Raw genomic sequence first — 72,089 nt, forward strand, 5'->3', positions numbered from 1 at the left:
AGGACTTGTTTGGCAGTTCCTGTAGAATAGGACTGAAAATCCCATAGGGTTCATAAATTGAGCCATCCATTTAAGCATAGCTCATATCAACTAAACTCCATCCATATTAAATCATATAGAAAGAAAAAAAAAAAAAAAGACATCCATAGATTTTTTTTTTCTTTATGAAATCTAAAGGCTCGGATTTAGATTGAGTTTGGATTTGTTCGAAACTAGAAGCTAGAAGGACCAACAAGCTCGTTTCTTATTAGATTTTTATTTTAATCCTATAAATATTCAATAGGCCCTTTTTTTTATTTTTATTTTATTATATTTTTTAAGTTAGGTGGGGCAATTCCTCACCTTTCTATCTTATGCCCATCCATCTACTTCCTACGTGCATGTCAAGGGAAAGTCAAGCATTTCTTTCTTTCCCTCTGGATTGACCAAATCCATTAAAAATATTGACATGTCAAAAGCAAACGTCATGTGGATTCTTCATGTGAACCACAAAAGAAGAAAATAGGTGTCGCCAAGAAGCCTTATTATTATTATTATTATTATTATTATTATTATTATTATTATTATTATTATTATTATTATTATTATTATTATTATTATTACTACTACTCAAGTTCTTCTCCATCTTAAGTTTCTCGTGGTAAGCAAGCCAAACAAATTTTTGATGCTTTTAGGGTTTCGCATTTCTATGGGATTTTGTAAAGAAGAGAAAACAGACCAGAGTCACTAAAAAATTATAAAGCTAAGCAACTCGGAAGTTAGAACACACCACTTCCTATTAAATTTCATGGGGCATATTTTGAATCCAAATGCCAATCAGTCTTGAACTCAATCCAGTATTCTTTATGTCAGCTTGTTCCAAAAGTGGTCTATAGATTTTGATTTTCCAACCCAAGATAAAAGTAGTTTGATTCCAGATAATGACTTCAGGACTCCTAGGCAAGAGATGACCTTTTTGAGAGAAATCCTTCTTCTCTTTCTTTTTTGGAAAAACTTGATTTCCTTATGGAGTTTTCCTGCCCAAGAATGAGCACCCCATTCTGTACGTGGGTGTTGCCATGTACTTGAATTTTGCTTTGAGGTTAAGGGCATGATGATTGAAATAGTATCAAAGCAAACTCAATGTGGTTCATTTAGAGTATGAGAAGATATTGCAGTATGGATCCACTCTAATACTATAACGATCTAGGATCTTATTTAAAAAATCTAATTAAAAGATTTTATTTAGATTCTTTGATCTTTTTATATATACCAAAGATCTCTCAAGGCATAACCAATATAGGAGTAAACACATGCTTGCATGATCACCATTAGATTGGCCAAGTCAATAAGATTAAATCGAGCATAGTCAATCTACCTCCAAAGGACATAAGCTTATCAATCCAAATGGCTATCATCTTATCAAACTTGCTAAGTGATTTCAATTGGATTTACATAAAGCACTGTCTAACAAAGTCCAAGAAAGACAATTGGGAAGCTAACTTGCATTAGCATTGATAATAATTTGCCATTCGACCAAGATACGAAAGGGTGTAGATTGTATCTTTTGCGCAAAAGAATGTTTAATCTTCTTCCATAGTGTGAATCATTAGAACATTCGTTGCATAACTTTCAAACTATGGTATTTGTCCCATGATCTATAGTGATGGATCAATGGCAGAGGTTGGAGGGCTTTCAAAATTATAGGAAGTGTGATTCAATAGTTGACATCACAAAAAAAAGATCAACAATTCTTTTGTACGAAGGATACAACCGGAACCCGACAAGAAAACATTCTAGCCTTGCTAATGTTGTTTTTTTATGTTAGATTAGACCATGTAATTAAGCCGTTGACCTTTTAAAGGCAATTTTATCAAATAAAGATCTCTAACAGACTTCTGAAATACAGTAAACTCTTTTCGACCTTGGGTTCTCCGTTTCCTTTCTTTACGGTATAGGGTGACATCAAAGTCTCCACCAATTAACGAGAGGCCAAAGAAATTGCTTCTAATTTCTGGTTTGCTCCAGCCAGAAATTCTTCTGGAGTTGCATATCAGTTGGACCATGGACGGTGGTGGAGTGTGAAGTATTAGAATTGTGTCATTCAACTTGACCGTGAGAGAATTTGTTTTGCTCCATGCTTTGATACATTTAACACATTGTGAGTTCCGTCCTACTAATATACCAACAGATGAGCTAGAAACAATAAGAAAACTACCATTGGTCTATTCTTTTTCCACCCACGGACCTCAGAAAGCCTTAAAAAGGATCAGCAATTTTGCTCTCTCACAAGGATTGAACCACTTTACAGTTTGCGTTATTTACCATTTCTTATAGCTGCTCGATCCAACATCGTATTGACATTAGATCAATTCATCAAACAACGCCACCAAACAAGTATTTGATTTTTTTTTTTTTTTTTTTGATGATAATTGGAGGCATATGCCACCCGATAACAAGTACTTGATTTTTGATGAAATGAATTGCTTCATTGAGCTAAAAGTACTCAGCAACATTCTTTAACAATAAAGCTTGCCTGATGACAAACCAGAACATACAAACTAATAAGATAGATGAACAAGACAAACTGTGTCCCAAGAGTTTATCTAGTCCACCATCCCTGGTCGTAGCGGCTCCAAATTTTTGAGCTCGTCAATCTTTTCTTCTTCCAGTTCGCCCAAAGCAACTCCACATATCAGATTTCATGATCTGACCAAGTCTAACAGAAATGGCAGGGATTCTTTGGTTCTGAATTCCGATCTTTGGACTGGCTCCCAGTTACGGAGGGATCTAGAGTCGGCCATGCTGTGGGTAAATGGGCCGATTTCAAGTGCAAGTTGCCATATGATTGACGAGAAATTCTTTATGCACCACAGATGAAAATTTTTTTGTATACCACGGGCAATGCAGAACGGGTGCATCACTTATGATGATTGGCTCGTGCACAGGATCAAAGCACGATATGCAAAAAAAAAAAATTATGCACAAGTCAACCACGACAGATAGTATGCACGATTCTGCACCGCCCATGGTGTACAAAAAATTTTTTTATGATTGACTGTCGAAATTGGTTCAGATCCAGCTAGGTCACATGGAAATTGTCTGAGAGTAGCAAGACAGCTCAAACTATTATGCCATTCATCATGTGTAAGGCCTCGTCTGCATCGGGAACAATTTTTTTTTTTACTAAATGGTTCTAAAAAAAAATTGGAAGATTTATTAGCATGCTTCTTTTGTTGTTACCATGTTGAAACCAACATTAAATATAGGAGTAGTGTTTTGGTGGGAGCATAAAGGAAATTAGGACATCAGGTTGTCAAACAGAGAGAATGGCTGAAAAACTAATGCCTAAATCAAGGTTCGTATGGTGCATAGTGATTTTGAGGCTATAGTCGGATGTTGAAAAGCGCTAACCGGGGTGGATGGATAGCTTTAAACCATATACAACGATTACTTAAAAGCTATGATTTGGCTAATGCTCACTTATCCTGCCTCTTTGACGATGGAAGTGCTCTCTAATTGAAAAAACAGTGATGCTGAGCCATTTTTTAGGGTAGTAACACAAATTCACTTATGCATAACCTTCACTTCCATTGAAATACCTAAGAACTCCACTTATCATGTAATTACGTCATAAATTTGTAATCACTTACCAGAATCTCACTTTGATACATGTCACATCAATAAACCATGGATCATATATGCCATAAAATATAGTCATATCAAAGAAAAAAATATGTTGTTTGGATCAGCTTAGTATGGAGAGATAGTATCACTGGTCATAACAATAGATGCTGCATCAACACAAGCATAAGAACCACTACACAATGAGCCGGGGAGAAGGTCCAGAACCAAGATTTATTGTTAAGAAGATCGCTTGTTGTAAGAAGTCTTGAAGGTATAATTTTAATAAGTTTTAACTAGATGAAGTTCCATTGACTATCAAAGTTTAACCACCAAAATTAAGTGGTCATTATAGAATCTATAGATAACCAAATAACTATTAGTAATCCGAAATCAAACACAACATTATATGTCCGCAAAAAGTCTTTTGAGATTTTTTTAATAAAAAATTTAGATTATTTTTTGGGTTGGTTAAAGTTTAATTTGTTCTTTAAACCATTATCTTACATTGGAAGAACTAGTGTAAGTAAAGCTGCATTTATTACTTTACTCACTGGTGGACTCTATTTGGATCTATGAGCCTTTTACCACTCATGCACATGCTCTCCCTCATTGATGGTCCACCTTGCATGTATATGATAGAGACAATAACTCTCTAGTATCTAACATGCCTCCAATCCAAATTTTACTACATTTCTTTCTTGGTTACCTGTATATAATGTCTAAAAGACAGACAATAACACTTTGTGTCTAGAATGCCTTTGGTTTAGCTTCTCCCATATTTATTCTTGGCTTTGCAAATCGGTTTCAAAAGACATTTAGGTATTATGTCATAAAATTTTACTTGTACTTTTATTTTTTAATTATTGCCAAATCTCACATTCATCATGACTTGAAATTTGACTCATCTAATGAGGTTTTCTCATAGATAACTATTATCAGCTGATTCAATCATATCTGATACAAAATTCTTAACAAATTTTTTCTCATGGAACATATATATGTGTGTGTGTGTGTGTGTGTGTGTGATGGTTTTATTTATAAATTAGGAAGCTTGGTTTGATACCGATGTTAAAGTATTAGTTCAATTATCCTTAAGCTGAATTTTGATGCTTCTATTATCTCTGATGATTTTGCAGCTGTCTTTATTGTTCGGGATCATTATGGAAAACTAATGAGAGCTAGAGGCAAGAAATTGTCACCTTCTTCTATTCCTCGTGCTAAAATGGTGGCTGCCTGGATGGATTGCAGGATTGCTATTCATGAGCTTCCTATATTAGAGCTGTGGTGGAGGGTAACTCTTTTACAGTTGTCCAATGACTGAATCAAAAATTCAAAACAAGTAAGTTGCCTCATCTTTTGTTGTAGGATTTGAATGTTTGGAGGCACATCCTTCATGCTTTTCGAGTCACTCATACATTTTAAGAAGTTAATAGAGCTGCTGATTACCTTGCTAATAAAGCTAGGATCATGGACTTTGATATTGGCCCAACAGATCATTTGTAATCTGATTTTATAGATATTCTTTTGTTTAATTATAGGGAGACTATTTTGGAACGATGATGGTGCTAATACATTATTTTCGGATGGTTCTTTGCTTCTTAATTATGCATTCTACTCTACCTTTCCTATATCAGCAATGTCAGCTTTGCCACAAGTTGAAATCTTGGGAGACAATGAATTGTTATTGGGACTATTTCAACTTTGGGTTCAATTATTACAAGGTCTAGTTAGCTCTTCTATATTTTTCTTGTTGTGGTACCTGTGTGTAGGTTCTTCCTTGCAAGTTTGTATACCTGAAAAAAGTTCAATTATTTTTATTTGAAGTGACCGAGGGGAAGAAGCAATTAATTTATAGTTGTGGGCAGTACTGTGATACCTGTGTGCTGATTTCTCCTTCCAACATTGTATTCCTGAAAAGAAGTCGATTATTTTCCAACATTGTATTCCTGAAAAGAAATCGATTATTTTTATTTTCCGGTGATTGTGGGAAAAAAACATTTTATTTATTATTGCAGATATATGAATAGCATATATGCAGATCACCAAGCTAATAACCGGTTAAATGTTTTAATGCGTATATTTTATTAACCATGAAGACAAGAACATATGATTGGAGCTGGCTGTAGGAAATTAAATACTATATATCCTGTTTAATCCAAGTTTGTTACAGTAACTTTTCACAGGGTTTTGGTATGTGAGAAAGGTTTCAGCTCATTCATAGGATTTTTTTCTGGACAGATTTTTTCAGATTGGGATGGTTTTTCACTTTTTTTTAATGTAAAGATTGGGATTGTCTTTTAATTTTGTTAACGCACCTTCAGTATCTTCCAAACACCTAGTTTTATATGTTTTGTTCTCCATATGGAAGTTCTTATGGGACAGCCATTTCAACACTTTTCTTCCATCCTCATCGAATAGTGGGCATTTTGGAATGCTGTAAACTGCTCTGCTTTTTGTTATAGCAAAGCTCCTGTATATTACAAAAAAAAAAAAATATTAATTCAATCGTGTCTACCACAATATGAAATTTTTTATAACTTTCTAATAAACTGTAGTTCGAGACAAAATTCTTGATAAGGTTTTTTTTATTAAAGTAAGATATATATGTTAGTATTATTTGTAGACGAGGATATGTTGATTTGATTTTAGTGAATACATTATTACTTGCATACACACATTTCTAAAATTAAATCAAACTGTTCATCACATTTACATTTGGAATTTTTACCTTGTAATTGTAGACATTGCCGATCACATATAATAAATTGAACTTTTGCTTCTTGTAATTCTGCACATAATCATTTTACTAAATTTGATTTTTTGTTTGACAAATATGTAATTATTAATAAAATTTTGATTTCATCCAATATTTCAAGTAGCTGTTATAATAAATTAATTGAAATATTCTTTTTTCAACATTATAACATAGAATTTTTATTTGTTAGTAAATTTTGTTACTAGTTAAGTAGTCAAAAGTCATGCAATATTAACCAAACATTCATACTTGATAAATGACAAAAAGTTGTAAAACATTATGAAAAACCATTATCTTTGTTTTATATGTTTTTGAGTGCAAATCCCTATGTGGTTCACCTAATCCAAGGCCCACGCCTAGGACAAAATTGTTGGTAAAGCCGTCCAAAAACTCGACGGAGTATGAACCAGACCAATTCAACAAATCCTTCATCACCCGTCCAAAAATTTCCAGAAGAAATCACACGTAACCTTTCGGTTTGGCAGTCTGGTTTTAAAACGACCACTTCAAATAAAAAACAATAATAAATTAAATCATAGATGCATGATCCAAGTCTAAGTCATTGGGCAAATTAGACCTCTGGTCCAAAAACAAAAAGTTATAAAATAGGCAAAGGTATCATATTTACTACCTGCTAGCATTTCATAAAAATCATAAATTTTGGAAAAAGAAAATCACAGAGGTGCAAGTAGATCCAGTTTGGCTGAAGATTTGGACTGAAAATCACCAGCATTCATTAGTCGGAGAAGGTTTTCTGCTTTTGGAAACCTAAAGAGGATCTCAGCTTAATGATGGTTATGGACGTTTGAAGTATGTGTCGAGGGGATTAGGTTATTGATTGAAATGGAAAGAAGGATACTTAAGATAATGCTCAATCTTATTCTCTGTTTACGTGGTTAGAAGGGTGGGAATGCGTTTAGATTTGTCAGATAATGGATAGGAGCAGTTTTACTACAGCTAATGGAGTATTAGTGTTGGATCTGTAGAAGAAGTAATCTTGATGTTGCCTGGATCTTCTTTAGTTGATGAAAGTCCGTAATTTGGGATGCGAAAGCAATTATAAGTCTCACCGTTTCTTCTCCGTGCAATACCTCGGTCAAAATCACTGGTCATAGGAGCCAGGGCCCAACTTGGAGTCGAGTGATCCAAGAACCAGTCACATTGCAAATGTTCATCTTATCCTGTTTTTGATCTAGCTGAATTTTTCTTAGTATATGTTACAGCTGTTAGTTACACATTGGCTCAATTTCCTCCACTGATCTTTTGGATACTTCTATTGTAGAGATGGTGCAATACAATGTGTACACATAGGAAACACAAGTAGCTTCTCTAGGAGCTCATGAACAGTTAATCTTGGAAGTTACGCCCTATGTTAATCTTCCTCGAGCACAAGCAGGGCTTCGCAGGTCAGTGTTAAATCCTTCGGTAATCGTCGCAATCATCTGTTTTCGGTATGTACTCCTTCCAATACTCGGGATAGCAGTGGTTAAGACGGCAGGCGAACTTGGATGCCTGACAAGATCTCCATTGTATCATCAAGTGCTGGTGATACAATTCACTCTTCCACCTGCCATGAGTAGTGGAATGGAATGCCAATATTCTTTTCATCTGTTAGTAGTGACCTAGTTTGGTCTATGGTTGCAAATGTAGCATGTATATGTCTTTCCATCTAATACTTACAACAATTATTTCTTTAATCTGTGCTTAGACTAAAGATGGATCGGAATGCAGGTACAATGGCTCAGTTGTTCTGTCATCTTTCTGTGGACCTACCTGCTTGCTGCCCTTGCACTGACAGTTTGGTCTCATGTAGATTTTATCCCTATGACATTTCATGCCCCAAATTCCCTCGGACTTGATTGAAGAATTTCATTCTGGGGGTTAGCTAGCCTTTCCTTTCCAAGTGTTGAAGTGTTTCTGGATATCAAAGGAATAGAGGACAATTTGTTTTTCAGTTGGAATTCTGTGCCAAAAACTCTGGAAAGAAGGTAAAAGGTTTAGCATGGGATGCTCACAGAAAACTCGGCTTTTCAGATAGGAGCCCTCCCCGCGGCACGAGTAAAACTATGGAGACGGGCAAAGTGTAGATTTTTCTAAGAAAGATATAGGATTGGAAAACGTCAATGAGAATAAATCATTAAACCAAAATATAGATGACGAATAAGATCTTGGTGTAAGCTGCCGCTTTAAACTTCTCCGGTGATATTTTTTTTCAATCAATAACTTGATGGAGTCATACGCTCGCATGAAGTTAGTTCTTGTTGGTGGTGAGTATTGAGAATTAAAATCCTTTCTACTTTGCGGTTGATTGGAAGACGTTAATGTCAATCCAGACGCCCGTATGTCACACGACAGCCATAATTGGGAGACCCACCTAAGGATAACGATATGATTGGTTGGAAGTAAGGATTATAAGAAACTCACGCGCATTGCAAGTGGTCAGAAATTGAGTTACAGCTCATTTAATATTTATAATTTTATTTTTTATTTAAAAATTTTATATGATAAAAATATTTTTATTTTTTAAAAAAAATTATGATATTTTATACATATTATGATTCTTACATGCAGGATGTCATAATATGATTTAAAAAATTATAATATCACATAATATATTATGACATTTTGTATCAAATTATTACTTCCTGCATATAGGATGTCATAATATGATTTAAAATGTCATAATATAAAATAAATATTTTTATTCAATTTTCAACACGCATTTAATGTCTATAGTTTTGCTTTTTCGTTTGAAAATTTTGAATGACTAAAATATCTTTGTTCTTTAAAAAAAAATTATAACATCATATAGTATATTATAATATCCTGCATCAAAATTATGACTTCTGCACGCAAGATGTCATAATATGAATATAAAATATCATAATTTTTTTCAAAAATTAAAAATATTTTTAAATTAAAAAATAAAATCACAACATTAAATGTGGATTAAAAAATGATGACTATGTAGATCAATCATATAAAATAATATGCTCTAAATAAAATTTTCTACACCACCCATGATGCACAAAGAATTTTACTTCGAGTCAAACACTTTTAGACCCACTCCCAACCATGATCGTTTCTTTTTTGTCTTTTTCAAGGCGGGGTAAGAGTCATTTCAAGTCTTTTTTAAGAATCAGTCCCCAATAGACCTCATCTAACCTATAAAACCTAATCCTTGCAGCTCTTACCATCGAATTTCATTATATGATTTAGACGACTAGCATAAGAAAATGAAAAACCACTTCAACCTAATCTAAATGGCTTACATCCAAACAGATCTCTAACTTGACGACCTGAGTCGGATCAAAACTCTAACCCGTATCTTAAATTTTGACCCTACCCGGCAATAAACTAGAAAATAATAATAATAATAATAATACTTGAACAAGCCCAGCCCAAATAAGGTTAAATCAGGATTTGAAGTCCGATCAATTTTTGCAACCCTTAGACCCCACGGCACAATGGACGGTGGTTGCATGTTACCACTCATATTTACCGGAACCCCCTCCCCTCTTGTCCAAATGGCAAGAGAAGATATCATCCGATGAAGCACTTGGTGGTATGAGCTTGTATCTTAGTCTTTGACAATAAGAGTTGCATTACATCCACCTTAACACAGATCCCCATTTCAAAACTAGTCACAAAATAGTGTGGATAAGAATTATAGTAACAAAAGAACATTCCAAATAAGAAGCTGCTCTTCTCTCTTCTTATTTTATTGGCAGACTAAGAGAAGCTAATCCATTCCCATTCCACTCTGGAATCTACATTCCAGAGTGGAATGCAGATTGACAGGGAAGCCAATCCCTAATTTTATTGGTAGACTAAGAGAAGCCAATATTTAATTTTATTGGCAGACTAAGAGAAGCAAATCCAAACCTTTCCACCCTGCATCCACCCCACCTTAGAGAGCTTACTTCAACTGGAATTGAATCCCCGTCCCTTTTCCCAAGAGGCAAAGGATCATCAAATGAAGCTCTCGATCGTATGAGCTTGTATCTCCGCCCTTTCACCATAAGAGTTTTGCATAACATCCACCTCAACAATCCTACATCTGTTTCTCATTTCAAAACTAGTCATAGAATGGTATCAATAAGAATAATAGGAATAAAAGAGCATTCCAAACAGGAAGTAAAGTGCAGCATGATTCAATGAGCATAAATCTGAACATTGACAGCAACTAGACTATATTTCGCTAATATTATGGTACATATCCTTTCTTATAAAATCAAAATCTTACAATAACCTGATAAAATAAATAAAGGAAAACAAATAGCGTTGCCTATAAACTTAAAAATAAAAAATAAATGCTAGAACACAAGCGAGAGGAGTAACGTTACATGTATCCCTATATAAGTGTGAGTTCAAGCTTGGGTCTGCTCGGCTGAGGTTCCACCACTTCCATGTGAATCCTGACGGTGTTCAAGATACCATAACTGATGTTCGTCCCTGTCCTCGTCACTCTTTGATGCACCTCATCTACCACCCAATCACCTCCTTTCTCTCCCCTTGGCATCAAGTATACCGGCCCCTCTATACCAAACCTGGAAAATGTCACGCCAAATTTAGTGCCAAACTTCGCCATATTAATCGGCTACATTTGCTTCATATTCCATATGGTACATTTGTAATTATTTTTGTCAAAGGAAACTTACGAAAGCATCGGGCGTAATATTGATTTACAGAAGGAAACTAAAGTAATATAAACATAAACCAAGTTAAAACCACACCCAATAAGAGCAGTCTGCTCAACTTATTGGCCAAACAGCTAATTTTCATCAGACGAGTAAATAGAATATAGAGAACCTAGTTGGAATCATTTGATAAATTTCCATCTAAAAGTTGTAAAAAACACTCCACGAACAGTAATGATTTGAACTCTGCTTTCCAGGTGAACTCATGGTCGTCGTCTTCAAGTAAAGATTGCTAGAAGCAATTAAAATGGAAGGAGAAACCTTTGCTGTCATATGATTTAATATTGCTCAAGGGGGAAAAAAGATAAATCAGCATGAGTGTCCAGTAACAATATTTGAGTAAGATTAAGATTAATTTGATAAATAACCAAGATTAAAAGAAAATAAGAAGCAACAGCAATTACATTACCATCACAAAAAGTATAAGCCCGCAAGGAAAACAACACGTACACACACCAAAAAAAAAAGGGGGAAAGAAAAAAGAGAGGGTACTTCTACTAACTATGACCAGACCAGAGTCCATGGCAATTGAAGTCAACTGAATATCAGTTATTAAGAACCTCAAAAAGTTCATCTAATTATAGCAGCATCTCATCATCATATTATGCAGTTCCTTGAACATATGGACAGATAAGAGGTACAGAAGAACGTACTTGGGAATGAAAACTATAAAACCATTGGACTTTATCTTCACTATCCTGGCTTCTGTGTCGGTTGGCCTGCAACAGAAAATGCACATATGTTTTATAGAAGCATTTGAAGAAAAGATAAATAGTTGTTTTGAAGCAAGAATATTACCGTTTTCTGAAATATATTAGTGTGTGGAGCTCAACTGAGGCTCGGCTTGCCATCTGGGCATTTCGGTGACGGTAATTCAAATCTGAAAATCACAATTTTCAAAAGTTAGGAAGCAATAAATAAATTATACAACAAGAAAGTATAGCATTAGTAATTAAATACTTACTGTCAGCGATGCTTGTAAGTTGCGGACCATCCATAAAAATTGGTGGAAGCTTGGCAATTCCTAGAGCTGCAGCTAACAATCTGTGAACAATGACATCTGCAAGAAATAATTTAACAGTATTAGTATATACATTTTCAAACTTTTGATTATGAAAACTGTCCTATTCCTCAACAAAGATGGAGGTTAATCACCCAAGTATTTTATTAAGGAATAAGGGATTTTAATGGAGAAATAATCTAACAAAATAATAAAATCAATATGCTGCCTTGTCACTGATTCAGCAGATGAGCAATATTAACCCAAGAATTGATTTTGATGATGCCAATATACTTAAGTACGTTTGATACTAATGCAAACTTGAGAGCATGATGTTCATAGCTTACACAAACAATCAAGAAGAAGCCTTTCAAAACTCGTTAAGGAGAAGTTGCTCAAGATGCTCAACAAAGGACAAAGGATAAGAGTCAACCTTGATACACTTGAGCTAGCTCTAGCACACTCCAAACAAAATTTGCACAATCCAAGAGTCGACCCCAAAAAATCATAAGTCGACTCCAGTAGACAAGTCAATCCCATTAGAGCAAGAGTCAACTCTGGAATGGTCTCAGGATGCCATACAAATAGTAGTAGAAAAAAAGGTCCTAAATATAAGCCAACTCTAGAAATTCACGGGTCAACTCTAGAATGGTCTCAAGCTACAGATAGAGAGCAGTAAAAATTGAGAACAACTCAAGCCAACTCTAAAAAAATCATGAGCTAACTCCAATGGAACTCAAGTCGACCCCAGATTGATCACAATCAAAAGACAGAAAGCTATACAATCGACCCTTGAAAAGCTGAGTCAACTCCTGAAGAAACTGAGTTGACTCCTCTGTGTCTGACAAGCATCATAGCTAGTTTTGCAGAAATTCTCCAACGACTAGAAAAGTCCTCTAAGGGCTAGTTTGAATCCTCCAATTGTCATTTTGCCTTAGCTGGTCATTTTTAGAGGTATTTAAAGTAGAAAATTAAATTGAAAAGTAGAAAAAAAAAGTAATAATAGAGTAGAAAAGAAGAAAAGAATACACAATTCGAGAAGTCATTGCATTCAAGAGACATCTACATCAACTTCCTTGGGCTATAAAGAATATTCATTTCTTGAACCTTAAAATTGTTACTTATTGTATTTTTGAGTTTGTAACAAATTTCTTAAATATATAAACTTGGAGATTTAGACTAGTCCAAGCCCATAATTGGACGGTTGTATTTGACTAAGTCAAGGAGGAGCATAGTTGGGAAGATTTTAGTTGGTGAACCTATGCAAAACAACTAAATTGTTTATGATCGCAATGAAAACAATCAAACCATAATCAAGAGGATTATAGTAAAATTTTCAAGTAGAGAGATGTGGGGAGTGGACACAGATGCTAAATTTGACACCGAAACACTATAAATCAATTGTGTTTATAATTCTATAATTGTCTATTTTTAGTTTTAGCCACATATCATATCTCTCTTCTTGCACTTCACAAGCAAACTTTTAAATTGATAGTTAGTGCACATGTTTTAATTATGAAGTTTATGAAAAACCCAATTTATCCCTCCCCCAATTCACCCCCCCCCCCTCTTGGGTTGCTCCTTTTAGGCAACAAGCAAAAAATAATATTTTCTATTTGAGTCATGTAGGAGTGCAATTTCAGCAGTAGACATGCACATCTCGTAGAACTATCAAGAACTTCATGAATAAGAGACAAAAAGGGGATTCCTCAAAAATTATTATCGATATCCCTCTATATCTGCTTGAGACCTGTTTCTACAAAGATTCATGTCCACCATGATCTCATATCCTATTTATAACAACATAACAAAGACAGGCAAAAAGAAAAATAACATCTAAAAGCATTTGTGAAGCCGATCAAAGAAAAGGATGATATGATCAAAAAGGTGTGTTTAAATGAAATCTTCGTTATATTTGACAAATGCTTTTCTTAACAAGAGATGACTGGTATATATAATGAGATGTTGAAAGTCTAAATATGACCATACAAAGATGATAGAGTGTTGATGCCAAGAAGGAATATTCAAGAGGGAAAAAAAAATACCCACAGAAATATCTGCATATTCCAACTTTTACCATTACTTAAGATTAAGAAAGAAGAAACTCCAAGCAACAACTTTCCGATCTCTCCACAGGTGTTTAGAAAAAAACAATACACTCAGGACAGGTGGCAAACCAAGGAAGTAGAAATGAATGATCTTCATTGCTCTATTATCAAGAGTGAGGTAATTACACATATTAACTTCTCTGTAGACCTGTTTAATGTATAAAAACATCCTTTTCTCTTTCCACAATGGGAATTCTCTCCCATCTTTTTCTGAGAAAAATGAGTTTTTTCTTTTTTCAAGATCATTCATTTTTTCTACCAACACCATAGAGTTGATTGGTTGATAAAAACATCTAAATACATTGACTAACTACTAGTGAAGCCATAAGCATTATGGATTATCTCATTAACATTGGTTATTCAGATAATGTAGGGGGAAAGTTCATAAATCATTAAATTTTATAATACAAAGAAGTAATAACCCCTTAACTTGCGTATCTGTGAAATGGAGGAGTCAGAGGGATATAGAAAGGTGTAGCAAGTCAATAACAGCAACATTCACAATCAGTTGCAGGAACATTTGTTATTATTCTTTTATCATAAACCTAATCTGCGGGCTACAAAGTATTAGAAATTTAAAGTACTCAACTGTTCATTGAGCCATAATCAACTTGTGTGCTCTGACTGTCCAAACTTGGTATTCAAATACTTAAAAGGGAAAAGATTCATAATTTTTTTAGACAGGCATAGGACAAAAAACAAGTCATACTCAACTAACCTGCATATCTGCGTATAGGAGAGGTGAAATGAGTATAAAGAGCTGCTGCAAGTCCATAATGGTGATATTCAGAGGGGCTTAAATCTCCACTACAGAAGTAGACTGCCTATATAATTTAAGCACAATTTCATATTAAACATTCATAGTCAAAGATAAATATTCAGCAACAATATGACTTTTCAAAATCCAGTTAATGCACCTGAGTCATGCATCTAGTAGCTAGAATCCTGATCAGCTTATTGAAGTATGGATCATCACCCTGCAGATCAATTAACAGCAAATTTCAAGATGAACACCTAACTCAAAGCAAATAATTCTGTTTCAAAACTTACCAACTTGTAAAGACATGCACTATAAACAATACGAATCACAAAAGAGACATACTAAGACATCACCAAGAGTACTGAATTAGGGAATCCTTACCACCGCATGATCAAGTGAATCAGCAAGTGCTTTTGAAGATGAAACATCCAAATCCAGGCCAACAGCAGCAGCTGTGCGCAATAATGGTTCAAGCATCTCTTTGGTTGGGATAGGATGGCGCCTGATTTCATAATCAAAAGTTAAGAAACATATATTATGTCAGTACTTAAAATTGATTAGAAAATTGCATAAAAACATTTTCATGGTAGTTTTCTACTGTGACAAAAATGTACATACCTTGAAGCATACAGCTAAAATGCAAAAGCTATCTAACAACTAGTATCTAATAATGCATCATCAGATGCAATGTAGTTTAGAGGGATTCTTCCAGCTAACTTAAATAGTTCAAGAATCACAAACTAATGCAAATTTAAACAATGACTTGAGATGAGCACTCGATCATGAGGAACTGGGAAGCCATAATAATTATGAATTATCTCACAACCAAATTAGTTATTTGGATGATGTACAGGAAAAGTTCATAAATAATTAAATATTGTCCATTTAAAGAAGTAATAACCCCTTAATTGCATATCTGCGAAATAGAGGAGTCAGAGGGATATAGAAAGGCGTAGCAAGCCAGTAATGGTGATTTTCTCAACCAGATGCATGAACATTTTAGATATGAACATAACATTATGAGGCACTAGGACCATTTCAGGGGTGCATTTAATATTATGATGCTGTTCATCTTGTGCAAACAGTTTTTCCATGTATGATCCAAGTAAAATATTTTCAATATGCTTTTTAACTTTAATCAAGACTTGTCCAATCTCACTGTGGTCATCCTAAAAGATCAGAGTATAATCACTTAAGGTTGAGATCGTTTCACAATCAACATACTACCTAACCCCACCTGCTACCCGTTGGTGTCTGGTTCCTGGTTGAGGCAATCTTCAGAAAGACTCTAAAGGACTTGTGTGATAGCTAGAAGGCCAATCATACTGGTTCAAGTTAAGCCCACGCAAATAGAGAGCCTCCAATATTCTTTATAACCTTGCATTATACTAGATAAAGAGCAAAGAAGGCAAGATTTGATATTTGGAACCACATATGTTTCCTTGCAAGATAATAATAATCAAGAGACAAATAAACATCTAACATTTGACTATGCCAAAACTAACATAGCCCACAGAGAAGCATGGTTATTTTGCAACAAGTCCATAAAAAATGAATCCATATGATTACAGCATGGGATTGTCTTTGTTTCACCTCAACATATTGTTTTGAAATTTTCAAGGATGCTACATGAATCTAGTAAGGTAGAGGCAAAAATAAACTAATATATGAAATCATCAGAATTATAAGAGATTCTTTGCATAGATGCAGAGTTTTTTATTCCACAAAACTAGAATTTTTCAGTGGGCAGGGTCAAAAAGCATCATAAACAGCCAATAGGCATGTTGTTGATACATTTCCAACATCAATACCTGAGGTGGAAGAATCCAGTTACCAGGTTTATGATCTACCCATAATGTGGTATATCAGTAAACCACTTTTTGGAAACTAATCATGACATAACACACATCAATATCAAGTCAGCTTTACAAAACTTTTCTCTATAGTATAATCACTGTAGTCAATTCATGCACCTGTTTTAAAATCTTAACAGGCCATTCCTCAATCATTCATCACTAAAATGATGCCATGTTCTCAAAAATTTTCCAGGCCCTTGCATAGATGCTTGGGTAATGTAAAGCACCAACAAAGAAGTGCCTTGACATACTCCAAGCAAGGAAGGCTTCATAAGGCAATCCCAAGGGTAGAAGGCAGAACCATCCTCAACCACCTGATTTTGGGCATACTGATGTGGACCAGGACAGTTCAGGCAATGAAATCAAGAAACTGGTGGGGGGCGGGGGGGAGGAAGAGGAAGAGAGAGGAAAGGTCGAACGGCCAGTGGAGGGTGACAAAGGGTCGGAGGGCCGGGAAGCCACATGAAGGAGCAGAGGATGGGCTCCGCCTCTGGTACCCTTGTTTCAAATGCTCTTCCTCCACCCCTCCACCACCATTTCCCTCTCTCCCTTCCTTGCTCCCTCTCCCTCCCTCCCTCCGCTTCTCTCTCGCTCCACCGCCCTATCCCACTCTCTCTCTCTCCCCCCTTCCTCTCTCTCTCCCTCCCTCTCTCTCATTGTCCCTATCCACCTCCCTTGCCAGTTTCCCTTTGTTGGTTCATGCTGGAATGGCACGGCACCAATACTGGTGGACCTCCTCGATTTAAACCATTACCACTTGTAACACATTGACCTCAATGGTTAATTTTTTTGATTCTTGCATTGTTTTCCAATAAAATATGCTATTTGTTTCTAGATTTCCACATGTTAGCTTCTAAAATCTTATGTACATTATTAATCTCACAATTTTTTAAATCTGCATATTGATTCCTACTACTGTATAACCTATTGCATATAGGTCCTTGGAGTCTAGGTAACTACAATTGGAAGAAATATTCGTAGAAAATCCCTTAAACAGCCAGTTTTTAATGATCTTTTGCATATGAGTCCCTAAAATCTTCTTGATTTTGTATGTTAGTCCCATATTTGTCTAGACACATAAACATATAACTCATTGCATATTTAACTTAACTCTGGTTGCTATAGTGAATATTCCTATTTATCCTTAATTTCTCTCCACTCCCTGATCTGATGTTTCATATTCAAACGATTGAAATTTTTTCAATTTTAAATTTTGTTAAGCAAAAACAAATCTTCCATTTGTACCTCTCTTGCTAAAATGTTCATCTGTAGGGAGTAAAAGTGTAATCACTGGAGCTTTCTAGAAAGACAGAAGACAAGACAAAGGTTGAGAAAAGATGGATGGAAAAAAGAGGATGGGAAACCATAAGTCACAACCCAAAGTTCTCAGAGAGGACTTAATCTTGTGTTTTCTCTTCAACAGAAGGACAAGCAAGAGCATTTGGCTTGTCTGACCACTTGAATCAAGATAGATAAGAAGAAATACTGATCTGCTAACTGGTGTAATTTTAGGGATTAGTACAAAGATTTTAGGGAAAAAAGGATTAATATGCAAAGAAGGAAGATATTAGGGATTAATATGCAAAAAGCCCTTATTTGTAAAGAACAAATTAGCGCTTCATTTTCTTATGCAAGTGCCTTGCGTTAGGCCACAGAGGGTCATAGTCCTAACAGGTGCCTTTAGCCTTTGACAATCTCGACTACATCAATTAAACCTAGATGCTAATGGATAAAATCATCTACATACCTTAACAAGGAGCACAAAGGAAAATGTTTCAAAATCTTTTCTGCAACTGAAACATTGGCAGCGAGCATAAACTCCTCAATCATTTGATTTGCCTCTCGAATTTGATACATGCCTGCCACCATAATTTAAAATTCAGCTCAGTTCTGAGGTGTTTAGTAATAGAGATATGCGTAATTGTATAACAATATACCAATATCTAGAGGATCATGAGTTTCAGTATCAATTTGGAATTTGACTTCTGCGGAAGCAAGAGTAAGAGCTCCTCTTTCAATACGTTGGTGTCTCATAACCTGTATGATTGCATGATGAATGATAAAACAAGCTTAGATGATACAAAAGGAACTTCTTATCCACATCAAAATAGACCAGAGTTATAACACCAAAAAAAGGATGAAGGCATTATACTAGGAATACTAACCTTTGCTAATGAGTTCAAATTTCTCAGATCAGTGGTTAATGGATCCATCAAACGGCTGCAAGTTATATATGAGCAAATCATTTGCTTAAGCTTAAAGGTAGAAATAATAGAGCATCTCACATAGAGAGAAAAACTGAAAAAGCATAAGACCACACAATAAGTTTCACAATCAAATGCAGATATAAATTGGGATGGCAATTTCTGACCTGACCAATTTACCTGATCCGAATGACCCGCCTAATCCAACCAGAATAGTTGGGTTGGCAGGTCGAGTACAGGTTAGCCAATTACAACCCACTAGCGGGTTAGGTTGGGTTCAAGTCAAGCTCTCTCGACCATAAGATCAAGGGGGTATATAATAATTACTATTTTAATGTATTATATATAAATTTATCTAAATTTTAAATGGTTGTGTGGTGAATGTCAATCATTGGATCAATGATTCAATGGCTTAAAACATAAGAGGGACTCACCCATAAGCACCAAATCATGGTTCACCATACTGCCCCATACCAGATAGTACGGGGCATACCATATCGTACCGGTACGCCAAATCACTCCGTAACAATACAGGCGTACCGTATCATACCGCACCAAGTACCAACGCTATAATGAAATTTCACTGGTACAAAGTCCGAGACTGAGACAACGAAGATTGCACCAAATACAAACCTCATAGAATCTTTCTTCTCCATTGCATTCTCTACTCCACGACTCAAGCGGCACCATGACGCCACACCACACATGGCGCCACCTCATCTCACCACCACAACCAACGCCGCCGACACCAGACCGCTGCCTCGTCTCCTCAACTCCTTTCTCTCCACTCCATCCCTCTCTCCCACTGCCACCACCACCTTCCCCACCATCCTCTTCTTCCACCACCACATCCTCTCCTACCACCGTCCACTCTCCATCATCTTCACCAGTAGCACCTTCGCTCTCCCCAACCCTCCACCAAGTGAGCACTAGAAAAGCCTCTCTTCCCACCCTCCACCAAAGCAACCACTTTTCAAGCCCTCTGCATATTTTGAAGGAGAGAGGCCCCATCGTGTCATTGTCCATCACCAATATAACAGATTTTCAGGTACACGCAGTCTGCCATTTCTTCTCTTTTTTCCATTTTTCTATATAATGATGTATGTTTTTTCATCAGGATTTTGCTATAATCATGTATTAGGGTAATGTCCATAATTATATTGGCCATTGTAGTGTTTTGATTTTATGATCAATTAATGATGTCAATATGTTTTTTGACGTTTTTCTACCAAATAACTGATAATTTATTTTAGAATTTTTTAAAATGGCTACTCCTGCTGATGCTATTATTGATGTTGATATTGATCACGATCATGAAATTGATGATGATGATGATGATGATATTGATGAAAAAGATGTTATGGAATCTGATGTCCAATCAAGTATTGGTTGTGCACTCTGAAGCAATGAAGCATTGATAAGATTTGTTGGTCCTGATGGAAAATGCCAGGCTAAATGTAAAAAAGAAAAAGAAAAAAAGTTCCCCAAGTATTATATTGCCACTTCAAGGCATGGGAAAAAAATTGAAATGTCATATAGATAGTCATGAGAAACCAAAAAACAAAAATGTGAGTCAAATGATTTTGTCTCAATCCATAAGTTTGGGATAAGTGACAAATAGAGAATATAAGTATGATAATGAATCTTTTTTGGGATGCAATATGGACATGGCAATAGTGAGTCGTGACCATCCATTTTCGATTGTGAGCATGAGGACCTTAGACATTGTTTTGAACTGCTTAATCCTGACTTCAAACCTACTTCACATAACAATGGGAAGGCAGATATCCTTAAAAAATATCTTAAGGAGAGGGAGAACCATTTTGGATATTTGCAAACCACTCCTCAAAGGTTCAGCATACCACTGGCTTATGGACTTCATTGACCAATGATAGTCATCTGTGTCCCTGAACACTTTATTGGTGAAGATTGGACATTGCAAAAAAGAATCCTGAATTTTAGACACATGCCTCCACCCCCTACTGACTCGGCCCTCACGGTTATGATTTCTAACCTATTGATAAAGTTGAAAATTGAGAATGGGTTATCTACATTGACAGTGGATAATGTTTCAAGCAATGACACTCCGAAATGTACAAGGGAGAACTGAATATGAGGAAAGCACTTCCAGTTCATGGTCAATTTTTTCATTGTCGGTGTTATGCACATATCATAATTTAATTGTGCAAGAAGATCTAAAATGAAATAATAGTCGTAATTAGAAAATTTCGCATAGTGTCAAATACTTGAAAGGATCTCAAGTCTATAAGAAAAAATTGCCAAACGTGTGGAACAATTGAACTCAGACATAGAATAAAGACTGTATCAAGATGTTCCTACAGATAGATTCGACTTTTCTAATGCTTGACAGTGCACATACTTATTGCAATACCTTCAATAATTTGATGATACATGGTTTTAATTATGAAGATTGTCCAAGTGATGGTGAATGGGCCAAGACTGCCAGATGTCATAAATTTTTTGAAGTCTTTTATAATGCTTCAAATGTTTTCTTGGGTAAATCTTATCCCACATCCAGTTTGTATTTTCATAGGGTGTGGAACATATGGTGATGTTTGCATGAGGTGGTGACGAGCGATGACTAGTTCATACATGCAATGGCCACAAGGATGCAAGAAAAATTTGATAAGTATTGGAATGAGTTAACACAGTATTTGTTATTGCGGTGGCATTGGATCCTCACTATAAAATAGATGTAGTGAAGTATGCTTTCATGAATATTTATGGAAAGGAGGATGCTCGTAGACACAAAGCATATTTTGATGGTTTGTACGCTCTTTAATGAATATAGAAGCCAAGATCCACATGATAGCACCATCAAAACAAACCATGCATCATCTTCACAAGCGGGTGGAAATGACAACAAAGAGGATATGATGGAGGTAAAGTTACTATCATACATACATACATCCATCCATCCATCCATCCATCCATCCATGCATGCATGCATGCATGTATATATATATAGCATTTTAGAACTATAAGTTTTAATTTGTTAATATGCATTTAATGTAGGATATGACACTATCTCTAGTCATAGTTCTCTTGTTCAAGAAAAGAAATCTCAACTATGTATTTGAGCGAGACTCGTGCTGATAGACAACAACCTCAAGATATTTTGGCTTGATGACGAGCTAATGGATTCAGATTTTTTGAACTTGCTCAAATGGCTCAGGATATTATTGCTATCCATGTCTCAACATTGCTTTAGAATCCATTTTTAGTGCAAGATGAAGAGTGCTGGATGAATTTAGGAGTACTCTTAAGGCAAAAATTGTGAAGCTATTATATGCCTTTGGGATTGGGTATTTCACTTACAATATCAGTTCCTTATAATTCCTTTATGTAGATCTTTTATTAAAAACATGTCAATTTTCTGACATTAGTTTCATCTTTATAGATACGGTGAAGGAGGATGACAAAGAGGAAGAATTCGTTGGTGATCTCTCTTCACTAACCATTGGGAAGACTCAAATTAAAAATTTAAGTATAGACACATTTTCATTTGTGTCATATGCATGGTATTCCGTACTAGTCCGAACCGGACGTACCGTACTGAACCAACAGAGAAACGGTCCAGTTCGGGCCTAATTTTCGAAAAATGATCCGAACCGCACCGAACCGATCAGTTCGGTATGGTTCAAGCGTAACCGCCCGAAACCGGATGGTATTGCTCGGTTCGGCTCGGTTCAAGCCCGAATCGAGCCATACCGATCACGTGGGTGGGTGATGGGGGGGGGGTTGTGGGGTGGAGACTGCCAATTATTGGTGGCTTGGTGCTCTGCCTTTCGAGCCAGAGAAGCTCTCAGGCTTCAACGAGGCGATGACACATGCGAACAAAGCCCAAAAAAGAAAAAAATTTCCAAAAAAATTTTACAACTTCGAGGAAATGATATATTTAAATCGGAAGTAAGGTAATCCATCATTCTGTCACTAAATATTTTATCTTTCATCTTTTTTTGGCCAAAAAACGATAAGTAGAAAAATAAAAAGAAATCATGCCAAAATTTATGATTTTGGTATGATTTCATTATATATTGTAGATCATTGGATGATCTACACAATGACACTAAAATCACTAATTTTCGTTAATTATTTTTGTTACATATATATATTTACAATAAAAATTATTAAAAAAATAAATTAAAAAAATTGTAAAATCAAAATATTGTTTAGGATGATTCAAGCTACTTTCAGTATAAATTTATGTTGGATTATGAAGATTTTGATGCATGATATAAATAATAGCCTAGGCTTAATTTCAAATAAAATAAAAAAATAAATAACATCTAATGCATGTTAATGAGCTTAGAAAAATATATATAGCATTCATGACATCTTTCTACTTGGATCTAACTTCAAATATTTTTTTTGAATTTTCAAATTTAAAAATAATTTTTAATTATTTGAATAATAAAAAATATGTAATCGATTAAAAAAATATGTAAAATTAGTAATATATTTTAGCTAATTCAAAAGTATTATTTAAACACATAACATATTTTTTTGAATTTATGAGATTTAAAATTATTATTAAAATTTTATATATAAATAATTATGAAAAATTAGAAATATGAAACATATTAATCAGATATATTTTTTGAAGTTTAAAAATAATTTTTTATGATGAAAAATATAATATTTTTTATATTTATTAAACTATCATATTTTGTTAAACTTGCAGAAATAAGAAGCCAGAGCATGACGAGATACTCTCGACTCGGTACCATTGAAAATGCAAATGGTACAAAACAAAATTCAAAAAAAGAGGGTGACTAGATTGAAGCAACATTTGTTTGATGATTATCCCAATATGGCCATGTATTGAAAATACCCACAGAAAGTCCGACAGCTCATAAAGAACTACTTCGCTGATTCTAAAACAGCGAAGAAGAGGACAAAACAAAAGAAGACAGATGGACCGTCGAGTCGGAGAGCCATCTTTTTATCATTCTAGAGAGTCAAGGGCCTCCACTCCAGATGATGAATAGGTACAGATTGAGGCTATCATTCAGACAAGTTTGAATGATCAATACAGACTGGAGGAGATGGCCAAATATAGACAGCAATTTGGACCGTCATTTTATGAATCAGGATCCGACTATACAACTGCTGAGGGAGAGTCCGAGTTCAGGAAGACCACCTCTATCAGGAAGCCAGTTAGTAGAGCAGGCATAGTATTTCATCAATGCTAGGGGCTTTTGGCAGTAGAGGAGATCCTCCAAAAACATTCCAGTAGGAGCCACCATCCAGAATTTGGATTTACAGACTTTTCTAATAAGGATTCAAAACAACAGAGGGTTGACACTATGTTGAAGAAGGATAAAAAGAAGGATAAGCGGCGAGCTATTAGATCATGATTTTATTTCAACCACATTCCAGCTAATGCAGCGAAAAATACTTACTATCAATCTATCATTTCAGTCATACAGACTACCGGCCCCAGTGTAGATCCTCCAGCACCTAGGGATATCTATGGTCGACTTATTAACAGTAATAAAAAAAATTTGAAAAGATGAATTTCTTCTTACAAGAATAAATGGCCCATATATGGACTGACGATGATGTGTGATGATTGGACCGATCCTATTAGACGGAATATCATCAATTTTTTGACATATTGTAATGAAAAAATATTTTTTCACAAGTCAATTGATGCTTCAGATAGGATGCACGACGCCGCATACATCCTTGGACTGATGGGGGTGATTGATTCAGTAGGAAAACAGAATATCGTGCAGATCATCACAAATAATGGGCCGCAATATAAGGCCGTCGGCGAGTTGCTGATAGATTGGCAACCGTATATTTACTGGACACCATGTGCTGCACATTACATTGACCTCATGTTGATAAATATTGAAAGCTTCATAAAGTGCAGTAGATAGTAGACTCAGCCCAATCTATTACTAGATTTATCTACAATCATACATGAGTCCTATCATTGATGCAAAAATATACTGAGAGAAAGATCTTAAGATCGGATGGCACATGATTTGCTACAAACTACATAATACTTGATAGCCTTCTAACAGAAAAAAAAGTCTTACATCAGACGTTTGTCAATGCCTAATGGTAGGAGAGCATATATGCAAGGGCCGCCACTAACGAAAGTCGTGTGGAGAACTTGATGACCAATCAGTCATTCTGACAATGGACTGATAGGATAGTGTGTTGGATGTATACCCTAGAAGCCAATCTTGACTGACACATTTCATATCTCTAGGACATAATTTTGTACTTATTGGGCAGTTATATTACCATTCATGTCTATGTATCCATGAATCATCTAAGGGATTAACAAAATAATGACATATTCTCAAAGAGTTGAGAATTTGAGGCATATGTCATTGATGATTGATTCCTAAATTGCTCTTGATCATAAGATCATCATAAGGATAGTGATTGATCTGGATAGATCAGTGCACGGATCGCTTCCTTCGGACAGATGGATCTCGAGTCTGCAGTGTAGAGACACTGGAGCGAGTGCAGGTGTTGTTAGAGAATAACTAGTACTAAGCATGACCAACACGAGAAGTCACATGGATGTCTGCTCACTTGTTAGTGACTTTCTCGATGCTGCAGTTGTATGACTGATCCTTTGACCTGAGATGACACTACTGCTCGCAGTGAGGCTGCTGAAGTTTGACTGACACATCAACATAGATCTCAAGGAGCCCTTGTAGTGGATGTTGGCGACAATTAGTCCACTGTAGGAGTGGGGTGTGCATCAAGATGAAATCTATCAATCCTAGTAGAAAGGAATAGTCCTATGGGATTTAAAAGACTAAATCCTTAAGTCCATGACCATAGCAGTTTGATTGATAGAAAAGAATTTTCATAAAATCACATATGGACTTAAGCTGATTGAATCTATCATATGATCGATGTTGAGGTTTGACGATTTATCCATAACCTGCTATCTAGTCAGGATTCACGATAAAAGGACTGAATCACACGTTAACTACACCTAGAGATTCATTTCAGTTCTACTGGGTTGCTACTACATACTGCTAGGTGTCACTAGTGGATTGTGAGAGCTCACTAGGATTGTTCTGGATCAACAATCCTTGTTGAATTATAGTGAAATTATTCCGACCCATTGAAAAGAGTTTCAATGATACAATGATAGAAATCATTGTATGTCTCACTATCAGATAGAATTAAACCTATGAGGTCACACAACAAAGAGATTAGGCCTGGAATAAGTAATTGAGCTTATAAAGTATCAATTGGGTTTAGAGAAATCCATTGGGTTCATGATAACCTTGCTAGCACATGGTTGGACCCAATTTCTTTTTCCGTTAGAATTACTTATTTCATAAGTTAATTCTAACTTAATTATCTGCTAATAATATACATGAATAAGATTCATGAGACTCCAATTGTTGGGTGTCTAAGGTTATGGATCACATAAATTAAGGATGCAAGTCCCTTATGAATCTCTTTGATAGTTATTATGCGGCGCCACCTTGATTTAATCAATTTGGGCGTGTCCATTGATTAGAGGGCCTTTTGTTTTCATATGGAGCATCTCTTGGGTGTGTTTTGGGGTGTCTAATTATGGATGCAAGGGCTCCAATTATTGGTGCCTAATGGGCTTCCTAATGTAAGTTGGATAACTTAAGTTAATAAGAATCCTAATGTAAGGAAGACTTATATTATGAGATTGAATAGGATTTAATCCTTATGTCTATTTAAAAGGACCTCCCCTAAGGTCCCTAGAGCATCAAAACCAGCAGCCCCTCACACCCAAAGGGTCTCCTCATGCCCTCTCTTCCTCTCCCTTTCTCTTCTCTTGGGTGTTCTATATACCCCTTCCTTGGGACGCGCATCCCAAGGAGTTCCATGCCCAAAGGAGTTTGGGTGCCTCTTCTTTGCTGGTTTCTAACATCTGGTAGCAGCACATAGCAAGGAGAAACTTTAGAAAATAGGAGAAGAAGAAGATCAAGGAGAAAGATTAAGTGTTGATCGCGATCCAAACTTCGTTTAGATTCAACAGGCTGAATTTTGGAGAACCAAAATTCAGATTAAAGAAGACTGTTCCAGACTGATTCCGAGTGGATACTCGTAGAGGCCGGACACTTGTGCGGCTAACAGAGAGCCTCGTCTCTTCCAGATCCAGATTTGAAGAAAGAGATTGCGAAACAGATATTTGATTTGATCACAATCTAAATTTCAACATATGAAATAGATCCATGTGTTTTTATATTTTTATACATGCAAAATTCAGATTAAAAGTGTTTTAATCTTATTCTCCGCTGCGGTGTTTAGAAAATAAAAGTTTTGAAACACATATGCATGTACCAAACCCGAATTCCAACATAGTGAAGGTTATCAAGCCATTATACGAGGTACTTCGCACCATGGACAGTGAAAGATACTCTCAGATGAGCTTCTTGCATCACATGATGGAAAGGATAAAGAAATAGATCAGTGAGATAGATTCGAAATATACTTAGGAATACATCAACATCATTAAGCGTCGCTGGGACTATCAGATGGATAGGAATTTGCATCTAGCCGATAAACACGAATTCAATAAGCATCTGAAAATTTTTCTTTTCCTGTACTTGTATAAATTTACTTAATCATTTGTGAAATTTATTTTTAGCTTACTATTTGAATCCGAAATTTCAGTACACCATATCTGAGATAGATATGGATAATGAGCTTCTCACTGCTCTCCGTAATATGATATATAAGATGGTGCCTGATCCAAAAATCGCATCTATGTTAAGTCAATTAACGTGCAAGCATTTAATTTAATTCGATCTGTAATTAATAATATATTTATTAGTTTAATAAATATATTTTTCACAGACGAAATAGTTTAGAGAGAGGACAGACAGCTTTGAAGTCTCATCGGTTGTCGTAAGCAAAAAGATGAATCCAGATAAATTACATATCAATACTGAGAATTTTGTTGATATTACATGCCTACTAATATCATGAAATCTAATATGTTATTTTGTTTAATATTCTTGCAGCTGAATGATGAATTCATTTTGGACAATCCACACAAAATTTAAAAAATATGGCCATCCATATTCTTTCCCAGACTATCTCCTCTAGTGGGTGTGAGCAAGATTTAAAATCCCATGGGATGGGGGCATCCCAGTTTTCGCCCGAAACGGGATGCCCCCTATCCCGCCCCGTCTAGGTGGCCATCCCGATCCGACGTCCCGATACATACTTGGGACATCTTTTTATATATATAAATATCTTTTTCTTTGAATTTATCTTGAAGTTTTACTGATCTATTTGTAGGTGTGATTTTTTTTAAATTTATATTAGAGTGCGACAGACGTGAAGACCAAATTTACGGAGTCTGGATTCAAGTTTCTATTGCATGCACTTGGTGCAATTGGACCACATCAAATCTTATAGTCCATAACACGTCGCGCTAGCCATTCTATCTCGCCAATTCCCGATTGTGCGCTATCCACCGTAGCCCTCCTATCGTGCCAATTCCCGATTGCACGCTATCCATGGTGCATCCGCTAGCCCTTTTGGCTCGCGGATTCCTGATCGCACGCTATCCACCATGCATATGCTTGGGGATTTGCCCTGGTTCACGTGGCCTGGGTTTGACGTTACGCTTGATCGGAGAGACCCTTCCGTATCAGAGCCCAAAGACCCCGAGGCTCGAGCTCCTTTTCCTCCCCGTTTGGTGCTCTCTCCTCCCTCCCTCTCCGTCCGTGGGCTTGGTCACTCGTCGAAAATCCAATGGCCCCATTCCTCTCTTCTCCCCCAGTTGTCTTCCTCCCAACATACCCAGCTCTCGAAAAACAAAAATCGAAAGGAGAAGGTCGTGCTCCCTCCGACGACGATGTCGACGACGATGCCGATGCCGACGCACTATCAAAAAAAGAGATCAATGTTCTTTTTCCTTCATTCTTCTCCCCTCCCGACGACTTGTTCGCAGCCGACAATGAGAAAATAACTAAGGCACAATCGGGACAGTCGTATCGATGCCTGATCCGATCGAGATGATGACAAGACGATCGGGATGAAGGCCGAAAATTGGTTTCAAAGTCCCGCACCCGTCCCTGGTGCCGGAATCTCAAAGAAACGGGACGGAAGGATCTGGACGGCCCCCATCCCGACGGAACTTAAATTCTTGGGTGAGCGTAATTGATCAACTTTCATCCTTATCCAGAGCAAACAAAAAAACCATCTGACACAGAAGCGCCTCAACGATCTTGTATACATGCACTTTATTTGAGATTTGAGGCTAAAAGACGTCTAGAATGAAGTATAGCTGAAGTACATGGATCGAACGATAGATGATTATGCCATTGATAACAATGATTCGGTGATTGAATGGCTTGTAGGCCAGTAGTAGGAGCCAAAACTTGATGAGCCGGGATCCCCTCCACGATCAGCCAATGTGGCAATGAGAGAGATCAGGATGGATCCAGAGTAGTGGACAGATACAAATATTTCACATACGATTCCAGCTGATCAGCCATAGCCTAAGGGATCACAAGAGAATCATTCATCACGTGATTCCATGTCCAAGACATCCTCCCAAATATTTGAGCGAAAAATGTTGAGACGAGATCGATCATCTCAAGCAGAAAGAAGACATCCATCCTCCCAGATACAGTAAAACCAGACACTGAGGAGCACCAGGAGAGCTCGAAAAGACAAGGAAAAAGAAAAGACAGTTGCAGCATCCTCGAGAGTGCAGGAGTCAGCTGACTCAGATTTGGAGACCAACGACAGCGAGAATGATATAATAGGCATGGATCTGATGATCAAGGAGGGACTAGAAGATACAAGACCACTATTCATGAGATGCTGCCGCAGGATGATATTTGATTCACCGATGAGTCCCAATTTACACATGCCATATAAGATAGGGAGAACGGTGCACGAGCTGATAGACCCCGCAAGGATACGATTTCATATAGGCGACAATCTCCCAAAGGTCGTCTAGCATATGATGCAACTGCAAATGATCTTGCACGTGAAGTAGGATCCATAAATGTATCTGAATCATCCTCGTATTATGGATCTTATCATCCGCAGATAGCTTATGATCCATATGGATATAGCGTATCCGAGATATCGTCTTCCAGTGGCTACTATCCTATGCAGTCAAGAGCATCTTACAGATCAGATTTTGCTGCTGGCATATTTGGATATGCCCCTCCACAACCATACCATCATTCCGAGGATACATCTCAAAGTCAGAATTTAAGCGAGAGATCTGATATATCTTACAATCCAGAGAGGATACCTTATGAGATGAATATTCAGGAGTACAATACTACTTGGTTAGAAGGATGAACTGATATTCCTTCTAAGTACGTGGATGATCTGAATATCTACGAGTGTCACAGACACTCGATGAGATATTAGATCAGTAGAGATCTTAAGATTAGTATATTATTTTTTGTAATTCGTACTTTAGATATATTTAATGCATTGTTTGACTTTTTTTATTTTTTTGATAAAATTGTTATTAACATAAATAAACATTAACTTGGATATAAAGTAATTTAAATATTAATAAAAAAATTATTTTAAATCAAAATCAACTGAAAAAAATAAAAAAAAATTGTAATGATATCCAGTACCGTAATGATCAGAAACCGGTACAGATCTCGGTATCGATTTCTAAAACCTTGGTCATATGCCTTGTTCTCCATAGCACATCTCCTTATTATTCTTCTTATTCTATTATTAAGCTTTGCTTCACAGGGGCAAGTGAAGCATCACAAATTTTCAAAGTTATTCAAGGGATTATATGCGGCTTCCTTGTGTTTTGAATGGCGGATGTGTCTTCAAGTAGTTGCAAGTTTTCAGATCTTCATGAGTTCTGGATTTAGTTTGGACATGTAAAATCAGACAAATAAAGAAATACTAATTTGAATACTATATCAGATCCAATATAAAAATAATAAGGAACAAAATAAAGAAGCAGCTTTCATGCATAAAATTGAAATAGAGGTATGAACAGAAAGAAGGCAAAGTAGAGCACCTATCATCCATCCTGGCTTGAGCTTCTACATAAGATAATGCAGCACAGGATTTTATTACACTCTTGGTGTATCTTGTAGATATAATTTCTGCTTCAGGTGTCATTTCCTGTCTTCAGAAAAAACAGGATATCAACTATGAATTTTGGCAGAAAGTAATCAACCCAAACAATTCAAGTAGGTTCCATTAGATTGTTTTGTCCAAGATAAACTGCCGTGACATCCCAGATTACACAAACTTCTGATATATGTGAAATAAACTGGAGACTTAAAAACCCCCCTTGGAAGCACCAAGCATAAATTAAATGAGCCACATGCACTCCATACTGTTAAACTGACTTACAATGATATGGTTAGTATGATAAATAAGTATCACATAGTGACTTTGTATACAGGTGCCGAACACTACAAATCCCTAAAATCTGGACATTTACACACATGGTGTGTACATCTACATGCATGGAGATGTATGTTTTGTATGTAGTTAATATATATAGAATCAAATATCCTAGCATTGCTGGACAAATGGATTTGTTAAAAATGCATCTCAGACATTGCAACAGAAACATACATGCCCACCAAATCACAGCATTTCATTAGCATTAATTGCTAATAAAGTGTAAATGGTATAGCAATCATGCAAAAAAATTAGTATAGTTGACACTGAATTATGTTTCATGAGTTATATTGTTTCATGAACATATGTTGAATATCTTATTTCTGAACTTCAAATATATTTTTTTGTTTCTGCTTCCCAGTATAGAACTAGATGAAAGCTTCTTTAAATCCTAATAATGAACCTACAACATTACAAGATTTTAAATTTTGTGGGACGAGACTATCCTGATTTCTCTTTGGAACAAGATGCGCCGCCATCCCGTCTCATCCCAATACTTGGAACAGAGGATATCCCAAGGCATCCCGATCGGGATGCTGGGATGTTAGCAGAAACGGCCCTGATCGGGATGCTGAGATGTTACTAAAAACGGCCCTATCCTGACACATGGGACGGTACTCCGTTTCGGTGTCCCGCGGGACATCCCGCTGGAACTTGAATCCTTACAATATTAAGAGAAATTACAACAATCAAAAACCAAACAGATCTAAAAGAGGCACAGAGGTGCCCAAATGTGTTTAATCAAATATAATCTAAGCAATGATTAATTTATTTTCCATATGAAAGAATAAACTCTACAACAATATTGTATTGGAACATTGGAGGCTTCTTATAATAATGGAATATTTGTGGTGTGCCTGTCAACTTAGACCTGAAACACAAAAGGTTGACCTTAATGTATTGCAATCTTTGTACGTACGTACGTACATATATATATATATATATATATATTTTTTTTTTTTTTTTTTTTTTTTTTTTTTTTTTATATATATATATATTTAAACTGACAACTGAGTTTTAAACCGGTGCATTTTTAATATTTGCAGACAGCTGGGCAGAAGAAAATTTAATTAATTCATGCAAAAGCTACGTAATTCTGAATTTAAGGCCACTTTGCTAAGAATTATGATTGCAGAGAGGTCATTAAATCAATCATTTATTTTAAGAAGGAAAACATACTTACCCAGATGACAGAAAATGCCAGCCTTTCCACATCAGAACGAAGAGAACATATGTCTGCAAACAACAGAATACAGGAGAACAACTTTGTCTTATCACAATAAAGTTGACCAACAATTAATGTGTATCTTTAAGCACCCACTTAACTGTGAAAAGACTTTGAGTTATACAACGTGATGCACATGCAGAGAAACTTTAGGAAAAGGTATACCTTCAGTAAGAGGCTTGGGAAGCATGTCAATCCGCCGCTCAACAAGATAAACGGATGTACCCCTCTGTGCAGCCTCATCATCAAGAGGAGTACCAGGAAGAACAAAATTTGTAACATCAGCAATATCTGATGAAACGTTATTAAGGTTTTGCATTTCAAGAAGATCAAGCCTCAAAACCATGGTACAGAAAAACCAAAAATACGATGGGAACACGATAAAAGATCACATGCACGCATCTCGAATGGAAGATGCAAGCACAAATGTTCCTTTGGAATTATGTATCAGAAAGAAGATAATAATGTTGCTGAAAGTCACAAGAAGACTATAAACTTTTATGTGAATAAATTGGCTGAACTCAAACAGACACATAAAACTTCCTGATATTTATAGATGATCCAAGACGGAAGGTCAGAACTCACACAGCAGACTTCATAATTCCTTCTGATGGAATTTCTGGTGAAAAATTTGGGGGAGACAGAGAACATGATATAAATAATGCATTCCAGAGAAGCAGACCAATGTAATTTACAAAATTCCTACTGATTTTAGTGGTAAAATTTCAGGAGGCATCCCATGTTGTGCTCATTCTGCACTACAGTAGCACCAGGCATCATATTTAGGGAAGATGACTCTTTGTAAGAAAGCAAAACTTGAATGATTCAATCTCCTAATGAACATAGAGAGAAGCAAATGCTGTTACATTTTTAGTATGTATCCAACATTCGATTTTGCATGCAAGTAGGCGGTTATCTGAAGTCACAAAGCCACATGACTAAAGGCAATCATGGAAAGGCTTGGTTGACAAAAATGTGACCCAGAGCAGCAGAAACCAATCAACATGTCAACCCATCATATGCCCAATCTAGCTAACACTGCATACAACCTTAGTCACATGATCACATGAACGTCAACAGAACAACCAGAACTTGTTACATAAGTAGTCCTATATGGGCAACCGGCTATCGAAAATAAAGCAGCAAGACATCACAAAATATGACACATTCAACCACAAAAGCTTAAGATAAATTTACTGGCTCTGCAAAGAAGTCAATGGTGTTAATAACAGTTCAAAGATGGAGACAGACATCCGTCGTCCCTCAAAGTTCTAACTCCCTGTTGACATTCAGAGATATGAACTAGCATTCATACCCATATCTGTTATAATGCCCTGTAATAAAATTTTGCATGAAGATTTTAAAATGCTATTTGTACCTGACCTGGCAGTCGTGGTAAAGGAAACAAGATTGAACATGTCTAGATACTAAAAGCTGCAATATGTGAAGCATGGACACCAATATGACCTATGAACCCCACACAATATGGACACAATAATCTGTCCAATCTCGAGAAAATAGAATAAGATGCACTTGGGATATGCCAACAAATTATATAATAGATATGTGTCTGCACATGCACATGCATGTGTTCAAGTGCGTGGGTGCATGTCTTTATGTATACAAAACCATAAATCATGATGGATTGTCACAATAACATAGGTCATACTTCAAACAACAACATCAGCATCCACAAACTCCATCATCTAGTCATCGTTCAAAATTATGGACTAGAATCCATACTCCATATAATAACATCAGCATAACAAACTCTAAATTCATCCATCCATTACTAGAAGGTCGACATTCATCATAAAGAAAAAAGAAAGCCTTCTGCGACATATTTAGAGGTATCTGTGGCACATATCACTAGTATATTGGGAAGCATCTGGAGCATATGACAGAGAACTTAGAATAAATATGGAACACATATCCTAGCCATCTGTAAGTATGGTATCAGACGTGGTGATGGCAGAAAACTTGAAGTATCTATGCTTCCTAGGTTGCATCAGAAAGTCTTCAAAACTTTATGCAAAGTAGTCTTTTTTCTTTTTTTTTTTTGTGAAAATCAAAAGCAATGTCATTTAAGTCATTTCAATTGCTTCAACAGTATTACTTCGAAGAGCAGGTGAGTAAAGTTCTTATGCTACAGCAGACCAACATCAAGTTTGTGATAGGGAGAAGTAATCCTTCATGGGAAAGCAATGTACAAAGCATGCAGTCCCTTATAAAGCAAGAAGGAAGAGACACCAGATTGTTGATTGATCCAACATCCAACTTGCCAGCTCACCTCAAAAAATTTCCTATCTTGGAATTAAAAAACTGCACAAATTTTGAGAGCCTCAAGAACTGGATTGTAGAACTTCAGCTACTCCCAGAAAAGGTTATGGCAACACTGTCTCAGCAGGGCAAGCCAGCAAAGACAAATCGAGCCAATCAAGGTTTCAAATTCACTGGAGTGCATACAACCTTGTTGCATCAATGAAAAAAAATAGTTGTTTCTGACAACAGATTCTATATGTATAAACTGCCACCAAAATGCAAAGCAGTATTACCGTCAGAACAAATTAAATGACCACTTAGACAGCCAACCACAGATATATTTACTGACCTCAAAAATATGTCAGTAGTCTTTATTATATCACAGCAACATTATAAGATCTCTACAGCCCTTAATCTAGTGTGCGAGATGGTCTTCGAGCCATGATCTCAAAGTACCAAATATCCTTGTTGATCATCTATGGACCAGATCAAGTACTGGCAGCCTCTAAGAAAAAATGTCTTCCAGCTAGGCTTTTCAAAATGTATATGTTAAAACTATCGGGAACATTGAATAATGGATAATGACTTTAGTAAAACAGTGGAAAAACAAATATGACTTAAAGTATCTATTTATGGAGACTGATGAGTTGCATTCATATTTCAATTCCATGCTTCATGCAGACTTTTCTCATTCAGGAAATTCCAACGAGATTCAGCGGCAGGACCTCGTGCAAGGTGCTCATGCTGCATCATATTAAAGGGGACGTTACCCTTTACATGAAAGCAACATATAAACTGAAATATTCTTTTACAGAGATCTTTTAGACTATCTGTCTCATCAACATCCAATTTTACATGTCAACATGTACATAAAGATGGTTAACCTAAGACGGAAAGCCCATAATGATCCAAGACCTTAAAATTCAGACCAGTAATGTTTATATGATCACTCACCTAAGTAACTTTGCAGTTGTAAACAATTAGAGCAAATCAAGCCTATCAGGTAACCAAAACCAACTGCATGGACACTCTGGGTTTACAATGAAACAATTTGAAACATTTTATTATTATATTGCTACTTCTATATCGGTAACTGACACCTGAAGCAAAGTAGCATGATCATATCAGATGTAAGACCCTGCTTGATCAGCCAGATACAGAATGTCTGGGATTCAACAGGCTACACATAAAAGCATCACTCACAGCATAGACTAGTCCAAGCAAGGATATTAAAGATATAAGGTTTATTAAATTGGTTTTGGAGCATGTTCACCAAACCTTAGAGGGAAAAGTGTTCATCATTTTCTTTTTGTTTCAAAAGGCTCGGGATGGAAAGCCAGCCAAAACTGGAAAGATGATATATTGATATTTCAAAGAAAAGGGAAAACCACAAAGTTAATACCCATCAAGTTATAGTTAGTACAATCTGCTTTCCGGGTCAACTTTTGTATTCCTTCAAAATACTTGTGCGCAAAAAGAGCTGAAATAGGCCAAATGCAGGTGGACATTTCATCTTTGCCTCTCATTTCAGTAGGGAAAATTTCAAAACATATCAGATGAAACACGTTCAGCCAGACCATGATAAGATGAGGCAAGTCCCAAATAAAATGAAACAAGAAAGCATCTTTAGAAAACAGTAAAGATCATTAGTACAGCATGCATGGGTATATAACAAGAACAATTTTTTTTTGCACAGATCAGAAATTTAGGCAAAAGTAGTAAAGGACGGAACTTCATGGGGCACATAACAGCAACAACAACAGTGATGTGGTGAAGATGGAGAAGTTATAAATATAAAAAACCATTTGGACTTAACAAATCCTTTCTTGAATTACCAAAGCTCTGCAAATGTTCTAACAAGCTATTTCACTCACATTGCAAAGTGCCTCTAAGCCAATTTAAAATCATAAGCATAAGGCCAGGTTGCACCAAGGTTTTACATTCCGACGGGATTGGGGGCATCCTAACAATCCCAAAAACGGGATCGGGATGAGGCTGGGACTCTGAAACCCATTCATGTAAGAAAAGAAGAAGAAAGAGGAAAGAAATAAAGGAAGATGAAAAAAAGAAAAAGTGAAAGGAAAGAAGAAGAAGAAGAAGAAAAATGAAAGAACATAGGAAAAGGAAAGAAAAAAAAAAGGAAGGAAACAAGAAAGAAAGGAAAGAGAAAAAAAAAAGAAAAAGAAAGAAAGAAAGAAAGAAAAGGATGACAAAAAGAAGGAAAGAAAGGAAGGTAGAAGAAAAAAAGAAAAAAGGAAGGAAAAAAGAAGAGGAGAGAGATAGAGAATATCTACTAGGATGTATGATCGGGATGGCTATCGGGATGGGATGGGACAACGGGGCATCCTATTCCATAGAGATACCGAGACACCTCCATCCCATGGGATTTAAAATCTTGGTTAGTACTGTAATGCCTAGAACTAGATCAAAGATTCATCTAGCTTAGACAAGTGCAATTCAGAAACAAGCAAACCCAGGAATTTTAAAACTTGAATTACCTTTTAGCTTGTCCTAATTTTAGTTGAGTTGACAAGTAATAATTAGGGAAAGCTAATAACATAATGTCAATAGTTTTTTCAGGGCATGCAAACTGACAAAGATAAACTTCTTTCACTCATGAAGTTACAAAAAGCAGACCAAGGATACGAACTCCCACTTCAAAATTTCCATTTGGAAGAGATGTGCAATGTAATGCATCATCAATATCCTTGCATCCTGAAACAATCACAGAACCATAAGAACCATATGACTATCTGAGTTTGACAGGTAACATAGAATTATCTGAGTTCCGTAACGTACCAGGAGGGTCCACGCTAAAGACCCTTACATGCCGCAAATCCTGTCTCTTAGGATTAGCCAAATCTTCAGAAGATAATGTCCATGGTAATGGCGGTAAGCAAGCAAGAACTTGTGCAGAAAAAGGTCTTGAATTTATGTCATTCTCAATCAACAACACCTATTTCATGCGAGAACATTATTGTCAATAAACTAAAAGCTACACATAATTGTTCTATCGTCTGTATGACATATGATAGTGGCAGCCCAATCCATAGAAGGAACAATCTGCACATATTGCAGACTAATCTTAAAAATGATGTAAAATTGAAATTGCTATTATTTAATAGAAATCCAAAAGCCTCACCTCACTTTCAGTATCCCGATCACCAATCTCTCCTATGGTCCGCACATAGTGTCCTGATGGATATCGAGACAAACAATCCCAAGAATCAACAGCAACAACAATCCTTTTATCCAGAAGATTCCCAAGCTGTCTAGTCTGAATCCGAATCTTCGGAATTCTGCGATCTTTGGAAACAAATAAAGCATGGGCTATACCACCATTACCCGCAGGCATTGGCATTGGCTCCAAAGATCCACAATAACTGCAAAGGATGTGAGGTTAGGTAGAAGAGAAGAACCATAATGACAAGTGCACTCGCATGCACACACATATACATGTACATGCACAATACAACAAAGCCTTGACAGATTAGAGGCATCATGTCACTACAACTGAATAAAAGAAGAAATCACATAAATCAAGTTTATTGACACATAAGCCTACTCATTTTTTGCCTCCACAGTTTCCATTGCAATTGGCTCTACTAGGTAACCGTGTAGGTTAGCACCACACAAATCACCTCTTCACAGAGAAATGTAACCTGTTACAATTTTAACCTCTTCACCATAGAATCATTGTAAAGACTTTTTCATTCCATGTACACTAAGGAAGAGAGCTCAGCCTCTTCCTCTTCATGAGGTGGCTTGACCTCATGCATCACCATCACCTGTTGTCAAGACAGGCTCTTATGTGTATGGAGAATAGACCTTCTTCCTACTTATCCTTCATTGCTACATATCCTCTTCCTTGCTTTTTCTGTGATCATTTGTTTAATACATCCTGTCAGATTTCCTGCTTTACCATTCAAGTATTTCCTTTTCTTTAGAAATTGTAGCATCAACTGTCATTTTTATTTTGCATCTTTAATGTTTTTATTATTCTTAGATTTACAGGGTATTTTCCTCTTTCCAAGTGTAACAAAGGATTATAAAGCTTTCCTATACTTGAAAACTATAACATGATTAATATAACATGCTTATGAGCACATCCTAAACTGCTATTAAAACTACTTTTTGGGTCCCTCCAAGCCTAGAGTAGGATTTTGCTTTCCACATAGCTTTCTGCCCATGACCTTCTATCAAGTACCTAACTTGCTTCCTATGAATACAGGCTGTTTTTCATTCATTACATAATTCAATATTGAAGTCTTAATAATTTAAATGTTGAAGCAACAATATTCCTTCTCCTCCACCTTTTCTCTAAGTCATTCACTCAACCTGCTTCAAACTTTTGATTTTAGGCATATATCACAGTTATTGTTTCCTTCTTGTCCTCCAGGACTGTGTGACTGCTTGAGTATGCATTTCTGAAGCAATGCAACAATGTGCATGCTCCCACCAAAGTTTTAAATCCCGTGGCACGAGGCTGTCCCAATTTTTTCATGGAACGGGATGCGCCGCTATCCCACTCCATCCCAACACTTGGGATAGAAGATGTCCCAAGACGTCTCAATCAGGATGTTGGAATGCTAGCGGAACGGTCCTGTCCCGACACATGAGATGGCATCCCATCCCGATGTCCAGCAGGATGTCCCGTTGGAACCTGAATCCTTGACTCCCACCACTAGACATATTGGTGCAGCTGGCAAACACGGACTACGATTGTGGTTACTTCAGTCCCTCATCCTAATAACAATATGCAGTTCTGTCATAGCATTTGACAACTTATCACAAAAAGTATAAAATAAATATACTTCCATAATCTTAAAAAGCATGTAGAATTTGTAATAAGAATTATTGATCTATTCTCATTAAGGAAAATCACAACAAGAAAAGAATTTCCAGAAGGTAGATACACTTTTGTATCATGGTGAAAGCTTATTGTCAGCCTTGATGCAACAGTCTGCCCAACTAAACAAAGGTGAAATCTTTTCAGCTTGTTTCCTGTGACCTTTTGGTTATTTCCCTCTAAATCAAGCAAGGGCGTCAGAGGTTAGAACAAGTTAAATATAATACAGAAAGTAATGGCTTCCCTATGCTAGTCATGGCAAAGTTATTTTGTCACATCCAAAGCCACCAGGTTAAATCTTAGAATACCTCAAACAACATTTCGACTGTCCAACATATGCTAGCAATTATGTAGTTGTGACCTTTAAACTACTCGCTTGTCACATGATACAAGACATCTACTAAGAACAGGCTTGCCAAGGAATATCCCTCTTTGCAGTAAAACTTGGACAATACTTTATCATTTGAACAACGTATTCCTTCAAACGATCAACTCAACCATGCATTTTACATATCCAGTATACAGATTGATTGTAGCATTAATTAAGCCCTAAATAGACAGCATCCCAAATAATGAAGCTATATGGTCCAACAGCGCAATTGAATGACATAAAATAAGAACTATCACATTCCAGAACTTTTCGAACAAAAAAAGGACAAGGAAAAGAATTAAGTATTATGTAAGAACTTCAAGGATAATATGCTTGTTTTGACTTACGAGTGCCAATTGCGCTTTATAATGCCAACAACACGCCCAGCTGGACGACTAGAAGTAGAAGCTGCAGATGCAGCAGCAGGCTGTACTAGATTTGTATTCCGTGGAGCATCGTCAGCACTACTTGGAACCAAGTGGACATCTTCTTCCTCATCATCTTCTGAAAGGAAGATATTCAAATAAATTACATAATAGCACAAGTATTTATTTTTTTTTTTTCCAAAAGATTAAGTCTTATGAAGCAAACCATCATCAGCAATGATCGAGGACTTCTCTTCATGCCACTGGTCTTGAGGCAAGACCTCCACAGCAACTATGTCTCCATCAAAAGCCCTATTCATGTTTGCCCGGCCATGTACAACCATTTCATCACCAATGCTCTCGCTCCCCACATAAGCCTCAAAAGGATTGTATCTATTAACCCGAAGTTTTCCTTGATGGTATATCCCACGATGCAGACCAGAAGTAATTTCTGACATAGGTTTGTGCTGCATCAAAGTGAAAAGCATGTTACAATTAAAACTATATATTAATACTGCAGAATAAAGTTGAAAGAATATTGAATATGCCAGATATTTTCAATGTTAACATATAATTTGCAGAAGGTTAACAAACCTCACTGTAGATAACTTTTCTCTTAGATGGTCTCAGATCCTCAACCTCTGCCATACCAACATCTTCAGAGGTTGGAAGAGCAACCAAGTCAAGCAAATTTGGTTGTCCGAGTGATTTTACATATGATTCAACTGAAACCAGACACATCTCCATTACAAAACTCCAATAAAAAATTACAAAAATTTTATCAACTAGATGTTGATTTCCTCTGGTAAAAAAAAAAAAAAAAAAAGAGAGAGAGAGTACCTGTCTCTGCAGAAAGACCCTCCTCAATGGCTTTTCTCTTATTCTCTTTGTCATTGGTAATAAGTAAAACCTGTATGCTTCCACCCAAATGACTTTGATACCAACGTGCAGCCACTCGAATTGCTGAATCAATAAAAAGAGTTAGCAGTAAAAACATGAGCAGGTAAAAATCAAAGGACTTTTAGCTAAAAGAAAACTGGATTACAAAAACATTCATGTTCATCATGGACAAAATGGGTCATATACCAGTAAATTGATTGGAATATATGTAACTTCATATCATAAACAATAATACTTGGCTTGGTAAGGAAGAAAGCAAAAGGGCATACCAGATACAAGACTCTATCATGTCTAAAATATGTGGCACAAACCATAAATGTCCACTGCACAATACTCACCAATCTGATAACAAGATTGATAATCAAGGTCATGAATGATATTACAAGAAAGTGATAGATTAGGAGGTCGGGAATGATATTTCATACACAAGAAAGTGACAGACTAGATGCATGAGATATATGATAACAAGATTGATTATGGAGGTCAGGAATGATATTAGGTACATCAGAAACTGATAGATTATGTATTGAAAGATAACCATTCTTCAATGAGAAAATATGAGGATTGCTAACCTACTCACCCAAGCAGGTGAACATGGCCTTCAACTAGGAAAATCACTCCAAGCGGCAAAAAATCTAATTCTAACTGGTCAATTGAAGAGAATCATTAAAATTGTTCTCTCCTCTTTCCCCTACCATGTGACCTTCCCTTTCTCACCTCAATTAGCTTCCATGCCATTATCACCATCTGGCCAACTCCCTCAGCCAGACAAAGTTATCAAACCTCTTCTCTCTTTCTCTCTATCTCCCCCCTCCTTTTAAAGTTGCCATGTTAGAAGTGCAAAGCTTGGAAAGCTTGACCCCAACCTCACAAAAAAAAGCATTATGTGCATCCTATTGTACTATATCCCACTGATTTGGTGTTTGGTCCAACACTAATAATGATGAGATAAATACCCCCAGCCATCCACCTTCCTTCTTTTCCATCTTCCCATTGCAATATCTTGGCTCCATTCCTCTCTACTTATCTCCTCTATCCTTCTTTTCAATTGTAGCCACCACTCCCAAACCCACTGGACATAGCCCGCCTCACTTGTCCCATTGCTTGCACATAAAAAGAAAAAAAAAAAAGAATGAAAGAAAGATAGCCTCCACTCCCACACCCAACGAACATAGCCCTTCTCTCCTTCTCTATTCTTCTTTTCATTCGTGGCCTCCGCTTCCTCCACTCCTAGATCCAAGTAACATGGCCCTTAGATACATAGATAGCCTCCATTTCTAGAACCAAGGAAAATAGCCCTTCTCTCTATCCTTCTTCATTCATAGCCTCCACATCCAAACCCAAGGAACATAGCCCTAACACACTTATCCTACTGCTTGTACATACACACAGAGAGAAAGATAGCCCCCACTCCCAGACCCAAGGAACATAGCCCTCCTCTCCTTCTCTATCCTTCTTTTCTTTCATAACTTCCACTCCCAGATCCAAGGAACATAGACTGAAGGTAGGAAAATAGATAGATAGATAGACAGAATCACATAACAATCAAGACCAAGACACCCACCACTGACCAAACCACTTCTACCTCCTACCACAAAGGTCTGCTTCCGTCAAGCACTCACCATCAACTGACCCAACAATTACTACCTCCTACCAAAAAGAGCTACTTCTGTCAAGCACTCACCATCGATAGCTCCATGCTGCCAGCCAAATACTACTTTCTATACACTGCCACTACCACTCACCATTTATAACTAACTTGTAATGGTCATCTTTATTCCTTCTCTCACAAGGAAATGCATTCGTGCACATGTGGCCAAATATGTGGTTGCTGCCCATGATTGCACCGGATTGCCTATATGCAGTTATTACATAAATCAGACCATATATGAGCTGAAAAGATGATCCACTTGGCCTTGTGCAGCTGCATATGAGGCTTGCTTAGCCTTGCGAAGTTTCCAATCATCATTAGTATGCCCTTGTTTTTCTCTTCAAACTCAAATTTTTCCAGCCATATATAGATTAAAACATATTTTATCACCGATAAGAAGCTCTGACTTAAATTTGATGGAAGCAATCATGTGTAAGGGCAGAAAAACTTTTTAAGCAAAATGACCAATGTCACGTATGTCTAACCCACAATATGAGATTATAGATAGCCTCACAATGGATAAAATAGAGTTGACAAAGAAAATTTAGGTTCAAATTTGAAAATTGATATGCATACCTCTGTCATTTCGGTCATTTGGGCTTTCTCCAACCATCTCTTTAACATATGTATCTCTGTTTTAAATTATTTTTAGAAAAAACAGAAATTTAATTAGTTAAAAAGCAACTCACCAATCACACTACATGACATACATAAAGGCTAGTCAACAAAGAAGGAAAAAAAAATGGCAAAGCATTATATTTAAAAATACTAATTTTATCAAAGTGGTGAGAAAAAAAGCCTAACCCAAAAATAAAAGTTCAAATAGTTAACTTCCCACCAAAAGCTACGGTTCCAAGAAAATTCCAACATTATACCTAAACTCGACAAGATGTAAACATTTCACTTGTCTTTCATATATTCTAGGCAAAAAAGCAAAAACCAGTTCTTTTTCTTACTTATGCTATCAAAATCAACAAAATAATCCATTAAAGATAATAGGGAAAGAAAAATGGGTGCTAACCTGTGGTGCTCATTGGAGAATACAAAAAATTTCCTCAGGGAATTGGTGCAGAGCGCTTTAACCCTATTGTAGACAGCAAGGTTCTTGTTCCTGACCTCTTCCAACACCACCGACAGCACCACCACATCTTCTATTGCCGGATTCTCGAGCAAATCGATCTGGAAACCCCTCAGAGCTTCGGAAGGAGTTCAAATACAAGAAGAACAAGCAGCAGAAGGAATCGAAAAGAACAGCAAACCTGATTCAGTACAACATTGGTGTCGACAATAAGAATAGTGCAAGCGGACGAGCTCAGGCGCGCAGCGGACGTGTTGCAGACCTTGCACGACAGCGCGCCGCAGTAGATATCGTCCCTCAGGTAATGCTCCCTCACGACCTAGGAGAAGAAGAGAATATCAGAATCAAAAGCCGGGAGCTAGGGTTAGGGTTTGAGTGGCAGACCTTGACCACTCGCCCTTGCTTGGTCTTCTTGACGAAGGATTTGCTTTGCAACATCTCGACGAAGTGGTTTCTTTTCCCCTCTCTCGTGGTATCGGCGAGGCGAAGAAGGAAAAAGGACGACGGCGGCTGAGCTTGATATTTATAGTCACTTTTGACTGGTGCAGCGCGTGTTCACGAAGATCGGCTTGCACGGCCCGACAACAAGTCTTTCGACGTCGGACTAACCCGGCCGTGGGTATCTGCAAATCGGACCGGAGTCTGACGAACCCAAACTTTACCAGCTTAAACCAAAAAAAAATTATCTGAATATATATGAATATATATATATATATATATATATATATATATATATATATATATGAAATTAGGAAGCTTGGTTTGACCTGATGGCTTTGTTAAAGTATTGGTTTAATCATATCTACCTCAACACAAAATCTTTAATAATTTTTTAATAAAGTGCTTCAATCTAGTTTGAGACAAAATTTTTGAAGTAATATATATATGTTAATATTATTCATAGACCAGGAGATCTTGATTTGATTTTAGTGCATTGCACTATTACTTGAATACATATATTTTAAAATTAAATAAAATTGTTCATCACATTTATAAATTAAATTTGTACCTTGTAATTGTAAACATTGATGGCCACATATAACAAATTGAACTTTTTTTTCTTATACTGCTACATATAAACATTTTACCAAACTTGATTTCTTTTGTGTGTGTGTGTATATATATATGTAAAAAATAAGAAAACTCTGAACCTTCTTCTACAGTGATGATGGCCCAATCTCCACCATCACTGTTATGAAATACTTGATTGAGTGGAAAGATGGTCATGCTCCCTCCTAGATCCCGTCTGCTACCATCGCTACCGACGTGGTAGTGGAGTACGAGACCCCTTGGTGGACCACCACCAAGAAGGCCAACACTATTGCCATATCGACCCTCCTTGCCGACGAGTCCGCCGAATAGAACCTCGATGTAGAGGATACAGATGGCCGAACGGCCCTATACTTCATGATCGGACTAGGTTCAAAGAAGTGGATCTGGATACTAACGATAATCGGAGTGGATGTGGGGTGAACGGAGTGGGCCGGTGGAGGGCTAACGTCGCTGCACATGGCGGCAGACTATGGACAAGCGGTGGTGACATGGGCATTGCTGGAGGCTGAGACAAATGCGGCGGCGGTGGATGGGCAAAGGAGAACGATGATGGAGCTGGCAGTGATGCCAGCACTCAGTAGTGGCACTAGAAGGCAGGTAGAGCAGACAATGATAACAGAGCTGGAGGGAGCAATATACGAGGGGACAGAGGTGGAAAAGGTGGTGGAGTGGAGGGCAAGGAGAAGAGGATGGAGTACTTGCTGGAGTGGAAGGACGGGGACGGAGTGGGTAAAGAAGAAATAAACATGCTTTCTAATTATTTTAATCTTTCGAGAATCATAACTCGAAATTTGTAAATAAAACAAATATAGACAAAAGAAATATTTTCCATTGTATTATAGCATCAAATGCAGGATTAGCTCATTATATTTTTAGATCTATATATATTTTAACTTTTTTTTTGATAAATTTTAAGAATTTATGTACAAACATATAAAATATCTTGATTTATCATATACAAATGAAAAAATACTAGAACATTTAAAAAAAAAATGGATTGTAATAGGTGGAATTGAAAATTTTATCAAAGTCCTGAGTATAAAATATATAAAAGTCTTTATTACAGAATACAAATATATGAACAACATAAATCATACTATTGCTGTACCTCTCCGATGAGATGTGATGAGGTGGGACAGCTCGGATTGACCGTCTTGCTGGAGTAGGTAGGCACCAGTCAGGATTCTAGTCACCTGCAAGAAAATCGTGCATGCTAGAGAAAGAGATATGAGGTTCTCCAGTGGGGAAACCCTCGATGGCTAAGTCAATGATAGTCAGAGAGAGAGAACAATAGAAAATGAGTAGTATTCTGAGAGTTTTGACAGTCCAAAAAGAGTCCTCCTTATCTTTTTCCTTTCTTCTCTTTTGTTAGGAGAAGGTTTGTTAGGTGTTTAGTAACTGTTTGAGTCAGAGTAGTGAGTTGTTGACAAGTTGTTAGCGATTAGTTATGGAACTAGCTGTCTATGTAGGCCATTACAACTGAACATCAACTTAGCATAATCTGCGTGCCAAAAACTCCTCGTGGCATTCGAACAATCGGATGGTTTATAGAGAGCTAGGACAAAAATGAGATGAGATCAGTAGTGAACCGATGATACTGACCTTGTTTGATTGCCAACCTCTTATGGTCGACTATTAGCCGATGATGTCAATAGAACATATGTCACAGGTTGTCTATGTCACAGCACTAGGTGTTCGCCACATCTTCAAAGATCGAACATGTCATCAGATAGACTAAATATGGTCCAACACATACCATAAAAAAGTATTCGATAAGCATAAAAAGAAAATAAAGTGCTTGCAATAATCTTTTTTCATATGAATACTGTTAGATTTTCTACAGGTGCTAATGCATGTGGATTTCAAAAAAAAAATAATTTCAAAATATAGTGAAAAAATCAGATTAAAATAGTTTTAATCTAAACATATATTCATCATATGAAAGAACCTATGAATCTAATTCATATGCTGAAATTAACATAAACTAATTTTAAAAATAATAAATGAAAGTCTGTAATCAATTCACATACCTGAATTACTTTTCTTTTACTTCAAACCTGTAACTGGGATTGAATCCAATTCAATCCCTAGATCTGGAGCCTGAATAGATTCTGAATCAGCAGCACAAATATCCTATCTTTATAGATATCCACAAGACCGACCTGAATAAATTTTCTTGACTCCTGCTTGCTTGAATCAAAAGCCTGAATAGGCTTGAACCAAGCTTGGAGAGGTTTTTAATTATTAACACTTTTGATCTTTCTTTCTTGATTCTTAAAGAAATCAAGAACCTTTCTTGATCTTTCAACTAATCAAGAAAAATAATAATCAAGAAGTGGTTGTAATTAACTCTCAACAAACTTGAGAGAAAAAAGAACAAGAACCAAAGTAAGTGGCGCCAACTATTGACACCACTCCTTTAGATGCCGCCTACCCTCTTTTTGGCTCCAAGGGAGAATGCCAAGAGAGAGAAGGAGTGTGGGCTAGAGAGATGAAGAGTAGGAGAGGCATGGGCTCAGTGAAAAGTGACGGCAAGATGGGAGGAAGAGAGCTTATGCGAAAAGTAAAGGCTAGGGTCCTTTATATAGATAACTTAAGGATATCCTAATCAAATTAGGATCCCTCATGCTAATCATATTAGAATTTCTAGCCAAAATATAATTAGATCAAATAAATGAGGTGCCACCCATAACTCACCCAAGTCCACACCCTATTCTAGGTGTCCCATCATATGGGATCTTATTAAATGCTCAAATCAGCCCACATGATTTCAAATATTCTCTTTAAGGGTTCTTAATAAATAAAATCAAGAAACTCTTTCTTGATTTAATTCAAGTCATAAATTAAATATCCAACTATTGAATCTTATTGAATCAAATTCAATTAGGCTCAAATCAAGTACAGAAATTGATAAAAACTTATCATATAAGTAAACCAATCATAAGAAAAATTGAATTCACCCAGTACTAGCAAGGTTAACATGAACCCAATAGGATTTCTCTAAATCTGTATTAATTGATGCTTCATAAGTCCAATTATAATCAATCCAGGTCTTCTCCCTTTATGTGTGATCCCATAGATTCAATTCTATCTGATAGTAAGATATACTATGATCTCTATCATAGATATCACTGAAACTCTTTTCAGTAGGTTGGAACAGTTCCACTCTAATTCGATAAGGATCATTGATCCAAAACAATCTTATTGAGCTCTCACAATCTATCAGTGATATCTAGCAATATGCAGTGGCAATCTAGCAAAATTGAAATAGAACCTCTAGATGTAGTTAATATATGATACAGTCCCTCTATCATGAATTCTGACTAGATGGCAGGTCATGAATAAATCATCAAATCTCATCATCAGTCATATGATAAATCTGATCAACTTAAGTCTAATAGTAATTTTAAATAAATTTTTTTTCCATCAATCACACTACTATGGCCATAGACTTGTGGACTCAGCTTCTCAAATCTCGTAGGACTACTCCTCTCTATCAAGATCGATAGATCCCATATAGATATATACGTTGCTTGCATAGCTCAACCAACCGAAGTCAACATCTACTATAAAAAATCATAATCGAATTAATATTTATGTGTAGTCAAACTATATTAGTCTTACTATGAGCAACTATGACATCACAGATCAAAAGATCAGTCACACAACTACAGTATCGAGATAATCACTGACGATCGAATAAAACTCTATGTGATCTCTCGTATGGTCACTCTCAGTACTAGTTATTCTCTAATAACTATTCATACTTTTTGCTCAGCGTCTTTACACTGTAGATTAGAGACTCATTTATCTCGAAAGAAGCGAATCGTGTGCCGGTCTATCTGAAAAAATCATCATCTCCATAACTATCCTATAATCGAGAGCAATTTATGAATCGATCATACATACTTTTAATTCTCAATATTTGAGAATATTTATCGTAACATCAATTCCAAAGATGATTCAAGGACACATAACACTTGAATGAAAAAAGAAAACTTATCTTTTATTGATTAAATCAATAGTTTAAATATAAATATGTATCATAGAATAAAAATATTTCAGCCAATAATTGGCTTCTAAAACATACATCTAACAATTTTTCATTTGGACTAAAGTCAATTGGCCATTAATTTAAGCTCCATCTTTTCAAGATGAGCTTTTATTTTAGGTTGGCTAAACTGTTTAGTCAACGGGTCTGTTATGTTATCTGCGGAGTCTACTCTTTGCATCTTGACATATTGCTTCTCAAGGTAGTTGTGTATAATATGGAACCGTCATTCAATGTGCTTTGATTTTTTATGAGACTGGGGCTCCTTGGCAAGTACTATGACTCCATTATTGTTGTAGTACAGTGGTATGGCATCCGATATCATTACACCAAGTTTCTTGATAAACTTTTTGAACTAAAAATATTCTTTTGCAATATTCGAAGCGACGACATATTCAGTCTCTGTGGTTGAATCTGTGATGATGCTCTACTTAGAACACTTCCAGCTGACTGCACCACCATTGCATACGAACACATATCTTGATGTAGATTTTCTATCATCAAAATCCGACATAAAGTTCGAATCTGTATAACCCTCAATCCATAATTCAGATGCTCCTTCAAAGATCAAAAATAAATCTTTAGTCCTTCGTAAGTATTTAAGGATGTTCTTCACAGCTATCCAGTACTCTTCGTCTGGATTCAACTGATATCTGCTCGTGACACTCACAGCAAAGGCAATATCAAATCGAGTACATAGCATGGCATACATAAGGCTTCCAATCATCAAAGCATAAGGGATCCTACTCATGCACTCAATCTCCTCAGAAGTGCTAGGGCACATCATCTTGGAGAGTCGAATACCATGCCTAAGAGGTAGCAAACCCCTTTTGAAAATTTTCATACTGAATCGCTTCAGTACCTTCTCTATGTACAGCTTTTATGACAGACCAAGTATCCTTCTAGATCTATCTCTATAGACCTTTATCTCAAAGATATAGGATGCTTCTTCTAAATCTTTCATAGAGAATTTCTTAGATAACCAAATCTTGACTGAAGTCAACACGAGAATATCATTTCCAATAAGGAAGATGTCATCGACGTATAATATGAGGAAGACAAGCGCACTTCCACTGACCCTTTTATAAACACAACGTTCCTCTTCATTTTTGATGAAACCAAATGATTTGATTGAATCATTGAAATGAGGATTCCAGCTCCGAAAAGTCTACTTTAGTCCATAGATGGATCTTTGCAGCTTGCAGATTTGATGATCACTATCACCAGATGTAAAACTTAAAGATTGCTCCATATAGATATCTTTCTCAAGATATCCATTCAAAAAAGCAATTTTCACATCCATCTGCTATATTTCATAATCATAATAAGTTGTAACAGTAAGCAATGTGTGGATCGATTTCAGCATGGCTACGGCGAAAAAGTATCATGATAGTCAATACCTTCGCGCTGACTAAAATCTTTCAGCACCAATCTTGCCTTATAGATCTCTATCTTACCATCGATACCTATTTTTCTTTTGTAGATCCATTTATATCCAATGAAAATAATTTTCTTCAGTGGATCCACTAAGGACCATACTTGGTTCAAGTACATTGAGTCAATTTCTGACTTCATTGCATCTAATCATTTTTTAAAATTAATGTCAGATATTACCTCATCAAAAGTACTAGGATCATCACCATGACCCCCATCTCCCATAAGGAACACTTTCTCTACATCCTTTTTCAGTATACCCATATATCTTTCAGGAGGATGGAAGATTCTACCTGATCTACAAGGTGAAGGTGTAATATTAACTACTAGCTTATCATGAACAGATTTTTGTGGATCTATAATTCATTACTCTTCAAAGACTTCTCATCGAGCTCAATTAGCCTCCCACTGCTGCCATCCTGGATAAACTATTTTTCTAAAAATATGGCATTACAACGCAATCACATTGTGATCATGTGAAAAATAAAAGTAGTATCTAATAGATTCCTTGAGATATCCTATAAATCAAGCTACAACTGATCTATCCTCTAATTTATCAGCTTTCTATCTCTTGACATAGGTTGGACATCTCCAAGTCTTAAGGTAACTCAGACTCGACTTCTTACAATGTCATATCTCATATGGCGTGGTAGAAACAGACTTAGAAAAAACCTTATTTAAAATATACATCGCAGTAAGTAAGGCATGTCCCCAAAGATATATGGATAAATCAGTGAAGCTCATCATAGATCGGACCATATCCAATAAGATCTTATTTCTCTTTTCGAATATCCCGTTGAGTTGAGGTGTGTCGGAAGGAGTTCATTGAGAGACAATATCGTTCTTTTTAAGATATCCTAAAAATTCAGCACTCGGATATTTTTCTCTTCGATCAGATTGTAGGACTTTAATGGGTTTACCTGTTTGCTTCTTTACCTTTTGCCTGAATTCTTTGAACCTTTCAAAGGCTTCAGACTTAAGTTTCATAAGAAATACATATCCGTACCATGACAGATCATCAGTAAAGATAATAAAGTAGCTATAACCATTCTTAACCTGCACATCAAATGGACCACACATATCGGTATGTACCAGGACTAGTAACTCAGTGGCCCTTTCTCCTTATCTCACAAAGGGTAACCTAACTATTTTTTCTCGAAGTCATGATTCACAGATCGGAATCGACTCAGATTTTACTAAGACAAGGATCCCATCTTTTTTCAATCTGTTTATCATATCCTCTTCAATATGGCCAAACCTATAGTGCCACGAGCACTCACTACTTGCTCATTTAAGTTCACATTAGTATCAACATGCAAGTGATAAAGACTGTCAATCAAAAGATCAGATGCAATCAATTTATTTCATAAATAAATAAAATAAGTCTTTATTAAATTAAAAAATAAATCCATCCTGTGCTAGTATAGAGATCGAAATTAAATTTCGGCTAGCTATAGAAATAAAATAACAGTCTTTTAAATCTAATCTAAAATCTGATGGTAATCGAAGAGGATAGGTTACAATGGCTTCTGTAGCAATCTTTGCTTCATTGTCGATTCGAATGATCATGTCACCTTCCCTAAATCTCCTACTTTCTATTAGACTCTGTATTAAAGTATATATATGAATACTAGAACCAGAGTCTAATATCCGACTAGAAGTAGAAAAAAATCATTAGGTTGGATTCTATTATGAGCATATCTTCAGAAGGTTGATCATCCTTTTTTATTTTTAGGCTCTTCAGATAAGACGGATAGTTTCTTCTCTAGTGGCCGTCGAAGTTGCAGTAGAAACACTTTTCTTTCTTTACAGCTTTTTTCGAAGTATCCTTCTTAGGTTTACTCTCCTTCTTCTACTTCTTTGTAGGCTTTTTTTTTTCTTGAGACTTTTTTTTGGAAGGTGCCCACTCAACAGCAAGAATAGAGCCCCTTAAATTTTTCAAGATACCCTCAGCAGTAACCAACATATTGACTAATTCAGATAAGTTGCAGTTCAATTTATTTATATGATAGTTTATGATAAACTGTCCAAACGAATTGGTCAGGAATTGAAGGATCAAATTTACCTTTAACTCCCTCTGCATATTTAGCTCGAGCTTCTCAAGCTCCTCAAGGTTCTTTATCATTATCATACAATGTTCGTGGATTGACTGTCCATCATGCATCTTCATATTGAACAATTATTTGGATAATTCGAAGCATGCGGTTCGGCTCTGCTCACCGTACAACTCTTGCAGGTGAGTGATCATGGCACGGACAGTGGGCATGTGCTTATGCTGGCTTTGCAACTCGTTTGACATGGAAGCCAAAACATAGCACTTAACCCTAAGGTCATCATTCGTCCACTTGTCCAAAGCAGCTCTTTGCTCTGCCGTAGGATGGGCTGGTAAGACTGAGGCATCTTGATTAGGTACATACCCAATCTTTTTGGATATCAGAATTATTTTGAGATTTTTGAGCCAGTCTTTATAATTTATACCGATCAGTCGGTTGGTTTCAAAGATGCGAGCTAATAAGTTAGAGGCCGATATTATTTATCTGCGAGAGTAAAGATTCTAGTTAGACATTTATACTTAAAATTTATATTCGCACTAGAGACTTTTAGATACAAATAGACTCTCATTATTATTTTGGATTTCGATACTCTTTGGATGAAAAATGAAAACTGATGCGACCAATGCAAAGTTTCTAGTGGGTGCTGCGGTCCTATTGATACCATGTACCTCACCTAACAGTTATTGATGACACGCACACTAATATATAGATAACTCTTTGTCCAGATATTTTTTTAAGCATATTGTAGCGACTTGATCTCTAAGTAATGAGAGCTCAGATAACACATATTATCCTACTCTTTAGTTAAGTCTGACCCACCGTTTACAAGCAGATGTGAAGCCGTCATTGAGTCCATCAGATAATACATATTGGACCCAACCCCATCTTCATCTTGGAGTAACTCTTTGCTAGTAGAGTAGTTGCATGTTCCTGATGCAATTGAACCACTATAACCAGTCGAGAACAGTCAAAACCAGTAGCACGCCCGCACTTCTACAGCGGTAGAAGACTATAAGACTTAATATTAATTAAAGAGATTTAGGTTAAGTTTCAACTAATCAGTCATCACATGACCGAACTAATTGGCATGGGCTAAACCAAAATACTTTAGTAATTAATGAATCTAATCATTCAATTGATCAGATAAATGAGACCGATAGAAAGGTATGCCATTAACTCACCGTAGATAAAATTATCTTGGCGAGTAGCCTCCCAATTAAAAATCATCGATCAAGACTTACCTTAGACACCAAGTAGTTTATTGATTTTAATTAATCAGCTTAGGTGAATCAGATTCAAACCATAAAGCCGGATTAGGTCTTTAGGTTAACATGATTCTACATATGGGGTTTAATCAACTCAATCTACAACACTTGTAGAATCATAAACTTAATTGATCTAATTCAAATCAATACTTGACTCGGTTTGATCAATAGCTACATCGATTTCAACCTAATATGATCTAATTGTAACTTAAGATGCAATTCATTAACCTAATGCAAAACTACCCATACCCAATAATTCATGCAAACATTAATTTTAGATCATTGAAATAAATTTCATATCTAAATTAATTATATAAAAGTAAATTTTTGATTCTCAAAATATTTTTAGAATATGCACGCAATTATACATCATATATATAAAAAATTTTAGATTTTTCAGAAATCAATTTCAGATCTAAACATACCATCATATATCACATATATGAATAATTCAGATAGCAAAAATTTAATTTCTAATCTATGCATGCTCTCATATATCGCATATATGAATAAAAATCAGATCTAAAATATTTTTTAGATCTAAACATAAACATATGCATCTCATGTATAATCTAAAATAAAAATTTTAAAAATAATTTTTAAAATTTTTATGTTACTTTCATGCATATGAATATGTAGTTCTGAAACCACTGTTGGATTTTCTACAGGTGCTAGTGCATGTGGATTTGAAATTTTTTTAAATCCAAAATATAATAAAAAAATTAGATTAAAATAATTTTAATTTAAGCATGCATTTATCATATGAAAGCACATATGGATCTAGTTTATATGTTGAAATTAATATAAATTAATTTTAGAAATAACAAATGAAAGTTGTTGGGTATAAAATACCCACAGCCGGAACCCACGGCGGAACCGCCATCAGCAAGTGCAGCTCCGCCCGGACTCCTACGGGAGCCGGGCTCCACCGCCGTCAGCAAGCGCTGCTCCGCCCGGACTCCTACGGGAGCCGGGCTCCGCTCTCAATATCAATCGCTGGTAAGCTCAATCCGGACTCCTACGGGAGCCGGACTCCGCCGCCGACATCAGCACAGCTCCGCCCGGACTCCTACGGGAGCCGGGCTCCACCGCCGTCAGCAAGCGCTGCTCCGCCCGGACTCCTACGGGAGCCAGGCTCCGCTCTCAATATCAATCGCTGGTAAGCTCAATCCGGACTCCTATCAGAGCCGGACTTCACCCTTGACTTTGTTTGCAGCGCAGCTCCGCCCGGACTCCTACGGGAGCCGGACTCCGCCGCCGACATCAGCACAGCTCCGCCCGGACTCCTACGGGAGCCGGACTCCACCGCCATCAGCAAGTGCAGCTCCGCCCGGACTCCTACGGGAGCCGGGCTCCACCGTCGTCAGCAAGCGCTGCTCCGCCCGGACTCCTACGGGAGTCGGGCTCCGCTCTCAATATCAATCGCTGGTAAGCTCAATCCGGACTCCTATCAGAGCCGGACTTCACCCTTGACTTTGTTTGCAGCGCAGCTCCGCCCGGACTCCTACGGGAGCCGGGCTCCACCGACGACATCAGCACAGCTCCGCCCGGACTCCTACGGGAGCCGGGCTCCACCGCCGTCAGCAAGCGCTGCTCCGCCCGGACTCCTACGGGAGCCGGGCTCCGCTCTCAATATCAATCGCTGGTAAGCTCAATCCGGACTCCTATCAGAGCCGGACTTCACCCTTGACTTTGTTTGCAGCGCAGCTCCGCCCGGACTCCTACGGGAGTCGGGCTCCACCGACGACATCAGCACAGCTCCGCCCGGACTCCTACGGGAGCCGGGCTCCACCGCCGTCAGCAAGCGCTGCTCCGCCCGGACTCTTACGGGAGCCGGGCTCCGCTCTCAATATCAATCGCTGGTAAGCTCAATCCGGACTCCTATCAGAGCCAGACTTCACCATTGACTTTGTTTGCAGCGCAGCTCCGCCCGGACTCCTACGGGAGCCGGACTCCACCACCGACATCAGCACAGCTCCGCCCGGACTCCTACGGGAGCCGGGCTCCACCGCCATCAGCAAGTGCAGCTCCCCCCGGACTCCTACGGGAGCCGGGCTCCACCGCCGTCAGCAAGCGCTGCTCCGCCCGGACTCCTACGGGAGCCGGGCTCCGCTCTCAATATCAATCGCTGGTAAGCTCAATCCGGACTCCTATCAGAGCCGGACTTCATCCTTGACTTTGTTTGCAGCGCAGCTCCGCCCGGACTCCTACGGGAGCCGGACTCCGCCGCCGACATCAGCACAGCTCCGCCCGGACTCCTACGGGAGCCGGGCTCCACCGCCATCAGCAAGTGCAGCTCCGCCCGGACTCCTACGGGAGCCGGGCTCCACTGTCGTCAGCAAGCGCTGCTCCGCCCGGACTCCTACGGGAGCCGGGCTCCACTCTCAATATCAATCGCTGGTAAGCTCAATCCGGACTCCTATCAGAGCCGAACTTCACCCTTGACTTTGTTTGCAGCGCAGCTCCGCCCGGACTCCTACGGGAGCCGGGCTCCACCGACGACATCAGCACAGCTCCGCCCGGACTCCTACGGGAGTCGGACTCCGCCGCCGACATCAGAACAGCTCCATCGCCGACATCAGAACAGCTCCGCCTGGACTCCTACGGGAGCCGGGCTCCGCTCACGACGGCTCCGACCATTGTCGAGCTTCAATCGACAGATCCACGCCCCCTGACAGGCCCTCAAAACGGCCGCGACCCTGCTCCACCCCCTGTGGCGGACTCCACGCAGTATCATCATTCCCTGACAAGCCGCAGCAGCCATAGCCGCCCTGCTCCACTTCCTATGGCGGACTCCGCACAGCTCCATTATCCCCCTGGCAGGCCACAGTAACGGCCACGAACCTGCTCCACCTCCTGCGACGGATACCATGCGATTCTCCTGACGACGGACGCTGCTCCACTCCTCATAACGGATTCCACGTGGCAAGTCGAGGTGATACCCACGTGTCTGCTCCATTATCTTTCGCAATCAATTCCCCTGACCATGGGCGGCCCACTACCAGGCAGTTACATACGTCGCCATCAGTCCGTTGCCTCCCCCGCCTATAAAAGAGGGACTCAGATACGTTATTTTTTAAGCTCTTTTGCCTTATCTCGAAACTCTGCTAAATTCTCCGTTCGAGCACTCCATTCTTGTTGAGGCAGAGAACTGACTTGAGCGTCGGAGGGTCTTGCCGGAGCAACCCCACCTCCGATTTAGACTTCCCTTGCAGGTCCCGGCGGCGACCGCGGCTTCCTCAACTCCAGCTTCTCCAGCGCAGGCGGATTTCTGCACCAACAAAAGTCTATAATCAATTCACATATCTAAATCGCTTTTCTTTTACTTCAAATCTGTACCTGGGATTGAATCCAATTCAATCCTTGAATCTGGGACCTGAACAGATTTTGAATCAGCAACACAAGTATCTTGTCTCTACGGATATCCATAGGACCAATCTGAGTAGATCCTCTTGACTCCTATTTGCTTGAACCAAAAGATTGAATATGCTTGAACTAAGCCTAGAGAGGGTTTTAATTATGAATTCTTTCGATTTTTCTTTCTTGATTCTTAAAAAAATCAAAAATATTTCTTGATCTCTTAAATAACTAAGAACAACAATCAAGAAGTAGTTATAACTAACTTTCAACAAACTTGAGAGGAAAGAGAACAAGAACCAAAGCAAGTGGCGCCAACAATTGACACCACTCCCTTAGATGCCGCCCACCCTCTTTTTGGCTCCAAAAGAGGATGCCAAGAGAGAGAAGGGGCATGGGCTAGAGAGAGGAAGAGTAGGGGAGGCATGGGCCCAGTGAAAGTGGAGGCAAGATGGGAGGAAGAGAGCTTATGTGTGAAGTAAAGGCTAGGGTCCTTTATATAGACAACTTAAAGATGTCCTAATCAAATTAGAATCCCTCATTCTCATCATATTAAAATTCCTAGCCAAAATATAATTGGACCAAATAAATAGGACGACACCCATAACCCACCCAAGTCCACACCTTGTTTTAGGCGTCCCATCATATGGGACCCAATTAAATACTCAAATCAGCTCACATGGTTTCAAAAATTCTCTTCAAAGATTCTTAATAAATAAAATAAAAAAACTCTTTCTTGATTTAATCTAAGTCATAAATTAAATATCCAACTATTGGATCTTATTGAATCAAATTTAATTAGGATCAAATCAAGTACAGAAATTGATAAAAACTTATCATATAAGTAAACCAACTATAAGAGAAATTGGGTTCACCCAGGTGCTAGCAAGGTTAACATGAACCCAATAGGATTTCTCTAAATCTGTATTAATTGGTACTTTATAAGCTCAATTATAATCAATCCAGATCTTCTCTCTTTATGTGTGACCCCATAAGTTCAATTCTGTCTGCTAGTGAGACATACTATGATCTCTATCATAGATATCACTAAAACCACTTTCAGTGAATTAGAACAGTTCCACTCTAACTTGACAAGGATCATTGTTCCAAAATAATCCTATTGAGCTCTCACAATCCACCAGTAATATCTAGCGATATATAGTGATAACCCAGTAGAGCCGAAATAAAATTTTTAGGTATTGTTAATGTATAATACAGTCCCTCTATCATGAGTTTCGACTAGATGGTAGGTCATGGATAAATCATCAAATCTTATCATCACTCATATAATAAATCTGATCAGCTTAAGTTCAATAGTGATTTCAAATAAAAACTCTTTTTCATCAATCACACTGCTATGACTATAGACTTGTGGACTTAGCTTCTCAAATCTCATAGGACTACTCCTCTCTGTCAAGATCGATAGATCCCATATAGATGCATACGTTGCTCGTACAGCTCAACCAACTGAAATCAACATCCACTATAAAAATTTATAATCGAGTTAATATTTATGTGTAGTCAAACTACAACAGTCTTATTATGAGCAACTGTGATACCACATGTCAAAGGATCAGTTACACGGTTATAGCATCGAGATAATCACTGACGATCGAGTAGAACTCTATATGATCTCTCAAATGGTTACGCTCAGTACTAGTTATTTTCTAATAACTATCTGTACTTTTTGCTCAGTATCTCTATAATATATATTAGAGACTCATCTATCCTGAAGAAAATAAATCGTACGCTGGTCTATCTGAAAGGATCACCATCCCTATGACTATCCTATGATCGAGAGCAATTTAAGAATCGATCATACATATCTTTAATTTCAATATTTAAGAATATATATTGTAACATCAATTTCAAAGATGATTCAAGAACACATAATACTTGAATGAAAAAAAAAAATTATCCTTTATTGATTAAATCAATAGTTTAAGTATAAATATATGTCATAGAATAAAAATATATCAGTCAATAATTGATTTGTAGGATATATATCTAACAAATACGGCATACAAGATTATTTTATTTTAATTTTTCTAAGAATAAAAAATACATCCATCTTGATATGCAAGACTTAGGAGATATTTTTAATATATATATAGAATAGATATAAAAATAGATAAATAATATTTGATATTATTTAAAAAATCACATCTTATGCACCACATGGGATTATAAACTAGTTATTAATAATTTTGATTTCATCTAATATTTCAAATTACTGTTACAATAAATTAGTTAAGATATTATTTTTTCAATGTGATAATGCAAAAATTTTATTTGTTGGTAAATTTTGTTACTAGTTAAGTAATTAAAGGTCATGCCATATTAACCAAACATTCACACTTAAAAAATGACAAAAAAAATTGTTAAATATATTTTATGAAAAATCATTATCTTTGTTTTATATTTTTTGGATAATTTTACCTAAAGAATATAAATTTAAAAAAATATAAAAATAATACTCTTTACAAAATATTTATCAGAATACCATCCAAAATAAAGTCATCCTATCACAGGATGACTTTATGTGTTGACTCACCACAACTCACGCCATGTGGATAGCTGAGTCAGCAGCGTAGAATTGTTCTATAAAAAAATGACTCTATAAATCATCCTATGATAGAGTCATCCTGTCATAGAGTCGTCCTAGGATAGGATGACTTTGACCTCGAACTTGCACCTAGAGACCACTAGACTCTCCAATCATCGAGAGGAAGGTTAGAGGCCATTGGGAGGGGTGGCAGGGGTCGAGAGGGGAGGGTCGGGGGACCGAGAGGGAGAGGAGTGAGGTGTTTGATTTTTTTTTCCTAAGTGACAGAGAGAGGGGAGTCCCCTCTCTCCTAACTAAACCCCTCTCTCTGTCACTTAGGAAAAAAAAATCCAAACACCCTACTCCTCTTCCTCTCAGTCCCTCGACCCTCTTCCTCTCGACCCTCTCGATCCCCGCCACCCCTCTCCATGTCTCTCCAACCTCTCTTTCGATGGTTGGAGAGTTTAGTGGTCTCTTGGTGTAAAATCGATGGTTACTCAAAATCGCTCTATTACAGGATGACTCTATAAATCGTCCTACCATAGGACGACTTATAGAGTCAGCATCCACATAATGTGAGTTGTAGTGAGTCAGCACATAAAGTCCTCCTATCATAAAATAACTTTATTTCAGATAATATTTTTGTAAATATTTTAGAAACATTATTTTTATAATTTTTTTTAAAAATTATTTAAATAAAAAATCTTATTTTTTTGAGAATGAACTTCATGTACTTCACAACAGACCAGGCTTACAACAAAATTGTTGCCAGCCCAGTAATTTGAATGGTATGCTACCTCCGCCTGCCTAACGGAGCTGACCTATTAAATGGAGTCTTTTACCATACTAATCCAATTTTTTTTTACTAATTTAATACATATATCAATTTACATAAATAATGCAAATCCTATAAAATGCCATTTCAAATGGTATTTTTTTTAAAAAAATACCATTTGAAATGGCATTTCTTCGGTCCCAGTCATCGCCCACCTGGAAAAACTGCCATAAAAAAAATTGAAAAATGCCATACTGGAGGGTGTTTTCTGAAAAATATAATTTTAAAAGATATTTTCAGAAAAACATCATTCAAAATGATATTTTTCAGTTATATATATATATAAAACAAACCTGACCGATGATTCTCCCCATGCCGATCTTCTCCGATGATCCTCTCTGTACCGATAAGCCACCACGAGATCCCCGTGCCGGTAAGCCACTGCCGCCTCTCTTCCTTCTCTCTTCCTCTTCCCCTCTTCCTCCTTCAGCCACCTCCTCCCCTCATCCGACAGCCCCCCGACGCACCTCCCCCCGCTGGCTCCCCCCCCAACCGACTGCCCCCCCTGTGCCCCCCCGGCCAGTTGCCCCCTCCTCCCCCTATCCGACAATTTCCCCCCCCCCGCCGGTTGCCCCCTCCTCCCCCCATCCGACACACCCCGCCTGCCGCCGGCGGCCTCCTCCCTCCCCCTGCCGGTGCACCTTCTCCCCCCCATGGCTTCTACCACCCCCACCCCGCTGGCTTCTATCACCCCCCCTTTGGTTCTCTGCTGACGGCAGCCGCCCCCTCTCTTGTCCCCCGACAGCGGCTGCCCCCCCGACAGCAGCCGCCCCCCTTTGGCCCTCTGTCGACAGCGGCTGCCCCCCCACCAACACACGATGGCTGCCCCCCTCACCCCCACACACGGTGGTTGGCCGCACCACCCCCCCTCCAACACACACACGATGGCTGCCCCCCCAACCCCCCGACCCGCCCCCAGTGGTGGCTGTCGGCCCCCTTGGTAGTGGCTACCCCCCAACCCCCAGTGGTGGCTACCCACAGTACCCCCTCGAGCCCTCTGTCAATCGACTACCCATTCGACGTGGCCCCCCCGACTGGCCCTCTTTTCTCTCTCCCTTTGTCTGTCTGATGCCCTCTCCCCCACCCACACCGCACCCTCCTTTTGCTAATGTATTTATTAATTTAAAGTGTCAGTTAATGTATTGTTGTTATTTATTATATTATTGAAAATCGATCAAAACCTATTTTTTTTCTAAAATTTAATTAAAAAATTTAAATATATTGTATTATATAAATTGTAGATTTATCTTTTGATTAATGTACATATTCTATGATATCCGTATGTTTATATATTTTTATACGGATGGAAAAATTATGTATATTGATTAATTGATTGTCCAGTTTGGATAGTTTGAGAATTACAATTAATTCTATAGATAATTATAGTAATCAAATGATATGCAAAGGATTTGAAAAAAATTTCGGACAGTATTTTTCTTTAGTTTTCCTCATATATCTCCAGTCGTATGGGGAGAACTAAGAAAAAATACTGTCGAAATTTTTTTTGAATCCTATTATGTATTGTTTGATTACTGTAATTATCTATAGAATTAATATAATTTCTGAATGGGATAGGATCTATTTTTATCTATTAGTTGATGATAGGATATATTTATTACGTAAGTTATTTTATTAAAATAATTATTAATATTAAATATTTTGATTTTAATATTATCAGATTTTTTTTGAAAAAATTGTTACTATTCAGATTCGTCTACTATTGTATTATGATGGCACAATAGAAAATGGCAAAGATGACATGTAGTACAGTCAGTGTGAAAATCGGATGGTTAGACCGTCTTCATCATTATCACATCAAAAATTATTGGATCATCTATACAGTGGTATTCCTATAGATAGAGAAAAATATGAAATCAAATTAAGATGGAGATCTTCTAATTTACCGAGACAGTTAATGCAGAGCAAGTATATCTTAGTTCCAATTGATGATTATGAAGATGTTCAAGAAATGCTGACATTTCCTTTGAAATTTTCAGAATGACGATATATTAAATTATATATTAAAAAAAATGTACAATCTACTGAAAATACTACTCAAATGATGGTACCGAGGTTTGGATACTTTAGTAGGCTTTTAATCCAAGAGGATAATACCCCTGGACCTTCTTCATCTTTCGTAAGTTCAATGGTGCGAACCATTAGTATTGAGGCCACGTTGCAAAACAGCATTCTAATACTGTTGGCCTTAGTTGTCTAATTATTCAAAGTCTTATAGTGACTTCTCCTATAGTGATTTCATCAATGGTGACTTCTTCTATGCTGGGAGTAGCAGTAAGTGTGGGATATGATACTCAAATAGAGAACGATGATTGGATCAGCATTGGAATAAATTATGATAATCGAGATTTTAAATCAGATGAGAATGAGGCTAATGAAGAATGGCTTGATGAGGGCAGTAACAATAATGAAGATGAAGATAATCAGCCCGATATTGTAAGAGAACTTGAACCTCATTTGCATGAAGATGATAATGTACGAGAATCTGAACCTCGTTTGCATGAACCGTCATAATTTTTTAGCAACTTAAATTTAGATCAAGATGATGGTGTTAGTATTGATCAAAGATTGAACTCTGACTCTCAGTTTTGAAACTCCTTGATGACTGAATTTTCTATTGATCTCATATTTTAGAGTAAAGATGAGCTAAAGAGAGCTGTTGATCTTTATCACATTCGGAAGCATCGGACATACAATGTAGTCCAGTCACATTCAAAGTTGTGGTCCATACAATGTGCATCATCACATACTGAACAATAATATAAATGGAGGCTTCGTGCTGTAATTTTGAAAAAGTATGGATATTTTCAGATCACAAGATATGAGGGTTGTCATACTTATTTGTTTACGGGATTGAGTCGAGACCATAAACATATCAGTGGAAGAATGATTGGCACACTAGTCTGACATTTGGTTGAGAAAGATTCAGGTGTTAAAGTAAAAACTATTGTGGCAACCATTAATGAGCAATTTCAATATACAGTGTGATACATGAAAGCATGGTGTGGAAAACAGAAGGCATTAGTTGATATTTATAGAGAATGGGAGCCGTCTTATGCAAAATTATCCTATTATATAGCTGTACTCCAAAATGCAAACTCTGGCATTATTGTTTCATGGGATTTCTTTCCAACTGAGAATTTCGACGTGTTGATTTTAAATTATATTTTCTGAGCTTTTCAACTATCCATCTAGGGTTGGAGGCACTGCCGTCTATGATAAGCATCGATGGCACGCACTTGTATGAGAAGTTTAAAGGTAAGATACTAATCGCAACAAGAGTTGATGTAAAAAATGAGATTTATCTCTTAGCATATACAATTGTGGATGAAGAGACGACTGCTAGTTGGAGTTAGTTTCTTTTTTGGCTCAGGACACAGATCGCACAAGATAGAAATGGAATATATCTAATTTCTGACAGACATCCAGGTATATTGAATGCCATTGCAGATGAGTCTATTGGATGGAGTCCGCCACGTGTCTATCACCGATACTGCTTAAGATATATCTGTAGCAATTTCAACACTCACTTAAAAATACACAGCTCAAAAGAATAGTATGGCAAGCAGGGAGCACTCATCAAGTTTGCAAACTCAACTTTATCATGGGTAGGATCAAGACAGTGAATGTAGAGGCTTGGACTTGGCTGTCTGAGTTGGAACCAGAGAAGTGGACATTGACACATGATGGCGGCATGCGTTATGATTTTTTAACTATAAATTTGTTGGAGGTTTTTAACAATATCTTATGAGGAGCTAGAAATGTGCTAATTATAACTTGTGTTCAAATGACATTCTACTGTCTTGTGAAATATTTTAATATGAGACGTGCTCAAGCTTCAAGATATGTGCAAGAGAATCTAAATAGTTTTTTTACTCCTCATGTTGCGATTAAGATTGCAGAAGATCAAGTTAAAGCTAACCAGCATACTGTAACAGCATTCAATATTTAACGAGGCATATATGAAATGCTTACGAGGAGAGCAAGTGTAGGGTTAAGAGGTGGAGAAAATTCTCAAACTGTGACTTTAAGTGATAGAAATTTTCTTGTGGAAAGTAGAGTATTTATAGATATCCTTGTTCACATGTTTTAGCTATGTGCCAAAAAATTACTGTATATTTTAGTAGATTCGTGGATGATGCATACACAGTTGCGGCATACATGAATACTTGGAGTGGCAAATTTTATCCATTACTATATGAAGACTATTGGATGTCCACACACTTATATACATGTATTCTTGATCATCATCATTTGAGACCTAAGCAGAAAGGCAGGTCAAAGTCAACAAAGCTGCGAAATGAGATGGATGATAGACAAATAAAAAGCAAGAATCATTGTGACATTTGTAGAGAATAGGATTATGATCGTTGTCACTATCTTAGGTTACTTCCATACACATCAACTTCAAATAGTGAAAGACATTAAAGAGTTATGTATTATCTTATATATTTTTAGAGTTATATATTATTTTATGTATTTTCGATAATTGAACTGTTGTGTAATCTATGTTCCAAATTATGTATTAGCCTCTCCATTGTTCTATGTATAATTGCAGAGTTATATTTATCATGAAATGAATTAGTATCATATTTTTCATGCTCTAATACACTTGAGATGTATGTTATTGTTTTAAAGTTATTAGTGTGCTATAGCTTATGAGGGATGACATCTGGGTCCTCGAGACCACAGTATTTTTATATTACAGGAGATCCATTATTCACAGGCCATCATAGATGGCAATGTAAGTATTAAATTCTTACTATTTATATTTTTTTTTAAAAAAAATTATTTGAGAGATACACGTTATCTAATTATTCTATTTTATTGCAGGAGTCCAGATACCTCTGATTACGATGAGCCGATGCTAACATATAGAGGACAGAGGACATTCCAGATAAAGTTTTAGATTATTTATGATATCTGAGGTTTTATAGAGTCTATCAGATTAGACGCATACAGATGGATGTTGGTCTTATTACTGCCTTGAGAGATAGTGCCCTGAGACACATATTTCATCTTCCATTCGATGAGGCGACCATCACGTTACAGGATATTAGTGTCCTCATCGGACTATCAGTTGATGGTGAGGCAATTACAGGAGCCGATCCTACTCTTAACATTTCAGAGTGGCAGGATATATGCTATCACTTATTAGGATTTCAGTCTGATGCGCAGTTTTTTGATCATTCACGATTGAGAATAGAGTATCTAGATGATCATTATCGATATTTTTACATTGGAGATGATGCACTAGAGGAGATGGTGCGACAATATGTTAGAGGCTACGTACTGCGATTATTAGGGGGTGCTCTTTTGCCTGATACTTCATCGAACAAGATGAAATTGATATTTTTATCATTATTAGAGGATTTAGATTTCACTCGTAGGCTTAGTTAGGACAGTGAAGTACTAGCTTGCCTGTATAGGGCTATGTGTCGGGATTCTACGACAGATCAGTTAGAGATCGGAGGTTATCTTATATTATTGCAGATATAAAAAATATAAATTTTAATTTTCTACATTATATTATAATTCTGATTGGACATATCATATATGATTTTTTTTGAATTGGCAGATTTGGGCATGGGAGAGGATACCAACTATCATTCTATTGTGAAGATAGTTGCTTGAGATGCCACCAGAGCAGCACGATCCCAATGTTCCATTCAGATTAGACGCACCTTGGGGATATAGATATACAAATATTAATTTCATTACTTATAAAATTTAATTATTGATGAATTTTAATTAATGTGAATATACTGTCGAGCAGATGGAACGTTGAATTCGACGTTCATCATGTGTCGATAAAGGTGGCATGAGTTTATAAAGATCAGTTGGATACATTGACTGATACATGTAGATGGATAATTTTAATTTATATACACATAATTTTGTAGTATTCATAGTCTATTGAAAAATGAGCTTACTAATCCAACTTTATGTTTAACTCAATTAGTTTTATGGGAGTTATACACAGATCAGATATTGTCCATATTACCACGGAGTTGCATGGATGGACATGATATATGGACTGTTAGGATGCCGCTTATTTGTTTTGATGTGGTGGAGTGGCACCTTTCAGATCGTGTACTATGACAGTTTGGTCAGATTCAGGATATCCCAGAGCAGTTTGATACCAGCCAGCGACTTTATCGTATTGATCGATGAGGAAGAGCTCATATTGACTGGTATATCAGACATGCACAGTATATCATCATTTGGAATGTACGACGAGATCATATAGTTCATGGTGATCATATATTAGGAGGTCATCCATATACCAAAGACTACATGACTTGGTTTCTTAGCATTACAGCATCGGTCATCAGACAACTTCGGTATGCAGTTTCAGGATACGAGGGTGAGAGTTCTACTATACGCATATTGGTAAGGCCTCGAAAATTATGTCTTATGTCAATCTTATATTTAATTTTAATTCATTAAATCTTCATTTTACTTCTTATCATTAATATAAAATATTTTATATAGCTATATTATATCTTTATTTTATGATCTATAATATATTGCTAATTTTTTTTGTTACATAGACTGATCGTTTGTCGGGTTTTATGCTGGACACTCGTCGTGCTTTATCTACGATTGATGAGGGAGAGTGGATACTGTAGGAGATGGAGATATCATGTTTAGGGATATTGACAGCGATTGGAGCATTCTATGTGCCAGATATAGGATATACATCGTCACCACATGCTCCAAATATACCAGCACCATGTATTCCACAGATGTCATCACCACATGTTGCACATATGCCACTATTTTTTGATCTACAGATGTCGGGATCTTCATCTTCCTACATGCTCCAGATGACAGCACCGGATCCAAGTTGGCATCATGATTCTTCATCTGAGTGGTTTGATTTTTTTTTTGTTTCAGACCCATCATTGGATCCATATGAGGGGGTTGAGGAAGTCACTCAACTCGTAGATGCTCTAGCAGTACCTATGATTCCTGATATGCATGTTCAGGAGACGTCTACTATTATAAAGGAGGGGCCATCACAGGTGACATAGGAGCAAGAGCGACCGTTGAAGATCTTCGTGAGAAGGTCCAAGCGGCCACAGGCACCACGACGTCTTTGTGGGACTTAATATTTTTTATATTTTTAGTACTGTGAATTTTTTTTATAAACTGTATACTTTTGTTCTATCTTATATTTTTTATTATTATTTTTATCAGAGTTTTAGATATTTTGCTTGTTTAATTCAAGTGTTAGGATGTTATATGGTTTGTCATGATTTTCACATGTGTCTTGAAAAGAAGTTGAGAAAAAAAATATCACGTTAAAAGAGCTATCTAAATTAGATTTTAAAAATAATATCATGCATCAAAAAATATAAAAAATAATAAGAAAATATATCATGTATCTAAAAAAAATTAGTTTAAAAAATATAAATAAAATATATCATGAATCAAAGGTTAAGATGAGAAAAAAAAATTATCTAAAAAATATCATTTGGACAAATGTCACTACTTTTTGATCCACAGATGTCAAGAACTTCATTTTCCTACATGTTCTAGATGACAGCATCGGGTCCAAGTTGGCATCATGACTCTTTATTTGAGTGGCCTGATCTTTTTGTTACAGATCTATCATTGAATGCAGATGAGAGGGTTGAAGGGGTTACTTAGCTCATAGATGCTCCAACATGACCTATTATTCTTGATATACATACTCAGAAGACGTCCACTGATATAGGAGAGGAGCTATCATAGGTGACACAGGAGCAAGAGCGACCATTGTGACCTTCTCAACGATCACGGGCATCATGATATTCTTATAGGACTTAATATTTTTTTTATTTGTAGTACTGTAAGATTTTTTTATAAATTATATATTTTTATTATATTTTATATTATTAATTATTATTTCTATCAGAGTTTTAGATATTTTATTTATTTAATTTCAAGTGACAAGGTGCTATATAGTTTGTCATGATCTTCAAATGTGTCTCAAAAAAATTGACAAAAAAATTACATTAAAAATTTTATTTAAATTAATTTTAAATTATATATAAAAAATATAAATAATAATAAAAAAAAATATTGTATCTAAAAAATTGATTTAAAAATATAAAAAAAATATCATTTTGGATGATGTTTTTGAAAACGCCGTATAGAATGGTATTTTTAAAAATATCATTTAATATGGTATTTATTTATTTATTTTTTTGTGATAGATTTTTAAATGGGCGATGATTAGAATCGAAGAAATGTCATTTCAAATGATGTTTTTTTTTTAAAAATATTATTTGAAATAATATTTTATAAAATTTATATTATTTATATAAATAAGTTGATATATATATTAAATTGATAAAAAAATTTTAAATCAAATTAATACGGTAAAAAACTCCCAGTAAACGAATCCTGAGTCAGCCCTCCAGAAATTTCCAGAAGTATCACATGTAATTTCTCGATTTGACAGATTTTAAAACTAAGCGGCGGTGATTCACCAGAAAAAATAGCTATCTTCGCCTTTACCCGTAAGCTGGCCGGCGATGACCGCCCACGCCGCCTGGACCGCGTCGGCGCCCCACGCTCTCCCCTCCTGCCCTCAACTGCCCGACCATTGCGCTCGACTCTCCTCGGGCGCTCTCTCTGCCGTTTCTCCTCCTCGAGGCTCGTCGTCACCACCCCCAGAAGGACATTGACCATCATCGTCGCTACCAAGAAGGCGGTCGCCGTCCTCAAGGGCAGCTCCGAGGTCGAGGGCGTCGTCACCCTCCTTCAAGAAGACTACGGTTTGCTTGCTCCTTACTCTCCCTATTCGCCTTTCGTTGTTGGTTTCCCAGTCTTCTTAAGGAAGCTGGGATACACTTGGTTGCCTTTTTCTAATTTTTAATTTCTTCTCTTTAACTGAATTAGTGTTAATTAAGCTTCAATTATGACTAATATACATGTTGCTGGGATTTAACCCTTTTTTCTGTACAAATTTTTGGCTAATTGGTGGGATGGTGGTGCTTGTTTTCTGCATTGGAAAAGGACTTTTGATCGTGATATTTGTCTTTATTGAATCTTAATCATGAGTTCTACTAGGAAAAGAAGAACTGCGAGGATCATATCAGATTCTGTAATTTTATAATCAAGGAGCCAATAGAATCATGATCTTGAACATCGGAACCTCCACACATTGTCTTATGCTCATCCTGTTAGATTGATGACATCGAAATTTATTTTTGTTACAGCAAATGAATATGATTTCTTGTAGGATTTGTTCCATTTGACCTGAGGGTTAAAGATCCTGACTTGTTATATGCATTCGGGGACAGTGGGAATAAAGTCCAGTTGGGATGAGAGTTTATCATTAAAGCATCCTCCTCGACTTCCTTTACCCTGTTCAGAGTCATCTAAGTTTGATATTAGCAAAATCAGGATTTTTGGAACTTCTGGATTGCTTGACTTGTGTTCAATACAACACTTATGTTGAGACATCAAATACTAGTTGCTAATATGGACGTGCATATATGTCCTTACATGGCTCTGACAACTTCTCCATGTACATGCGAATCTGATATAAGCCACAAATTGTAGTCTCCTGTTATACACCATTTTTACAAGTTAAAATGTCGAGGAATAATTCGACCATTGATTTCAGTGTGGAATTAAGTCTCGGTTATTGTCATGTGGTTCCATTGTAAAATGTCATGAATTTATGACATGTCAGTGAGAGGGGAGTGTGCTGCTAGTGACCTCTGGCCCCCCCTCTCTATGTGTGCTTTCATATTATCCATGATTTTTAAATTCTAGGTTTTTTTTTTAACAGGTCCTACAACTGTAAATGTTCATGTTAGTGGGCTTACACCTGCACTTCATGGCTTCCATCTTGTGAGTGCTTCAGATATGCTACTTTGTTTCCATCTCCTTAAGATAATGTAATGAAAATGCCTTTTTCCCATCCCGCAGCATGAGTATGGTGACACCATCAATGGCTGCATCTCAACAGGTAAATTTGAAACATCCCTCACCCACCCCCACCCCCTTTTTTTTAAAAAAATATAGAACTAAAAGCAGTAGTTATTTTGAATTCAGTATTGTCAGTTATGCCGGTCCTGATGAGATCCAAATAGGTACAACTTAGACAATTAAAATGGAAACTTGTATTCTGGTGGTCTTGGTGGCAAACCCGTCTACCCATACATTTTTTTTCTGGACTATTCATCATGTTTTCTGATGTTCCTTCATTAAACTCTGGCCTTCCTCACAGGGGCACATTTCAACCCCAACATGACCATGGTGCTCCAGAAGACGAAATCCGTCATGCAGGTGACCTGGGAAACACAATTGCAAACTCTGATGGTAATCTCATGATAATAGCATGCTCCTAAAACTGCTTCTATACCTAAGATGGGAATTGATGGACATGCTTGTTGTTTTTGCTTTAAATAAATATAGGAGTGGCTGAGGCAGCGATTGTAGATAACGAGGTATGCTTAAAATCTCAAATTTGATATTTAGCTCTTTTATTTGAATAACATAACAATAGCACTTTCTTAGTTCTCACTCATACTCCACTTTTCTCTATTTTTTAAACTTGTTTATTCTCTTTCTATCCTTGATCGTTCTGTATTATAACTAGTTGTCTTTGTTGTATATTTAGATTTCACTGAGTGGACCTAATGCGATTATTCGAAGGGCATTTGTGGTTCATGAACTTCAGGATGATCTGGGAAAAGGTAATCTTGTCATCTGGATATTTGTCATTTATAATATTGTGGTCGCAATTGGTTTTTTATAAATTTTCTGTTAAAGAATTTATCCAATAATTTAATCTGCATTTTTTCTATTCTTCTCCTTTCTCCAAATATCTCTTGGGATGGAAACATTAGTATCTCTCATTGTTTGTTTTCAGGAGGGCATGAACTTAGCCTTACCACTGGAAATGCGGGAGGGCGATTGGCATGTGGTATGCAAATTATTTTGACATTTTCTCTCTTCTTCTAATCTGTTGGATTTCTCTTTTTACTAGCCATTGTTTTATATGCTTGTTTAAAAAAAATTTTAAGCTATTGCTTTCCTGAAGCCCAAGTACTTCATCGAGATTAACTCTGAGTATTCCATATATGGTGTAGAGAAGGCCTTGTTGCATGCTGTTTGCTTGGAACAATCCTTGTGTCTTTGAATATCAAAATTGACATATCTTTCTCGTATGGCTTTCTACTGCATTAGTTGATATCCTCTTGTGAAGTGTGAGATTTTAACCATGCTTTAAGCTTTAGTTCATCTCTATTAATGAAAAGGATATGGAGAATGATAAGATTCTTCTGAAAGTTTTGCCAATGCAATTTTAAGTTGGGAAAAATATGATACCATGTATTTTAATATTTCACAATGAATTTGACTAACATCAATAAAG

At 37.0% G+C, this 72,089-nt stretch overlaps 2 protein-coding genes across 3 annotated transcripts in view; one reads left to right on the plus strand and one right to left on the minus strand.

The window, feature by feature from the left end:
- Positions 1-10,557: 10,557 nt before the first annotated feature.
- LOC105043168 (exosome complex exonuclease RRP44 homolog A) lies at positions 10,558-44,674 on the minus strand. Of its 2 annotated transcripts, none has more exons than XM_073256081.1 (24): positions 44,482-44,674; positions 44,279-44,416; positions 44,041-44,198; positions 43,596-43,651; positions 41,309-41,431; positions 41,063-41,193; positions 40,695-40,935; positions 40,451-40,607; positions 38,027-38,267; positions 37,684-37,840; positions 37,531-37,599; positions 32,788-32,913; positions 32,581-32,633; positions 31,003-31,109; positions 18,951-19,005; positions 18,723-18,822; positions 18,533-18,644; positions 15,311-15,431; positions 15,087-15,146; positions 14,888-14,993; positions 12,026-12,121; positions 11,860-11,941; positions 11,715-11,780; positions 10,558-10,911 (listed from the first exon to the last, which is right to left on the minus strand). In XM_073256081.1, the coding sequence occupies exons 1-24, from the start codon at positions 44,533-44,535 to the stop codon at positions 10,716-10,718; spliced, it is 2,805 nt and encodes a 934-aa protein (XP_073112182.1). In that variant the 5' UTR covers positions 44,536-44,674; the 3' UTR covers positions 10,558-10,715. The 2 variants fall into 2 exon arrangements, with proteins under 2 accessions (XP_073112182.1, XP_073112183.1); XM_073256082.1 differs by having other exon boundaries at positions 40,451-40,604; positions 44,482-44,662.
- Positions 44,675-69,195: 24,521 nt separating this feature from the next.
- LOC105043169 (superoxide dismutase [Cu-Zn], chloroplastic) overlaps positions 69,196-72,089 on the plus strand; it is a 9,665-nt gene continuing 6,771 nt past the window's right edge. The window contains 9 exon segments of the mRNA XM_073256086.1: positions 69,196-69,288; positions 69,291-69,477; positions 70,500-70,561; positions 70,640-70,679; positions 70,941-70,958; positions 70,961-71,032; positions 71,129-71,160; positions 71,334-71,409; positions 71,586-71,639. Of these exon segments, the coding sequence (XP_073112187.1) occupies positions 69,235-69,288; positions 69,291-69,477; positions 70,500-70,561; positions 70,640-70,679; positions 70,941-70,958; positions 70,961-71,032; positions 71,129-71,160; positions 71,334-71,409; positions 71,586-71,639 (595 nt within the window). The 5' untranslated portion in view covers positions 69,196-69,234.

This window comes from Elaeis guineensis, chromosome 4 (genome assembly GCF_000442705.2).
Source record: "Elaeis guineensis isolate ETL-2024a chromosome 4, EG11, whole genome shotgun sequence".
NCBI lineage: Eukaryota > Viridiplantae > Streptophyta > Magnoliopsida > Arecales > Arecaceae > Elaeis > Elaeis guineensis.

Bases quoted from the DNA above. Each gene is read 5' to 3' on its own strand.
- LOC105043168 (XM_073256081.1), bottom strand. From the start codon at position 44,535: ATGTTGCAAAGCAAATCCTTCGTCAAGAAGACCAAGCAAGGGCGAGTG. The intron at 44,417-44,481 runs GTCTGCCACTCA...TTCTTCTCCTAG, and splicing joins AGCAAGGGCGAGTGGTCAAG to GTCGTGAGGGAGCATTACCT. The intron at 18,645-18,722 runs GTATATTGTTAT...TTATGGTGGCAG, and splicing joins TCATGATCCTCTAGATATTG to GCATGTATCAAATTCGAGAG.